Consider the following 72,089-nt stretch of genomic DNA (forward strand, 5'->3'; position numbering starts at 1 on the left):
TTGATTTTCAAATGGCTGGCCACTATTTTTTTTTTTTTATGTTGAAGTTCTTGTAGAGGGATTCCCTGCTTGTCCCCTCCTCTCCACAGAAGAGAACAAGGCCCTTGACAGAGCTTAGTAGTTTGTACACTAATGAGTAATTGAGTAGCAATGCGATGACCTTTGACTACAGCATGGTGGATGATTGTAGTGAATGTCCTATATGGAGAAAGTAAGTAGTTGAACCCCACTGAACTAAGGGTAGGTGGTCTCTGCTACAAGGTGCGAGGCACAACTTAATGACAATATAAGTTGTCTGTCAAGCACCCCAAGTGTAAAAACATTTTTTCAGAACATATATAATATGTCCAATACTTTAGGGTTATAGCAGCAGTCCCATTTATCAAAGAAAATCAACAAGCAGTAGTCATGAGGCCCTGCGTGCCGGTTTTGCCTTGCAGGGTATGCAGGTCAGGGCTTGCTATACTAAAGGAGGGTTCCCATTGGTCTGTTGAAGGACCAATAAGAAGGCAGAGGGGCACATATAAAGATGCTTTGCTGGGGCTTTCTGTACCTGTATCTGGTGTGGCATATGGTATTGCTGCCCCATTCGTTTAGATTGTAAGCTCGGAAGGGCAGTGCTCTCTCACCCTTTTGTGTCTTGGATTTTGTTGTTCCTTTCATAGCTCACACTCTGTTATACATTTTTATTCATCATGTTACATCTGTCATGGTAATCACCAGTTCTGTATTTTGTACCAGTGTCCATATTTGATGTATATCATTGTCTGTATTATTATGTGCCCCTTGCTTGTTTTCCTACTTTGTACAGCGCCACGGAATATGTTGGCGCTTTATAATTAATAATAATAATAAAAATACTATGAAGAGAAATGTAAACCTGCTGTAAGTAGATCAAGTATTTGTCTACTTATATATGTGATTTCTTTTCCCCTGGCATAGTATGGCTGATCCTGCTGCTTTAAAGAGAATCTGTATTGTTAAAATTGCACAAAAGTAAACATACCAGTGCGTTAGGGGACATCTCCTATTACCCTCTGACACAATTTCGCCGCTCCTCGCCGCATTAAAAGTGGTTAAAAACAGTTTTAAAAAGTTTGTTTATAAACAAACAAAATGGCCACCAAAACAGGAAGTAGGTTGATGTACAGTATGTCCACACATAGAAAATACATTCATACACAAGCAGGCTGTATACAGCCTTCCTTTTGAATCTCAAGAGATTATTTGTGTGTTTCTTTCCCGTTGTTCTCATGCACTGAAGTTTCAGGCTGCTTGTTTCTTCCTGCAAACAGCTTTGCCCTTGTCTGTAATTCCTAAGTATGTGAAAGCCCAGCCAGCTCAGAGGACGATTTATCCAGCTTGTAAAAGATAAGAGAGAAGAGAGAAGCTGCTCTAATCCTAAATAACACACAGGCAGTGTGCATACAGGGGCCTGGAAGGGGGAGTTCATAGCAGAACCACAACACTGAAGAACTTGGCAGCCTTCCAGACACAGGCTGACAAGTCTGACAAGAGAGAGATAAGTTGATTTATTACAGAGACAGTGATAGTATAAAGTGCTGCAGTAAGCTAGAACACATTAGAATAGCTTTTTGAACTTGTAGGATGTTAAAAAACAGGATGCAATTTTTGTTACGGAGTCTCTTTAAGGAAAGGGTATGTGAAGATACGTACAACATTAGGAGGTGCTTTTTTCTGACTGTTCCTTATCAACAAATTTCCTAAAGTGTCAGAATAAAGATTCATCTGTTCTGATATGCTATAGGGCTGGTTCAGACGGACGTTTGGAGGCGTCACGTTCCTTGGCGTTGCGTTCGTGATGCGTTCAGGCTTTCAGCAGCGTTCGCATTGCGTTCGGATGCGGTTGCGTTTTTCTTCCCCTAGGGGGACATTACCCGTCGCGGTTAGCCGCCCCTGGAAGCAACATGTAGCTTCCAGGGGCTCCTTGAACGCCAGTGAAAATCGGGACCCGAACGCCGCGTTTGTGCAAACGCGCGTAAAAGCTTGGTACAAACGCTCCCATTCACTTGAATGGGAGCGTTGAACGCCAAGCCCCGAACGCTGGCAGTAAACACTCTGCAAACGTCCGTCTGAACCAGCCCATAATTGTATTTTACTTTATTTTGATGTTTTACCTTGTGAGGTTATTCTAGTTGGAATGGGTTTGAGATCAAATTTATTGCCATTTTGTATTTGTATTGGTCTTCTGTTTCAGGGGATAATTTTCTTTCTTTCTTTAAATTTAACTTTTTATTGGTACTTGTTAGAAGGCCATTACGACATAAGCGCTATATTATACCGGTACAATTTTCTTTACATCAAACATACAGTGACGATTTTACACTACAAAAAAAAAAGAATAAAGTAGAACATTGCAATATAGTGCTAGCAATATAATATTGTTGATGCTAAATAGCTAGCTAAACTTTTACACATAGCTTTGTTCAAGTGAAGGAATTCCATTTTAATTGATATAAGATCAATACTTTGCTAATGTCTCTGAACCAATGCATGAGAAGTAGAAGTAAGGCACTAAAATATAAGAAAAAACTGCCTATTACATGGGGTAAGGATTGTGCATAACTTTTTTAAGGCTGCTTGCACACCAAGACGTTACAGGCGCACGTTAGTGCGCCTGTAACGCTCCCCCAACGCACAGCAATGTAACACAAGTGGGCTGTTCACACAGCCCACGTTGCGTTACATGTAACGCTGCACGTTCTGTGCAAAGTGCAGCATGCTACGGCGTTGGAGCGGCTATAGCCGCGTTAGACTGTTTGCACATGCGCAGTGGGGGGCGGAGGAGGCGGGGAGAGCCAGCTACAGTAGCCGCGCACATGGCTACTTAATATTCACTGCACTGGCGGGCGCTGATTGGCCGGCGGGACCACGTGATGCGGAGTGTCTCGCTCCGCATCACGTGGTCCCGCTGGCCAATCAGCGCCACTCTGGGAGATATTATGGGCATCGAGCAGCCTAACGCGGCTCACTCTACCGTCGGCTTTTGCAGCACCATACGTTGTGTTAGGTGCACGTTATGCGACCTTAACGTGCCACCTAACACAACGTCTTGGTGTGCAAGAAGCCTAAATGTAAGAAGTTTTAAATCAGGATGATACCATTTATTGGCTAACTAAAAATGAATAAAAATAAGCCAGCTTTCGGCCTTGCAGCCTTCGTCGGGCTTATATCCTGTTAGTTTGCAAACTGGTGGTACAGACAGCTTTATACATGCAACATCAAAAGGAAAAACAGATTTTTTTTTTCAAGCATAAATGCATGTCATCAAGATGCCTTAATTAAAACAGACCATCTAAATGGGGGTTAGAGGTTATTAGCTAAGATAAGGATCCTTGTTTACTCCCTGCACACAGACCTGGGATTAGGATTGACCCAGAGGTGTCATAAATTCTTACTTCACAAGTTCAGCTACAATGGCTGAGAAAGTTCAAATATCATCAGTCTCATACCAATATAAGAAGTTGTTGTCCTTATTCAAACCGTTCTTTTTAAATGTGTAATATGATAACATCACACTAGATGGCAATAGAACTTAAGAAATTATATTTCACGGAGGATACCCGAAGTGACATGATGAGATAGACATGGGTATGTATAGTGCCTAGCACACAAATAACTATGCTGCGTTCCTATTTTTTCTTTCTCTGCCTGAAAGAGTTAAATATCAGGTATGTAAGTGGCTGACTCAGTCCTGACTCAGACAGGAAGTGACTACAGTGTGACCCCCACTGATAAGAAAGTCCCCTTTTAATCTCTTTCTTGCTCTCAGAAGGCATTTTCTGCTAGGAAAGTGTTTTATAGTTGTAATTTCTTATCAGTGAGGGTCACACTGTAGTCAGTTACTTCCTGTCTGAGTTAGGACTCTAAGTCAGCCACTTACGTACCTGATATTTAACTCTTTCCGACAGAGAAAGGAAAAAAGGAACACAGCATAGTTATTTGTGTGGTAGGCACTGTACATACACATGTCTATCTCATCATGTCATCATGTCACATGTCACTTCGGGTATCCTTTAAAAAAAAGTATTGTTGTAGACCAGCAGGTGGCGATGGAGGATAATAAATGCTTTATAGGATGTTTAAAGGAAATGTCCGAGGAAATTAAAAAAAAAAAAGATCTACTTAGTACTTACCTGGCTGGGGCTTCCTCCAGCCATTGGCAGCCAATATGTCCCTCGCCTCAGCTCTGGTGTCCTGGGATCCCCTCTGTTCGAGATTCCAACCTAGTCGCCAAGTCGGCATCTACTGCGCCTGCACGGGCGCAGCTGGTGTCCACGCTCACGTGGTCTGGAGCGTTCTGCGCAGGCGCAGTACTTCTGCGCCTGCGCAGAATGCTCCAGACCACGTGAGCGTGATCACCAGCGGCGCTCACACAGGCGCAGTAGATGCCATCTGCACTGTAGGGGACCTCGCGCCACCGGGGGGAAGCAGAACTGTGGCGGGGGAACGGGACAGCTGCCAGAGGCTAGTAACCTCCTCCTCCTTCTGCCCAAGCTGAGCTCCCATAAGCCCTTGCTACTAAGGCTCAAAGTGCAAAGGCACTCTGGAGAAGCTGTGGGCAAGGATTGTTTAGTTTATATGGAATTAGAGTATTAAAAAAAAAAACTAAAAGTATTTGGCTTGAAGAATGCCCTATAAACTATATGAAAGGAACACACTTACGCGATGAGTAAAAGTTTATCTCGGATCCACTTAAAATGTATGTATTTCTTCTTTTCCAATGTTAATAGGAAGGAAAATGAACCAGGATAGAAAGAACCAGTGGGGTTTGAATTTTAAAACAACGTATTTTTCCTATGAAATCTTTATAGTATGGGTGACTAGGGGTGTGTCAGGGGTGTGGTTAGAGGTGTGATGGGGCGTGACTAGGGGTGTGACTAGAGGTGTGGTTTAAGTGTCCCTCTTTCTTATCTCAAAAAGTTGGGAGGTATGCCCACTTTTCTGGTAATTATCCCGGTTTCAGCATCAGAAACACTTCCTGTATATTTCCACATGTTGGTATATAGCCCTGCCCTCCCACTGAGGCTTAGCCTAGGCTGTTTAGATATGCAGAATCCCCCCGCCGAGCATTCTGAGAGACCAGAGATTTTGTCTTTAATGTAACTCTGCCTATATGCATCTATGGAAAGCCGAGAAACTAGCAAAAATGGCCACGTTTTCTGTTACTGCACAAGCAGGCTTCCACATGTGGTCTATATCAGATTTGTGTTGATCTTCCATTTAATCTTTTTCGAAAAGGCTTTTCTGGATCAGGTTTAGAAAAAAAAAAAGTAATACCTGCGAAGAGATACAAATAAAGGAGGAACGTCGATGTTTTTGTCGCCTGCACGACCTTAAAGTGTACCTAAGGCGACATGATGAGATAAACATGTGTGTACAGTGCAAAACATATTCATAACCAGGCTGTCTTTCTTTTTTTTAACTTTACTGCCTGAAATAGTTAATTTTCAGGCATGCAAGTGACATGTTCTGTCTTGACGAGAATAAAGTAAACCTCACTGAAAAGCAAATTACAGCCATAAAAGTTTTCCTGGCAGAATACAACTTCTGAGGGCAGGGGACAGATAAAAAAAAGAGTCAATAGTTCATGTATTTTAACTCTGAGACACTTAATCGACTGCCACTGAGCAGAAACAACAAAACATTCAATCTACTTAGTAAATGTTTAAATATAAAATAAAACCATGGGATATCTAAAGAGGAGGATAAATATAATTTTTTAACTCATCAGTTTATTTCCACTTCGGTTCACTTTTAGTCTGCCCTGTGTATGGAGCTAAACTAGGTATGGCCACTTTAGAATAACTAAGGGCTCTTTATGAAGGCAATGAATTCACCGCCTGTCAGCTGCTCTTTTTACATTGGCTGGGCACTGGTTGGCACTTGGCAGGGGTGGTAGACAGACAGCCCTCCCCAATGGAGTCCCAACTGAGTACGGTCGCAGCTGAGCTCAGATGTAACATGTCGTGGTTCTCTGCTGCCCGGTAAAGCCACTGCATTGAAAGCGCTGACATGCGTGGGGTTACGCTGCCACTCGGCTGAAGCCAAATGGCACTTGTGGACGGTAGACGGGCAGGGTTGGATTGCTGGCAAAGCCACATAGGCCTTGGCCTAGGGCGCCAGATAAAATGACTAAGCACTTGGGTACCTACAGGGAGGGGGGGGGGAGCGTCTGGCTACCCACAGAGGGGGGTTGAAGCACCTGGCTACCTACAGGGAGGGAGGGGGGAGAACTATATGGGAGAAGGGGGGAGAAGTGGGTGGTCATTTGCCTACCTATACTGAAAGGGAGGGAGGTTGGTGTTGGTTGAGATGCTGTTAGTCATGGGGGTGGCTGGTGACAGTTGGCCTTGAGCTGTAAAAGGTATAAATCCAGCCCTGCAGACAGGACACCAAACCGCTTGACAAACCTGCAGTTCAGCCTCCTGTCTGAAAGAAGACTTAGGGCCTGTTTCCACTACATACAGATTGGATGCAGAAAAACTGACTCCAATGAAAGCCTATGGGCCTGTTTCCACTAAGGGCTTGTTTCCACTACACGCAGATTGGATGCAGAATGGATGCAGAAAAACTGACACCAACAAATGCCTATGGGAAACTCTGCAACAGAAAAATCACGTTTAGTGGAAACAGGCCCATAGGCAGTCATTGGAGTCAGTTTTTCTGCATCTGTTCTGCATCCAATCTGCGTGTAGTGGAAATAGGCCCTTAATTTTCAGCTTGCATAGTCTCCTGTTGCGTTAAGTCATTGGCTATCAGTAACAGCATCCGACGCAGGCTGCTCAACATTGTATTCAGCAGCTCACATTTACAGCATAAGGCTGTGTAATGGATGTAGTCACAAACCCGGGGCAAAGTACAAGGTGGTTGGATCTACTCTCCGGGATTTAGCAATGCATGCGTGAAATGCTTTCGTTTAACTCTTTCCTTGCTGCAGCCTTCCCTATTCATTTAAAGCAGTAGGGAAAGCCATACTATGCCAGGAAAAAAAACACTTCATATAAGTAGATAACTACTTGCTCTACTTACATAACAGATGTATTGTACTGTAAATGTTTTGATTCGAGTAAATTGTATATAGTAAATAAAGAAAATTCTGTTCCTAGCATTTGCTATCATGGTTCCCTCTGACTGGAGCCAATCCTGATGTCATTTCCTCCCATACTTTTTTTTCCCCTCTTACAATAGCTAGCTTGCTTTGTGAACACATGAAAGCACAGCAGCATATATCGCTTTTCAGCTCACACTGCACTGCACTCAGCCAATCCGTGAGGAACAGGAATGTAGGAGGGTAGATGACAAGTTTCCCTCTCTCACCCTCTTTGGCGATGGCAAGAATAGAGCCAGGCTGACTGTGAGATAAGATTTATTACAGCAGAAACATTTCTGAGTACATTGGATTGCTTGCACTGCAGGGTCAGGTTCCAGGCTGCACAATGAACATAGAGCAGTGGCTAAATGAAATTTGATTTTGTGACTGACAGTCCCTCTTTAAGATGACCACGGAAAGTTTGTTTTGGTAAGGTAACTTTTCAGTTTGATGACCAGAATAGTTCAGTTACGGGTCACATGATCGGAGACCAACTTCACTGATCTCTGACCTCTCTGCAGGTGACGAGGCTGGTAGGTAGAGCGCAGTATCTACACACACACACGGGATTAGGCAGCCACAAAGAACAATATCAGAGGATGCATTTGCATTTAATGAGGACTGGGTGGGGTGAGCGGGGGTAATGTACAGCACCGGTTCTCTCATGAAGCAAGGTGAAATATTTGCATCAGGCGCAGAGATTACAGAGATGTATTGTGTGTTTACAGTTACAGCATGCAGTCAGAGTAGGAGGAAAAGCGAGAGGAGAGCGAGGTGAAGAGGTCATCAGTGGGGAAAAGCAGCTTGTTGTGCTGTGTGAGGAGTCTGACAGTGAGTGAGGAGGAGGAGGCAGGAGAGCAGCAGTGTTTCATTTGACGTGCACAGCAGAAGGGAGGAGGTGGCACTGCTGTCCTGACTGAGGAGGAATAGAGGACGGCCGACTGGCTGAGGGTGAGCCATCTGTTTGTCACAGACTTGCAGCCAGCCAGACGGCGTGTTACTGTGTTGAGCTGCAGCATGTCATGTCTCAGGTTATTGCATATGCTCCCTTGCTGACTGAGAACATTAAATGAAGCAGATATATTACATGGCATAATAGCATTACGTAACAAAACTCACAGCTACTGTATACCGTGCCTTGTAAATTGTCAGGGGCTGCGAGATCATTCAAAATTGGGAGAGGGGGGAGGGGGGGGGGGGTGGCACACCTGCACAAGCTTGCCTCCGGCAGTAAAAAGTCTAGAACTGGGCTTGGCAGTGTACACACAATAGATTCCTCGTTCATTGTATCTCACATGCGTACAAAGCTTACCGGTCTAAAAATAAAATTTGAATACAGGTAGTTATGTAATTTTATGTTCGGTATTTTTTAACATTTCCTAACTACAGGACTGGGAGATACAGTAATGTACACAGAAATGGTGCCTGGCTATTAGTGGTAGGGCTTTGCTGTAACTGGAGTACAGTAACCATTACGTGGGGATAAAAGATCTCCGCTGCAGCAGGTCTCACACAGTTCTCACATTCCAAGTCACAGGCAGCTGGCCGACTGCCAAACCCCAGCCTGATCCCTGCTCTAATTTCACTTGCTGTAAAGCAGCAGGGACGCCAGGGACAGCCATACTATCCCAGTAAAAAAAATATATATATAAGTAGATAAATACTTGTTCTACTTACAGAACATATGTATTATACTGTCCACGTTTTGATTTCAGTGAATTTTATACAGTAAATAAACTGTTTCAGGCATTTTCCACCTTTACTACCTCTGACTGAAGCCAATCCTTGTGTCATTTCCTCCCTTACTCTTTTTTTTCTCCTGGAATCTGCACTGTCATATCTAGCTTGCTTTGTAAACACATGCGAGCACAGCATACATCGTATTTCAGCAGCTTCTCAATTCTCAGCCTTGTGTCACACTGAACTGCACTCAGCCACTCAGTGAGGAGCAGAAATGTGGGCAGGGAGATAACAAGCTTCCTTCTGCCCGGCAGCCACCGGAGAGATAAACGTAGAGGACGCACTTCTCTTGCGCAGACTGGTGGCTACTGGCTGAAGTTATGTGACCCAGTACCGAAGCTGCAGAAGGCTGAGGGCGGCGGCGTGGGAGCGATCCGTGCTTATGGGGATGGAGGAAGCCCCAGGTATGTATAAAACTTTTATCTTTTATCAGTTCTGGTACACTTTAAGGCTTGGATCACATGTGTACTGCTCAGACAGACCATGCAGCAGGCTTAAATCGGACAGGTCAAGGATGGCAATACTTATCAGTCAGTGGACCAGTTCACACTGACTTGTCCTCTCTGAGTCCATTGTGGCCTGCTGAAGAAGAATCTAACTGAAATACATTTTTGCGAACAGTGGATTGTGCTGTCATTTATTTAATGTACAGCACACTGTCACTTCAGAGTAGCAGCAGCCCTGATAATGGGCCTTATTAACACTAATAGCACACGTAAATGTTACTGCAAGCTACTCAAAGTGTGTAATACATGTTAAGCAATTAGCATAAGCGCATAGTCAATGTATGCATTGTTAATATATAGAACATTATTGGATGACTTCATACACATAAAATGCACGGGCAGCACGGTGGCGTAGTGGCATTGATGGGCTTCCCATTTCAGATCTCAGCCAGGGCACTATCTGCATGCAGTTTGTACGTTCTCCCCGTGTCTGCGTGGGTTTCCTCTGGGTATTCAGGTTTCCACCCAAAACATATGGTTGTTAATTAGCTTCCCCCTAAATTGGCCTTAGACTATGATACATACACTACACAATACATACATAGACATATGCTTATGGTAGGGATTAGATTGTGAGCTCCTCTGAGGGACAGTTAAGTGACAAGACAATTACTCTGTACAGCGCTGCGTAATATGTCGGTGCTATATAAATACTAAAAAATGCATAAGGAAGGGGTCATACTTGTCTGTCATTTTTTATGTGTGTTTTCCTGCATTTGCTTGAGCAAGTCGACCCTACATCTTGCACCCAGGGCCGGGCCGAGGCATAGGCTGGAGAGGCTCCAGCCTCAGGGCGCAGTGTAGGAGGGGGCGCAGAATTCATTCAGCTGTCATTCCTAATTGTGTTTAAAGCAGAAAGAAATAAGAAAAGGGGATACATGGCAGTGACTGCAAGCCAGATAACTAGATATTAAGGTGTTTGGGAGGTTGTGGGCCCTGTGGCGCCTCTTAGTCTAATAGCAATCAGTGTGTGACGGCTGGAGTGGCAGGGATGGAGGGGCGCACTTTGGTGTCTCAGCCTTGGGTGCTGGAGGACCTTGTCCCGGCTCTGCTTGCACCTGTGTGCGGCGGTAATGGCGAGCGATATCGAGACGAACGCGACAAGAGCCCAGACTCTATCCCCCCTAATGTGTAACGTGCCCCCAGTGACCAGTGCTCTATACATTACCGGTTAGCTATAGCAATATTGGTACCATGTAAAAGAAAAATGACTCGCACACCAGCAATTGGAATAAATGCAAAAAGTTGTTTATTAAAAAGCACATAAGTTACAACGAGATGCAAGGCAAGAGACAAAAAAAATACAGTACAAGATACAATGGTATACACCAGAATAGGGGGCAGAATATCACTCTTATGGAGTCACATAATGTATACACATCAGGGCCGGATTTACCATAAGGCACTGTAGGCTTGTGCCTACAGGCATCTGATAATGGGAAGGCAGCTCACTCCCCTCCCCCAGTGCCTCCCTCCCTCCTTCCCTATGCAGAGCACTGATGAGAGTGTAAATAAGAGGTCACTCACCCTGCTCTCTGCATTCCGCTGACAAGATGTCCCTTCAGTCAGAGGCACTACTAGCTACTTAATACTGAGGGTACCTCTGGCTACCTAATGCTAAGAGACACTTGCACTTGTAGATATCTATGACGCTTGTAGCCACCTATGACAGACAAGGGAAGCAAGAAAGAACACTTGCGGTGCGGTTCTGGGGGGTTTGTAGGTTCATGGGGGCGGAGTCTAGGGTGCAGGAGATTCGTGCCGATTATTTTATGGTGAAACAATGCTATATTACGATTATTTTATGGTGAAACATTGCCGCATTACAATTATTTTATGGTGAAACATTGCCGTATTACGATTGTTTTATGGTGAAACATTGCTGCATTACGATTATTTTATAGTAATACATTGCCTCATTACGATTATTTTATAGTGAAACATTGCCTCATTACGATTATTTTATAGTGAAACATTGCTGCATTATGATTATTTTATAGTGAAACATTGCCGCATTCCGATTATTTTATAGTGAAAATCGCCGCATTCCGATTATTTTATAGTAAAAATTGCTGAATTCCGATTATTTTATGGTGAAACATTGCCGCATTACAATTATTTTATGGTGAAACATTGCCGCATCACGATTATTTTATGGTGAAGCATTGCTGCATTATGAATATTTTATAGTGAAACATTGGCTGCCGTAGAAGCGCATCTACGCGAAACGGCTGTAAGGCTCTCATCCCCCAGCACCCACCGCACAGCTTTACCAGCAAACCGGTATGTTACGTCTCAATATGCATACAATTGAATCCACGATGTTGCACCATGTGTTATGAATAAACAAGCAGTTTACAGCAGTGCCGGCATTTCTCATCCTTTTCTCTGCCTGCATATGATGTCTATCTGAGCCTGAGCATGCTGGTTTATCTGCATCGCACCGGATACCTGGTCTGCACCCCTGCAACCCTCCCTGAACCCCTAGCTGCAGTGCCAGCACCTTTCTATCCTACCTTCCTTAGTGAAACATTGGCGCATCACAATTATTTTATAGTGAAACATTGGCGCATCACAATTATTTTATGGTGAAACATTGCCGCATTCCGATTATTTTATGGTGAAACATTGCCGCATTACAATTATTTTATGGTGAAACATTGCCGCATCACGATTATTTTATGGTGAAGCATTGCTGCATCATGATTATTTTATAGTTAAACATTGCCGCATTCCAATTATTTTATGGTGAAACATTGCCGCATTACGATTATTTTAGGTTAAACATTGCAGCATTACAATTATTTTATAGTAAAACATTGCTGCATTCCGATTATTTTATGGTGAAACATTGCCGCATTCCGATTATTTTATAGAAAAAGATTGCCGCATTACGATTATTTTATGGTAAAACATTTCTGCATTATGATTATTTTATAGTGAAACATTGCCGCATTACGATTATTTTATAGTGAAACATTGCTGCATTCCGATTATTTTATGGTGAAACATTGCTGCATCACGATTATTTTATGGTGAAATATTGCCGCATCACAATTATTTTATGGTGAAACATTGGCGCATCACGATTATATTATGGTGAAACATTGCCGCATCACAATTATTTTATGGTGAAACATTGGCGCATTACAATTATTTTATAGTGAAACATTGCCGCATTCCGATTATTTTTTGGTGAAACATTGCCGCATTCCGATTATTTTATGGTGAAACATTGCCGCATCACGATTATATTATGGTGAAACATTGCCGCATCACAATTATTTTATGGTGAAACATTGCCGCATTCCGAATATTTTATAGTGAAACATTGCCGCATTCCGATTATTTTATGGTGAAACATTGCCGCATTACAATTATTTTATAGTGAAACAGTGCCGCATTCCAATTATTTTATGGTGACACGTTGCCGCATTACGATTATTTCAAAGTTAAACATTGCCGCATTCCGAATATTTTATAGAAAAAGATTGCCGCATTACGATTATTGTATAGAAAAACATGGATGCATTACGATTATTGTATAGAAAAACATTGCCGCATTACGATTATTTTATGGTAAAATATTGCCGCATTACGATTATTTTATAGAAAAACATTGCGGCTTTACGATTATTTTCATGTAGGGGGAAGGGGTGTTTCTCGCCTGGAGTGACAAAATGGCTAGAGGCACCCCTGCATGGCAGACATCTAAAGCATTAAGAACCCGGTAGCAAAAAAGCATAGGAAGCATCATAAGCATAGCGTGGCGTGCTACAAACAATGTGACCCTATAGCTCAGAGTAATTACCCCGACAGCGCAGTTTCGGTATTAACCTTCATCAGAGGGTATGAGTATATGCTCCTTCCTGGCTGCTGCCTTCAGAGTGGAATTGTATCACCCTTCCTCAGAGCAGACTAAACTGCGTATTTTTAAAATAAATATTGACAGTCCTGTAGAGCAAAGGACTTCCTACAGAAGGCAGCCCTTGCTGAACAACCTCTGGCTTAAAGAGGAACTGCAGTGAAAAGAACATAAATCAAATTGCTTGTAATTTTTTACAATATTCATTAAGGGCTGGTGCACACCGAGCGGCTTTTTGGGCGTTTTCAGATCCGCTTGCGGCTGCGGATCTGCTTGGTCAATGTATCTCAATGGGGTGGTGCACACCAGAGCGGCAGGCGTTTTGCAGAAACGAAAAATGCCTGGGTGAGGCATTTTTTGGATTTCGGATGCGTTTCTGCCTCAATGTTAAGTATAGGAAAAACGCAAACCGCTCTGAAAAACGGCACTTCAGAGCGGTTTTGCAGGCGTTTTTGTTACAGAAGCTGTTCAGTAACAGCTTTACTGTAACAATATATGAAATCTACTATACTGAAAACCGCAGCAGCAATCCGCAAAACGCTAGCAAAACGCCTCATAAAAATAAAAAAAAGCGTTTAAAAATCTGCTAGCATTTTGCGGATCTGCTAGCGGGTTTTGGTGTGCACCAGCCCTTAGGCCTGGTGCACACCAGAGGAGTTTTTCTGAGCGGTTTGAGTTTTTAAATCTGCTGCTAATGTTATCCTATGTGTCTGTGCTCACTGGAGCAATGAGGTTTTGTAAAAAACCCCATAGCATTACATTGGGAAGAGCTTTTAGAGGTTTCAAAAGCTTTTCCCAATGTAATGCTATGGGGTTTTTTTTACAAAACCTCATTGCTCCAGTGTGCACAGACACATAGGATAACATTAGCAGCAGATTTAAAAACTCAAACCGCTCAGAAAAACTCCACTGGTGTGCCCCAGGCCGTATATAGACTATTTAGTCAGTGTTTGCCCGTTGTAAAATCTTTCCTCTCCCTGATTTACATTCTGACATTTACCACTGGTAGTGACATCTTTAGTTCTGCCAGGTGATCTATAAGGAATGTCTGTTACTGATAGTTCTATGCACAGAGGGAGGTGCTGCTTGCTTGGCAGTTGAAAAAAGCCATTATCTCCCACAATGCAACGAGGTTCACAGACAGCAAACTGTCAGGACCAGGGTCATGACATCACACTGTGGGAGGGGTTTCACCACAACATTAGCCATGCAGACACCCCCTGGTGATCTAGAGGTAATAATTTCACATGGTAAAGCGGGTATCAATCAGCTACTGATTGGGATGAAGTTCAATCCCGGGTTAAAGTTCCTCTTGTTGCTCCAGAGGAGTAGATATTCGTCTATGCAAGTTAACCTCCTGAGCGTTACGTTTGCGTTCGCATTTTTAAGAATAAATACATGTATTTATTATTTTCCAGGTCAAAGAGTTCACTTCCTGACTTGCGTCAGGGAGTGAATTAAAAAAACGCGAGCGGAACGCAACGTGAACGAGCCCTTAAAGAGTATCTGCACCTTTCCCAAGCAAACCTCTCTATAAATTTTAGGTATTTTAACAAGCTGTATAAAGTTGGGCCGTCATTCGGCCCATCCCCCGCCTAACTCACCGGCAGTGTTACAATACGCCCCGCCCACCTTTGCCACCCGCTGACTCCCAGAGCATATCTGACAGAGCTTGTTGGATATGTCACGTGACCGCGCCCTTCATGAATGCGCGCGGCCGCACTGCACCTGCGCGGCTACGGTCTTGCCTGCGCAGTAAGCCGCAGTGCTGTCCTGGGGAGAGGGGATGGCCAATAGGGGTCCTGCTGTGAGTAAAGATGGCCAATGACATGCTAGTAATTCTAGCTTGTGTGCAAATTGTAAGCTGTTTGAAACTCAGCCAATCAAAAGCACTTCCTGCTGAATTGCAAGCTGCTTATACCGTAATTTGCATGCAAGCTGTATTCATTAGTGATGGGAATTCCGGCTCTTTTAAGAGCATCGGCTCCCATTAAAGAGCCGGCTCGTATGGCTCTCAAACGGCTTTTCATTTAATATCATTAGATGCCACTCAGATACGGAAGAAAAGCCCCGCCCCGTCTCCATGACAACTCCAGGCTGCTTCTCTGAGTGGGGCAATCGCTCCTGCTGCTGCTCTGCTCCGCCCCATATACCCCTACAAGGTACAGGAGGAGGACTACATCTCCCAGCATGCCTCAGCGCCCTTTATTACAGAGCAGAGCTGTGTGGGGTGGCTGAGGCATCGGCTCTACTCAGAGTGGGCATCAGCTCCTCTGATTTGCGTCAAAGAATCGGCTCTTAGAGCCGGCTCGTTCGCGAACGACCCATCACTAGTATTCATTCACTAGAGGTAGCTGATGTAGCAGAAGAAGAAGTAGCAGAAAATGCATATCATAATGATACTGTTATCTCTCGCCTTGCTATTCCTGATAATTAGTGACAGTTATAGCTGTAGATTGTCTCATATAGACAGATTGGTCATGGCTGCAGATTACATCATCATCTGTGTCTGTAGCGTGTAATAATCATAATCATATATGCTTATGCAGATGTTGTCAAAAAGTACCCCTGGCCCTACATCAGGCGACTTAGCAGCCGATCGAGCATCCCATTCGATTATTATAATCGGAGGAAAAACGGCGCCGCCAAGTGCATGTCTGATTGACAATGCGACCAATTTCGGACCGAAATTGGTTGCATTAAATGGTCAAACATGCTGCATGGTATCGGGCCAACTTGCACGATCGGGTGTGCGGCAGTAATGGCGAGCGATATTAGGACGAGCGACGAAACCCCCGACGCTGTTCTTGCAATGTGTATGTATGTACTGTATATAATGTGTAAGTGTGCGTTTATGCATTACCTGTCCTGGGTCCCGGTGACCGTCTGTCTTCCGCCATTCTTCTATTATTATTAACCGCGTACACGCTGAGTGCGCATAGTATGCCGGCATGTGACGTCCCCACGTGCCACAACAGCAGCGTATATGTGGCTAATAGAAGTGCGGCGGAAGACAGATGGTGCACACAATCAAGCAAGTCGGCCTTACATCTTGCAGCATGTCCGACTGATTAATGCGACCAATTTCGGCCCGAAATTGGTCGCATTGACGATCAGGCATGCACTTGGCAGCAACGATTTTCATGCAATTATAATAATCTAATCGAATGGTCGATTGGCTGCCAAGTCGCCTGATGTATGGCCACCTTTAGACTTATACTCGAGTCAATAAAATATTCCAGCTTAAGAGGGTAAAATATTGGAGTCAACTTATACACGAGATCGACTTATATTCAAGTATATATGGTACGGTATGTATTTATATAGCACTGACATCTCCTGCAGCACTATACAGAGTACATAGTCATGTCTCTGACTGTCCTCAGAGGAGCTCACAATCTAATCCCACCATAGTCATAGTGTAATGTCCTACCATATTGTTATTATGTATTTATATAGCACTGACATCTTCTGCAGCCCTTTACAGATCACATAGTCATGTCACGGACTGTCCTCAGAGGAGCTCACAATTTAATCTCTACCATAGTCATAGTCTAATGTCCTACCATATTATTATTATTATTTGCTTATTTATATACAGTAGCACTGACATCTTCCGCAGCGCCTTACAGAGTACATAGCAGGGGTGTTGTTAGGATCCTAAGAGATCCAGGGCACTTTTGGGCAGGCCAGCCCAAAAAATGGGTGTGGCCACACAACCGAATGTGGGAGTAGTTATGGGTGGAGCCAAATGTACACAAACTTGGGAAACAGCGGTCTAAGTAGGCCTGCTGAGCAAAATGTTGGATGAAGCCCCCCTCTCCATTAATAAAAAAAAAATGCATTATATGACATAAACAGGCAGTGTCACTCAAAGATAACTAGACAGAGTTTCCTGGCTTCTGTGCTGGCTGGTCTGGCTTTCTGCGCGGTCGGCTGGCCTGCCACCAGTTTATCTGGCAGTTCCCCAATAGCAGTCCCTAACGTTGTAGTGGACCCCCTCCTATGCTCCCCCGGGAATCCCATTGAGGCACCACAACTCCCAGCATGCCCATAGAAGAATAACAGCTCCCTGCATGCACCCATAAAGGCATCACAGCACCCAGTATGCCCACATAGAGGTGCCACAGCACTCAGCACACCCTCACATGATGCACCACAGCTCCCAGCATGCCCGCTGAGGGACATCCGGGGCACCCCAGAATACTGTAGATCCGGGGCACGTGCCACTGATCATTGGGGCTAGCAACGCCCCATGTCACTGACTATTCTAAGGGGAGCTCACAATCTAATCCCTACCATAGTTATAGTCTAATGACCTACCATATTATTATTATTATTATTATTAGTTTATTTATATACAGTAATGTGAAAAACTATTTGCCCCCCTTCCTGATTTCTTATTCTTTTGCATGTTTGTCACACTTAAATGTTTCTGCTCATATTATTATTATTATTATTATTATGTATATACAGTAGCACTGACATCTTCTACAGCACTTTACAGAGTACATAGTTATGTCACTGACAGTCTTGACTTTCCAGGAATCCCCTCTCCCCATGGAAATCCTGGGTTGTTTTCCCCTGGCTGTACAGAGCAGGTATCTGCAGAAGTATAGCAGCATGATTTGATTCCAGTGTGCTCTGACATTTCCGGGATCTGTTCAGTAATAACAGGTCTGCTGTGGCGGATCAGGCAGCGGTGTGGCTTTCATCCAGAAGTGAAAGGGTGACAGAGGGAGTAGCTGCCAGCGACATTGTATAAGGAGCTGTGCAGGCGGGAGCCCTGGCAGCCATAGCACTCTGCTTCAGCTTTTCCTCCAGCCATGCTAATCACCTTCTTCAGGCCGGGCTCCCTGACTCTGAGTCTGGTCCGGGGGTGCCCATTGCTGCAGACATGCAGAGTTGGGGGGATACAGTGCAGAGCGATAACAGGAGCTGCAGCAGCTGGAGTAACAGAGGGGGAGAAGGGAAAGGTGAAGACACTGGAGGATTTGCCTGGTCCGTCTCTGAGCACCAACCTGTACTGGCTGCTCATCAGGGGGTACCTCCTGCATGGCCATGAGCTGCAGGTAAGTCTCTAACATATATTGGATTGGGTGTGAACACATTACTGGGTTTCTGGGGATCTCAGAGGGAGCGACGTACAAAACCGAACTCTCTGGACTGTCTCAGAGGAATAGTTACGCCTTGTCCCAGGAGTATGACTATTATTATAGAGCAACAACACTTTTTCTCTCCAGTCTGTACAGGTAGTCCACAGTTAACAAACAAGATAGGGACTGTAGGTCAATCTGTCCGTTAGTCAAAACACTGTGTCATATCTGCCCCGTGGCCTTCTCTGTGTCCTCCTGTGCTTCTGTTGTCCCCTCTGTGCCACCTCTGTTCCCCCGTGCCCCCACTGTGCCCCCTCTGTGCCATCCATTTCCTCCTGTGCCTCCTTCTATGCCCCTGTGACTCAACTGTGTCCTCCTGTGCCTTTAGTGTCCCACTCTGTGCCACCTCTGTCCCCTTCTGTGCCACCTCTGTCCCCCTGTGCCTCCACTGTGTGTGTCCCCCTGTGCCTCCACTGTGTTCCTCTGTGCCCCTGTGGGGAAAAGTTTTGCAACTTTATAAACTTTTGCAACTGGGTGCAATCATTTATAAGGTATATGTATCAGAAAGTGCAATCCAATCATTTACTTTAATGTAGGGATGGGACGAATCCACAATTTCTTCGAATCCGGATCCGAATCTAAAAAGGTTCTCGAATATCTCAAACCTTTCGAATCCCGAATCTAACGAATCCTGCACATAAGAATTGTGCGATCCGTGGTATAGTTGCCCGCAGTATAGGCACCCAGGCATAGGTAGCGAGGTAAAGGTGCCTTCAGTTTAGCTAGCTAGCTATGGGTGCCTTAAATATTGGTAGCTTTCAGTATAGGTAGCAAGGTATAGGGGCCTTCAGTATAGGTAGCAAGGTATATGGGCCTTCAGTATAGGTAGCAAGGTATATGGGCCTTCAGTATAGGTAGCAGGGTATATGGGCCTTCAGTATAGGTAGCAGGGTATATGTGCCTTCAGTATAGGTAGGTAGCAGGGTATATGGGCCTTCAGTATAGGTAGCAGGGTATATGGGCCTTCAGTATAGGTAGCAGGGTATATGTGCCTTCAGTATAGGTAGGTAGCAGGGTATATGGGCCTTCAGTACAGGTAGGTAGCAGGGTATATGGGCCTTCAGTATAGGTAGCAAGGTACGTCTGCCTTCAGTATCGGTAGCAAGGTACGTCTGCCTTCAGTATCGGTAGCAAGGTATATGTGCCTTCAGTATAGGTAGGTAGCAGGGTATATGGGCCTTCAGTATCGGTAGCAAGGTACGTCTGCCTTCAGTATCGGTAGCAAGGTACGTCTGCCTTCAGTATCGGTAGCAAGGTACGTCTGCCTTAAGTATCGGTAGCAAGGTATATGGGCCTACAGTATAGGTAGCAGGGTATATGGGCCTTCAGTATAGGTAGCAAGGTATATGGGCCTTCAGTATAGGTAGCAGGGTATATGGGCCTTCAGTATAGGTAGCAGGGTATATGGGCCTTCAGTATAGGTAGCAGGGTATATGGGCCTTCAGTATAGGTAGCAAGGTATAGGGGCCTGCAGTATAGGTAGCAGGGTATATGGGCCTTCAGTATAGGTAGCAGGGTATAGGGGCCTGCAGTATAGGTAGCAGGGTATATGGGCCTTCAGTATAGGTAGCAGGGTATAAGGGCCTTCAGTATAGGTAGCAGGGTATATGTGCCTTCAGTATAGGTAGCAGGGTATATGGGCCTTCAGTATAGGTAGCATGGTATATGTGCCTTCAGTATAGGTAGGTAGCAGGGTATAGAGGCCTTCAGTATCGGTAGCAAGGTCCGTCTGCCTTCAGTATCGGTAGCAAGGTACGTCTGCCTTCAGTATCGGTAGCAAGGTACATGTGCCTTCAGTATCGGTAGCAAGGTATAGGGGGCCTTCAGTATAGGTAGCACGGTACATGTGCTTTCAGTATTGGTAGGTAACTAGGTTATAGGGGCCTTCCAGGGGCGCCGCCAGGCACCAAGCAGACCAAGCGGCTGCTTGGGGCCTCATGTTTTTAGGGGCCTCGGAGTCTCCGTGACGTCGTTATGACGTCACACCGTCACCGTCCTGCCGCAGCGGCTTCTTGGTACGGGCTCAGGGGGCGGGCAGACTCCGGCGAGGGGAAGGCTCTGTCCCTGCCCACCCACCAATAGAGCAGCTGCTTGGCCGCTTTAGTTCCGCCCCCGCCCACTGCTCTGCCCACCCTCCCTGAAGCCGGGTGTATGCGCCGCATACTTCCGGTTCTGCGTTCCACATGGACTGTAGGAACCAGAAGTACAAATGGTGCATGACTCCCGGCAAAGCCACCAATCTCCTTGCCCGCCTGTCTGCCTTCTACCCCTGCTCCCTGCCCGCTCGCTATCTATGGGGGCACCTACTTATGCCTAGCTATCTACCTATGGGGGCACCTAGCTATGCCTAGCTATCTATGGGGCACCTACCTACACCTAGCTACCTATGGGGCACCTACCTACACCTATCTACCTATGGGGCACCTACCTACGCCTAGCTACCTATGGGGCACCTACCTACACCTAGCTACCTATAGTGGCACCTAGCTACCTATACTGGGACTCCTACCTACCTATGGAGCACCTACCTACACCTAGCTACCTACAGGGGGCACCTACCTATGCCTAGCTACCTATGGGGCACCTACCTACCTATGGGGGAACCTACCTACGCCTAGCTACCTATGGGGCACCTCCCTACGCCTAGCTACCTACAGGGGGCACCTACCGACGCCTAGCTACCTATGGGGCACCTACCTATACCTAGCTGCCTATGGAGCACCTACCTATGGGGCACCTACCTACCTATAGGGGAACCTACCTATACCTAGCTACCTATAGGGGCACCTAGCTACACCTAGATACCTATGGGGGCACCTAGCTACACCTAGCTACCTATGGGGGCACCTACCTATGCCTAGCTACCTACAGGGGGCACCTACTGATGCCTAGCTACCTATGGGGCACCTACCTACGCCTAGCTGCCTATGGGGGCACCTACCTACGCCTAGCTACCTATAGGGGCACCTAGCTATGCCTAGCTACCTATGGGGCACCTACCCACGCCTAGCTACCTATGGGGCACCTACCTATGCCTAGCTACCTATGGGGCACCTACCTACGCCTAGCTACCTATAGTAGCACCTAGCTACCTATACTGGGACTCCTACCTACCTACCTATGGAGCACCTACCTACGCCTAGCTACCTACAGGGGGCACCTACCTATGACTAGCTACCTATGGGGCACCTACCTACCTATGGGGGAACCTACCTACACCTAGCTACCTATGGGGCACCTCCCTACGCCTAGCTACCTACAGGGGGCACCTACCGACGCCTAGCTACCTATGGGGCACCTACCTACGCCTAGCTGCCTATGGAGCACCTACCTATGGGGCACCTACCTACCTATGGGGGAACCTACCTATGCCTAGCTACCTATAGGGGCACCTAGCTACACCTAGCTACCTATAGGGGCACCTAGCTACCTATGGGGGCACCTACCTATGCCTAGCTACCTACAGGGGGCACCTACCTACGCCTAGCTACCTATGGGGCACCTACCTACGCCTAGCTACCTATAGGGGCACCTACCTACGCCTAGCTACCTACGGGGGCGCCTATTTACGCCTAGCTACCTTTACTGGGACACCTACCTATTACACTCCTCCCCACTTAGTGTCTGTCACCCTCCTCCACACCCCATTAGTATCACCCACCTCCCAACCCAGTCAGTGTCACCCTCTCCCCACCCAGTGTTACCCTCTCCCCACCCAGTGTTATCCTCCTCCCCACCTAGTGTCATCCTCCTCCCCAACTAGTGTCATCCTCCTCCCCTTCCAGGCAATGTCACCCTCCTTCCGCCCAGTGTCGCCCTCTCAGCCGCATCCAGTTTCACTATCCCACCCTACTCAGCAGCTCCATCCTGCCAGCACCCAGTGGGCCAGAACATTTAATTAAATTATGTCTAAGGTAACATTTGCTGCATTTTTATATGTGTATTTTTCATGTGTGGGTGGATAATGCTTACTGAATTTTAACGTGTGGGAGGTAATATTTTCCTAATTTCCGATTTGATGCATTTCATATGTCAAAAGTAAAGTTTGCTGTATTCCATGTGTTAGGGAAATCATTTGCTGCATTCATTTGTCGGAAGTTGGGGTTGTTGGATATCATGTTTCAGATGTAATGGTTCTTGCATTTCATGTATTGGAGGTAATAGTTGTTGCTTATTATGTGTCGGAAGTAAGGTTTTTGCATATCATGTGTGAGAAGTAGGGGTTGTTGCCAGGGCTATGGAGTCGGAGTCTGAGCAATTTTGGGCACCTGGAGTTGGAGTCGTTGATTTCATAAACTGAGGAGTCGGAGTCAGGAGTCGGATGATTTTTGTACAAAATCCACAGCCCTGTTAAGTATTAGACTAAGGAGTCGGAGTCGAGGAGTCAGAGCCATTTTGGGTACCCGGAGTCAGAGTTGGAGTCGGGAGTCGTGGTTTCATAAACTGAGGAGTCTGAATCGGAAGATTTTTGTACCGACTCCACAGCCCTGGTTGTTGCATATCATGTGTCAGAGGTAATGGTTCTTGCATTTGATGTGTCGGAGGTAACGGTTGTTGCAGTTTATATGTCAGAGGTAATGGTTGCTGCATTTATTACTTGATGGTCATAGTTGGCTACATTTGCTGCTTTGGGATCATTGTTGCAGCATTTGACATTCTTTTGTCATCTCATGATTACTAAATGGTATGCTAATAAATAGCAGTTTCTGCTGATTTATCATCTGCGCATCCATGATGCAAATCTTCTTTCTTACCACATCATGGCAGAAACACTGCTTCCTTATAGTTTGTGGCATGTCTAATTACTCTTAGGCTCCCTGCACACTGCATGTGATTCCGATTTTTAATCGTTACTGCATGCTGTTTTTTCTGCGTTATTCTGTTGCTAGCATTCAGGGAAAATTGGAATCGCAAATCGGATTTGCAGTGTGCAGGGAGCCTTATGCTGGGTACACACTATGAGATTTTCTGGTCGATTTACTGTCAGATGGATTATTTCCAACATGTCCGATTTGCTTTTCGATTGTTTTCCGAGCATTTTCCGATCGATTTCCGTGCACTTTAATATGAAATCGATCGGAAAATGCTCGGAAAACGATCGGAAAGCAAATCGAACATGTTGGAAATAATCCATCTGACAGTAAATCGACCAGAAAATCTCAGTGTGTACCCAGCATTAGAGTAACTTTGCCTAACTGTTGTGGGAGGAAACTCTGGCCTGCCGCCTCACTGTTATGCGTTACCTATGTTAGCCCCGCTCACATGATGTCATGACCATGCCCATTTCTTTGCAGTGGCGCCGCACTGACGTACCTTCAGGGCCGGCCTTAGGTTTCACAGCGCCCTGAGCGAAACCGGATTTTGTTGCCCCCCATAAGTAGCATAGTTGTCCCTATATAGGTAGCATAGTTGCCCCCAGTGTAGGTAGTATAGTTGCCCCATATAGGTAGCATTGCTGCCCTCAGTGTAGCTAGTACAGTTTCCCCCAGTGTAGTAGCATGGTTGCCCCCAGTGTAGGTAGTATGCCCCCAGTGTAGGTAGTATGCCCCCAGTGTAGGTAGTTTACCCCAGTATGCCCCCAGTGTAGGTAGTTTACCCCAGTATGCCCCCAGTGTAGGTAGTATGCCCCAGTATGCTCCCAGTGTAGGTAGTTTGCCCCCAGTGTAGGTAGTATGCCCCCAGTGTAGGTAGTTTGCCCCCAGTGTAGGTAGTTTGCCCCCAGTGTAGGTAGTTTGCCCCCAGTGTAGGTAGTTTGCCACCAGTGTAGGTAGTTTGCCCCCAGTATGCCCCCAGTGTAGGTAGTTTGCCCCCAGTGTAGGTAGTTTGCTCCCAGTGTAGGTAGTTTGCCACCGGTGTAGGTAGTTTGCCCCAGGCAAACCCCCCCCCCCTTTATGTGGCAGCGGGCCGGGCGGAGACTGACTCACCTGACATCCAGCTCCAGCGCCGACGTCACTCTTCTCTCCCCGCCTCCGCTCCATCTGTAGTTAGAGCAGGATACAAGAAAATGGCCACCGTTTGTCTGCATTTGTAAACATCGGTGGCCATTTTCTTGTAGTCCTGCTCTAAATATAGACGGAGAGGGAGACAGCGGGCGGCAAGGGGCGACAGGGCGCATGCGCCCTTGATAGCATGGCGCCCTGAGCGACCGCACAGCTCGCTCATAGCAAAGGCCGGCCCTGCGTACCTTGGCACCTATACTGTTGGCTGCGATCAGGCTTGGGGCTGGTGTACCGGGCTGGCTGTGTGCTCTGTTGTGCATGCTTGGCCGTGTTTGCTCCTGCATATCACAGCGTTCTGTGCTAGTGCATTACTACCGCCGTGACCTCTTGTGCAGCACTTTACAAAGTACATAGCCATGTCACTGACTGCTCTCAGAGGAGCTCACCATCTAATCCCTACCATAGTCTAATGTCCTACTTATGTATTTGTTGTTTATGTATTTTTTTTTCTTTTTTAGGGGGGGGGGGGGGGGTAAAGTCTACCGCTTTCTACATTGAAATGTTTGTTTTGTTTTTCTGGTCCATATTGACATGTAAGCATCATGCAGTTGGCTCCACCCACATGTCATGGCCACACCCTGGCTCCACCCACATGTCACGCCCACTTTCCCGCGCAATGAACACACACCTTTTTTCGCCGCGGCGCGCTTCGCGCGCCGCAGGTTGTGGGCCTCGGCCTGCAGTCCGCTTGGGGCCACAAAAACCTTAGCTGCACCCCTGGGGCCTTCAGTATAGGTAGCAGGGCATATGTGCCTTCAGTATAGGTAGGTAGCTAGGTATAGGGGCCAGGGCCGGGCCGAGGCATAGGCTGGAGAGGCTCCAGCCTCAGGGCGCAGTGTAGGAGGGGGCGCAGAATTCATTCAGCTGTCATTCCTAATTGTGTTTGAAGCAGAAAGAAATAAGAAAAGGGGATACATGGCAGCGACTGCAAGCCATATAACTAGATATTAAGGTGTTGGGGAGGTTGTGGGCCCTGTGGCCCTCTTAGTCTAATAGCAATCAGTGTGTGATGGCTGGGGTGGGGGGATGGAGGGGTGCATGTTGGTGTCTCAGCCTTGGGTGCTGGAGGACCTTGTCCCGGCTCTGATAGGGGCCTTCAGTATAGGTAGTAAGGTACATGTGCCTTCAGTATAGGTAGGTAGGTAGGTAGGTAAAGGGACCTTCAGTATAGGTAGCAGGGTATAGTGCCTTAAGTATAGGTAGGTATGTATAGGGGCCTTTAGGTAGGTAGGTAAAGGGACCTTCAGTATAGGTAGCAGGGTATAGGGCCTTAAGTATAGGTAGGTATGTAGGTAGGTATAGGGGCCTTTAGGTAGGTAGGTACGTATAGGGGGCCTTTAGGTAGGTAGGTGGGTAGGTAGGTAGGTAGAGGGACCTTCAGTATAGGTAGCAGGGTATAGGGCCTTATGTATAGGTAGGTGTATAGGTAGGTATGTAGGTAGGTAGAGGGGCCTTTAGGTAGGCAGTCTAGTGCCCCCCAGCATAGGTAGTTTAGTGGCCCCCCACCTGCATAGGTAGTTTAGTGCCCCCCAGCAGCATAGGTAGTTTAGTGCCCCCCAGCAGCATAGGTAGTTTAGTGCCCCCCAGCAGCATAGGTAGTTTAGTGCCCCCAGCAGCATAGGTAGTTTAGTGCCCCCAGCAGCATAGGTAGTTTAGTGCCCCCAGCAGCATAGGTAGTTTAGTGCCCCCCAGCAGCATAGGTAGTTTAGTGCCCCCCAGCAGCATAGGTAGTTTAGTGCCCCCCAGCAGCATAGGTAGTTTAGTGCCCCCCAGCAGCATAGGTAGTTTAGTGCCCTCCAGCATAGGTAGTTTAGTGGCCCCCCACCTGCATAGGTAGTTTAGTGTCGCATAGGTAGTTCAGTGCCCGAGCCCCCCCCCCCTCCCCTGGCAGTTTTGTGCCCCCCGACCAGCGTAGGTACTCTTACTGCCCCCATACTGTACCTGTCTGTTGTTCTCTCTCCCTCCGTCCGTCCGTCCGTCTTCAGTCTCAGCCAGGTCTTCTACACGAGAGCGCCGTCCACACCTCGGGCCTTCACTGAAATATAGGCGGGGCGGCGTCAACGTCATCACGCGGCGACGGAACGCGAGGTCGGCAGTGGTCGCGATGACGTGGCGGTGCATCACACTGCGATGGAACGAGAGGTCGGCGGAGGTCGCGATGGCGTCACAAGCTGCGTAGGTAATGTATACACAGCGATCGCGGCGGCGAAACGTTGCGGCGGACTCGTCGGATTCGTATGCGCTAAAATGGCATGGGGATTTGAATCCACGAATCTCGAATCTTTCTTAAGATGGATCGTGGATTTGCCAGATTCGAGGTCCCATCCCTACTTTAATGTATTAGCATCAGAAAATGCAACCAAACCTCCACTGTGTCCCCCTGTGCCACCTCTGTCCCCCTGTGCCTCTTTACATCCCCTGTGTCTCCACTGTCCCCCTCTGTGCCACCTCTGTCCTCCTTTACCTCTTTCTGTCCCCCTCTCTGCCTTCTCCATCTCCCTGAGCCTCCTCTTGTCCCCACTCCCCCCCTGTGCCTCCTTGTGCCAATTGCTTACCACCAACTAGTTCCACGCCTCTCCGAAGCTCGCTGCGGATTCAAACGCGATTGAAGCTGAGACGTGGAGATGACGTCATCATGATGGGTGCTGGATTCGTAACATGTAGTCCTTTGCCTCTCATACTGGGGACTACCTGTATCATGTTTTTGTGATTATCTCACATTTGTACGCAACACCCTTTACTAAACTAATGTACAGCACTGCGAAATATTCGGACACTTTACACCTCATTCAGATGTATTGTTCCATAATGCACGACACTACGGTCAGCGTGATATAACACACATTCCATTTGCTATGGTGATGTTAAAGGAAAACTTGAAGTGGAGGCTTCCATCTTTATTCCTTTATAAGCAACGCTGGTTGCCTCACTTCTGTGCCGATACTGTACCTCTAATATTAAAAGTATTACATACTCCACTCATTCTCCCTCCAACCCCCCTCCATAGCAACAGATGCATCACTAGCCCTGAGGATTATGACACATCTGTACAGTGCCGGGACTGCAATGTCACCCAAGGAATTGAGTCCCAATCCCTGGCAGGCAACAGAAATGCCTCAGTGTGTACCAGGCTTTTGAGTGAGGCAGGGAACATTAGTTAAGCTGTCAGAGCAGTGCAGAGTGCTGCGTACCGTGCAGATTGGTACAAAACTTCAATTAGGTGTACTCCCCACTATGTCCCTAACTCAGCCTTTCTCATCCTTTCTACCCTGGAGGAACCCTGGAAATAGCTTTTGGATCTCAAGGAACCCCTGCAAACAATTTTTTGGATCTCAAGGAACCCCTGCATTTATTTTGCAGGAGGCATGGTCTTTACAAGTATGTGTGGCTGTTTATTTCACGACCCCCATTACACTGTCACTCATTATATGGTCTCCTGAGCCCCCAATTTAGTGCTTCTTGTTACAGTACCACCTATTATAGAGTGCTCTATTATACTTCTACCACTATGGGATAAAATGTGAAGGAACCCCGGCAGAGTACTCAAGGAGCCCTGGTTGAGAAAGCCCGCCCTAACTAGCCATAAAACTGTACCACCGTTATAGAGTAACCCTTCCTCCAACTTAAAAGGATACCCGAGGTGACATGATGAGATGAGATATATATATATACATACACTGCCAAGCACACAAATAACTATGCTGTGTTCCCTTTTTTCTTTCTCTGCCTGAAAGAGTTAAACATCAGGTTTGCAAGTGACAGTTTCTGTCTGGGTCGGACTATGGTGTAATGCTCACTGATAAGGAATTACAGTCATAAAACTCTTCTGAGCAGGAAAGCAATAAAAAGGGTCAATAGTTCATAGATTTTATCTCCGGCATACTTCAATTAATGTGCCATTGAGCAGAGACAATGAAACAGTAAAAACTTAAAAAAGTACCGTAGATTTAATATAAAATAAAATTGTGGGATATCTAAAAAAAAAGGGAATTTTTTAGGAGAAGGAGGATAGATACAATTGTTTATCTCATCAGTTTATTTTCACCTTGGTATTCCTTTAAAGCAGCCCTGAACTCAGAACTTACTCTGTGTCCTAAAAGATAAGCAGCAGCATAATAGCATTTAAAGAAAAACATTTCTTTGTTACAGCTAATACAAATCCTAAAAATCTATAAATCCTAGAAATCTGCAATGTGTCTACTTCCTGCTTTCAAGAAAGCAGACATAGGCCCATATGCAATGACCTTTTTCTGCTGAGTTAGCTCCTAGGACAGTGATGGCTAACCTTGGCACTCCAGCTGTGACAAAACTACAAATCCTATCATGCCTCTGCCTCCCCAAGTTATGCTTAGAGCTGTCAGAGTATTGCAATGCCTCATGGGACTTGTAGTTCCACCACAGCTGCAGTGCCAAGGTTAGCCATCACTGTCCTAGGTGATAATGCTCATATTCTCTTTACAATAACTTTTAAGCATTTTACAATTGAAAAAGTAACCAAAAGATGGTGAAAAAGTACCATCAAAATGTTTTTTTTACTTGCTGGTGGTTTAAAAAGAATGTTATGACAAGGTGTGGAAATATCACCTAGGAGAGAAACTCAGGAGAAGAAGGGAATTGCATATGGGCCACAGGGCTAACATCCTGTGCTTACAAATTAGCTTCTCTGCTGAGGCAGCCAGCTGACACAGCTGAGAGCTCAAATTACACTTGTGATTAGTCACAGATGAGGGGGAATTAGGTTAATCCCTCTAAATATATACAAGGTGCATTTTTTTCCTCTGTTTTCCCTCTGTCCTGTGAAAGATGCAGGTGTGTAGGGTGATCAAGAAAGACACCCTGGAAAAATAGCACAGAGACAACGGCAACGGGAACCCCAATGGTGTCATAAGTAACGGCAAGGGGTCAGAAATGTGGTAGAGGGGGGTACTCACAACCGGAGGTTGCAGGTGGACAACCAACCAATGACGGCAGGTGGAGATCAACAACCCCGATTCCACTCGGGTGTCCAGAGGCCCTGGACGCTGGATGAACTCCAAATTGTTTATAAGTGTGAGGGTACACCTAACCAAACTAGCACATCCCTCCCAAAGAAGGGTGGGTAACACAAGGGGGGAAGAGGCGCCCAGATATTGATAAAACTGTATTAAAAACAGGTAAAATAGAAAAAAAAATTTGAGGTGGCTCACCTCAACGACGACAAATTTGTATAGGAAATTAACTAATTTTATTAAAGAGTAACTGTCGGGCATAAAATCAAAAATCATTTCTTTATTTTTATCTGGTAAACAAGTAATACGGATGCTAACCAGGCAATCCAAAAGTTAAAATCACTATTACTTTTCTTGTTGATAAATGATAATTTCCCAGTTTACCTGACTCTTATTTGGTACACTCAAAATTTGGTACACAAAAAGGAAGTTGCAGGTCATGCTGGGTTGTTCTTTTTTGCTTCTCTACTTCCCCCTCAGACTTAACTAATACAGCCCGATTGGCTGAAGCCTCTTTCCCTCCTGTTTTCCCCTCCCACGCCTCTGTTCCTCTCTGATTGGCCAGTATTTCTCATGCTGAGACAATGTACTCTCTATAGTGGAGGGTGGGCAAATCAGGCAGAGGAGACTAAGGGAGGAAATGACATCAGGATTGGCTTTAAAATAGCCACACTTAAAATGGGAAATGCTAAGAAGGATTTTCTTTTCTTTTTTTTTACTGTAGAACAATCACTAAAATCAAAACGTGGACAGTGCAATACATCTGTTATGTAAGTAGAGCAAGTATTTATCTACTTATATATGTGTTTTTTTCTGAGATAGTATGGCTGACAGCTCCTCTTTAAGCACTATGCCACTTTTTTCTATTTTAGCTGTTTTAACACAGTTTTATCAATATTTGGGTGCCTCTTCCTTCCTTGTCCTGTGCAAGAGTTCAGATCCACTTTAAGCACAATTTCCCTCTCCATAACCTAGCTATGACCCTCCTTCCCTCATGTAAAATTCCTATCCCGACATAATCCAGCTACAGTATACGTTTCCAAACATAAAACATTATTCCCCTCCCACAACACAGCTATGCAACTCGGAATCCTAACATAAACACATCTGGGAGGCATGTGTAGGAAAAAGAATGGGAAATGTATATTATAAGTATGTATATTATACAGTAGTCTTCGAACTCAGGAAATCAGTTTAGCTTGCAAAAAGTCTTTCTAGTTAGAGTTACACTTTATGTAACTTTGCTAAACACCCTTTGCATGTCAACTGGCCACATCACATGATCTCGGTGGAATTTCACAGAAACAAGGACCCTGTGTGAAATCAGAACACAGGGGTCACTTTTGTTCTGTATTCAGTCTACTTTGCTCCACATTATCCACACTTTCTCAGGAGTGTTACTAAAGTCTTTGTAAAGAAATTCTGAAGTTTGGAATCAGGGTGATACCATTTATTGGCTAACTTAGAGGTAAATAAAAAGTAAACTTTTGGTTTATAAGCCGTCATCTGACTGCATATTGACAAGATGTTAAAAAACACAGCTTATATTATACACTGAACATTCAGAGGAGAAACATTCTTTTGCAAACATAAATAGATGCCGTTAATTGCCAGTTCAGGAGGGTTTCACAGGGATGCTAGATAATTTATGACCAATAAATAAGACCACTTGCTAAGGCATAACATAAAACACTGTACACCACACTCCACTGCTTTCCACTAAAGAAATTCTGAAATGAGAATATTCTAAATATCTTGGTAATTCCAATCGCTCCTTCATACCTGATTATAATAATGCATGTTTAGCTGTTCTTTTATAACTGTTTATAATGCATGTTTAGCTGCTACTTTATACCTGTTTATAATGCATGTTTAGCTGCTCAGCCGCAGCCCCTGCTCTGACCTCTGTCTTGCAGAAAATATACAGGAAGAAGTATGGGCCGATATGGAAGTCTGGCGATAGGATGTATAAATATATTGTTAGCGTCGCAGATGTGGACCTGCTGGAGGCGCTGCTGAGGCAGGAAGGGAAATATCCGATGAGGACAGACATGCAGCTGTGGAGAATCCACCGGGATAAGCGGGACCTGGCCTACGGCCCCTTCACAGAGTTGGTATAACTTGTCATCGCATACATAAGACTCTATCTGTATCCCATATTTCTATGGTATGGACATATTGGTAGAAGGTAGGCACAAAGTACAGAGATTCATTTATTTTTATCCGACCTCCCAGGGGTGTAACAAAATTCAGCAGTCTAGGTATTCAGTGGACAGACAGGTCCACTTTACTTCTCTTCAGTGTAGCCATGCTGTGTCAGATGTCACATGATCTGCCGTGTCGTGCTGCATAAATTTGCATCAGTTCAGAATTACTGTATTTGCATCTCACTTACCAGCCCTAATATCTGGTGCTCTACATGTCCAAAGCAGGAGTACCGTACTTCGCACTTAGCTGCAGTGCAGTTTCATCTACATGGGGTCTTCTTTTATGAAAGCTGGGCAATCAAATTTTCTAAAGGAATTAGACGATATTAACAGTTTAACATGTATAAAGTTGGAGTTTGTAGAACATCTATGACTTGCAACAACATTTTTTTTTTTTTTTTTTATTTTGCAAAAAGTATAGTAGGTAAGGTTTTTAAAATTAGTGCTGAGGAAATGGTTAGGGTTGGACACAGGGCAGGGAGTGAGGCTGGGTTTAGGCTAGTAATAGGAGTAGGAGACAGAAGAACCTGAAGTGAGAGGGATATGGAGGCTAAAATATATATTTTAATTTGAAACAACACCAGTTGCCTGGCTGTCCTGCTGAGCCTCGGCCTCTAATTCCTTTAGCCATAGACCCTGAACTAGCATGCAGATCAGGTGCTCTGACTGGATTAGCCACATGCTTGTTTCAGGTGAGTGATTTGGAAATGACTGATGCCAGAATAATCAGCAGGACTGCCAGGCAACTGGTATTGCTTATTAGAAATAAAAATGGCAGCCATATAGCTTTTGCTTCAGTTTCCCTTTAAGAAAAGTCAGGGGATCCTTAACCACTTGACAACCAGGGGATATTTCCCTGCGCTGTGCTAGGTGGGCTCTTCAGCCCCTAGCACAGATTGTATTAGCAGCAGGGCGATCAGACTTCCCCCCTTTTTTCCCCACTAGGGGGATGTCCTGCTGGGGGGTCTGATCGCCGCCGCTCTGTGTTGTCGAGCGCGGGGGGCTCCTCAAAGCCCCCCTCCGCAGCAATTCCCAGCCTCCCTCTCTTTCCCTCCCTCCCCTCCTCTTTCTGGGTGGCACAGGACGGCGATGCGTTCTGCGCCACCTCTGATAGGCTTCAGCCTATCAGATGCCGGCGATCCCCGGCCAATCAGAGGCCGGGGGTCACCGAACTCCTTTACGGCGCTGCTGCGCAGCAGCGCCGTATGATATAAACAGCGGGGATTTCTTCCCCGCGGGTTTACAATTAGCCTGCGAGCCGCGATCGGAGGCTCGCAGGCTGTTCACGGAGACACCCTCCGTGAACTGACATGGAACGGTCCATGGAAACACCACTGTGACCTGCCGACGCCTATTGGCGTTAGGCGGTCGTTAAGAGGTTAAAACATGATATTTGGATGAGCTACTAGCTGATTCTTCATGGTAACTGGCATCCAAATAAACAGTGCCCAAACTGAAGAAGGAGGAGGGTGGCAGCCCTGACCACCAGGGCGTAGCAATATAGAATGTAGGCTGGCAGAACAGGATTATCCTCCAGGCAACCTAGGCAGGTGCTTGGGGCCTAGTGGATGTCAAGGAGTCCACCTGCCACCTTCTTTGACCTCTTTCTACTTCAGTTTACCAAAAGGACCACAAGAGGGTCCAAATCTACTACCTTGCCAAGGGTTCAATCACATCTTAATCCATATCTGCTGGCTGGTCTAATTAAGATAGGAGTAAATAAACCTGGAGCAAGACTGTACCAATTTTCCATAGCAACCAATCCAAGTTGTTGTGCTCTTGTGTGAAGCACGGGATCTGATTGGCTAGTCTGAATGAGTGGAGGAACACTTTTACTCTATTAGTCTTTGCACCCATCATGATTGATCCGTGATCTGCCCTTTCATCCGCAGGGAGGGTCACCGCTGGCACACGCTGCGCACTGTGCTGAACAAGAGGATGCTGAAGCCAGCCGAGGCGGTCCTCTATACCGGGGCCATCAATGAGGTGGTCACCGATTTCCTGACCACGCTGGACGACCTCAGGAAAGAGACGCCATCTGCAGTCATGGTGAACGATATTGCCAATGTCCTGTATCGATTTGCATTTGAAGGTGAGTCAGAGGAAGCCACAGAGCAGAATACCCACAAGCTGGGCACATTGTGGTCCCTCTGATTCAGGGGATGTGCTGAGGACTTCTGGGTAATTCAATTCAGCTCCAGTGAGGCTTACTTGACTTTCTCACCAACCAACCCTATTGGCCAGTAACAATTGACCAATAGGGTTGGCCAGCAGAATGTTCAAATCAGGCCTCACTTGCCTCTCTCGCTCTTCTCTCTCTTTCCCTTCTTCCAGGAATCTCCTACATCCTGTTTGAGAGCCGTATTGGCTGCCTGGAGAAGACCATCCCCCCAGAGTCCCAGAAGTTCATAGACTCTATAGGAGCCATGCTGAAATACAGTGTATTTGTGGCCGTTTTACCCGCCTGGACTGAAAATCTATTGCCCTTTTACCGACTTTACCTGGAGAACTGGGATAACATCTTTGCTTTTGGTGAGTATGTGAAAAAGTTACACTTAAAGGGAACCAATCACCATTTTTCCTGCAGTTTCCCCTGGTTTCTAATACCTGTAGAAGCTGCCATGTTCCCCCCTCCACTTCTCTCTGCACTTATTTATCCAGGAGAAGGTGTGAAGATAGCATCTGTGACTTCTCTAAGCTCTTTGAAGTACAGTGTCCTATCTTCCTACAGCTTATGCTAAGCAACACTGGGAGGGCGGGGCTACATACCAATATACAGCAATACATAGGTATAGGAAGTGTTTCTGATGCTGAGTGGGTGTCCTGAATAATTTGCTGCATTATAGTGTAAAACACTACAGTGCCTCTTTAACCACTTAAGGACTGCAGTCATAAAACCCCTTAAAGAGAATCTGTATTGTTAAAATTGCACAAAAGTAAACATACCAGTGCGTTAGGGGACATCTCCTATTACCCTCTGACACAATTTCGCCGCTCCTCGCCGCATTAAAAGTGGTTAAAAACAGTTTTAAAAAGTTTGTTTATAAACAAACAAAATGGCCACCAAAACAGGAAGTAGGTTGATGTACAGTATGTCCACACATAGAAAATACATTCATACACAAGCAGGCTGTATACAGCCTTCCTTTTGAATCTCAAGAGATTATTTGTGTGTTTCTTTCCCCCTGTTCTCATGCACTGAAGTTTCAGGCTGCTTGTTTCTACCTGCAAACAGCTTTGCCCTTGTCTGTAATTCTAAGTATGTGAAAGCCCAGCCAGCTCAGAGGACGATTTATCCAGCTTGTAAAAGATAAGAGAGAAGAGAGAAGCTGCTCTAATCCTAAATAACACACAGGCAGTGTGCATACAGGGGCCTGGAAGGGGGAGTTCATAGCAGAACCACAACACTGAAGAACTTGGCAGCCTTCCAGACACAGGCTGACAAGTCTGACAAGAGAGAGATAAGTTGATTTATTACAGAGACAGTGATAGTATAAAGTGCTGCAGTAAGCTAGAACACATTAGAATAGCTTTTTGAACTTGTAGGATGATAAAAAACAGGATGCAATTTTTGTTACGGAGTCTCTTTAAGGACCAGACATTGTTTTTCCATTCAGATCACTGCAGCTTTAACGGTTTATTGCTCGGTCATACAACCTACCACCTAAATGAATTTTACCTCCTTTTCTTGTCACTAATAAAGTTTTCTTTTGGTGCTATTTAATTGCTGCTGTGATTTTTAGTTTTTATTATATTCATCCCAAAAGACATGAATTTTGTAAAAAAAAATGATTTTTTTTAACTTTCTGTGCTGACATTTTTCAAATAAAGTAAAATTACTATATACATTTTTGTCCAAATTTATTCTGCTACATGTCTTTGATTAAAAAAAATCCAATAAGTGTATATTTATTGGTTTGGGTAAAAGTTATAGCGTTTACAAACTATGGTGCCAAAAGTGAATTTTCCCATTTTGAAGCATCTCTGACTTTTCTGACCACCTGTCATGTTTCATGAGGTGCTAAAATTCCAGGATAGTATAAATACCCCCCAAATACCTCCATTTTGGAAAGAAGACATCCCAAAGTATTCACTGAGAGGCATGGTGAGTTCATAGAAGATTTTATTTTTTGGCACAAGTTAGGAAAATGACAGTTTGTGACAAAAAAAAAATAAAATAAAAAGTTTCCATTTCTGCTAACTTGTGACAGAAAAAAATGAAATCTGCCACGGACTCACTATGCTACTCTCTGAATACTTTGGGGTGTCTACTTTCCAAAATGGGGTCATTTGTGGGGTGTGTTCACTGTCCTGAATATTACATAAAAGAACATGCACACCAGACAAAAGATGCTTTTAAATGCAATGCTTATTATTGAAATAGAAAACTTGTACATAAACCCCGATAAACGGGCAGGATACAAACATATACATATTCGCACAATTTTAACTGAACAATCAGCAATGACACAATGTTACAATATCCTGACAAACACAGAGATGGAGGAAAGTCAGAATTTACCCAACAGCAGCGCTGTTTCGAGGCAATTTGAGCCTCTTGATCACGGGCAATAAAAGTCCAAACAGGCAAACAGCAGATAGGCAACAGATGCGATCATGCAGGGCGGCGTCCTCTTCATGCTGTGTCCAAACTCAGTTTAAATACATGTCATCTAACAGCTCATTGGCCCAAAGCACCGGGGCCGGCCCAAGTGACGCATGCGTACACGCGGCAAATTGCCGCTATACGCATTGACGTCACATCCGCTTCCGCCATGTTCCGTAATGCAAAAGTCATTGCGTACAAACGTACGCATGTGATGCGGAAAAATCAATGCGTCCATGCGGACTTTATGCCATATGGAATTTAGACTCTGCATATATGAACGGAGCAAAGCGGAGTGTTACCCTGGCTACAGAAAACCGCTTCCTGGTGCATTTTAACGGTGCTTTTCCGGGCAAAATCTACAAGAAAACACAGACAAACATATTTAGAACAAGACACTATATATAAATTTTTAAATAGCAACAATGCCATAAAAATATTAAAACTATCCTACTTGACAGTAACCAACAGTCTACAAAACTGACAGGTCTACCTCATTAAGACCAAATGGAGCTTTAGTCCTTAATTTATAAATCCAAAAAAGTTCTCTACTTTTCAATTTCTGCTCCATATCACCACCTCTCCATGGTTTTTTAACTACCTCCACTACCCTAAAGCGTAACTGTGATATACAGTGACCAGCAGTGTAGAAATGGCGCGCCAACGGAGAATCTGCGTCACCGCAGCGAATATTGCTGCGGTGTTCACAGATACGTGTGCGAATGTCCCTGCCGGTTTGCCCTGCATCGAGCAACCCACATGGACATATGATAATATAAACAACCCCTATAGAGGAACAGTTAGCAAACTCATCAAGATATATGCGAGAGCCAGTTCTAGGATGCGAGAAATACGGTCCTCTCGCAACATAACCACACTGTACACAGTGGCCACATGGATACATCCCTTTCAAGGCTGGTAACCCTGAGAGCCAATTACCTGTATTTCTCTTTTCAGACACTGGCATATTCCTGGCATGAACAAGAGTATCACGCACACTTCTTGATCGCTTGAATGCACACATAGGGGGTTCTTTAAACACCGGGGCCAATCTCTGGTCACTGCTGATGACCGACCAGTGTTTACGCACAATTTCAAAAGCCTGTTTCGAGAGAGGAGAATAAGTCAGAATCAGCGGTATTCTTTTCGACAGTTCTTTAGGTTTATATTGCAACAGAGATGACCTGCTCTTACCGGCAGCCCTGGACAAAGCATCAGATAGTATTTCCTCACTGTAACCTCTTTGCCTAAAATCAGTGTACATCCTGCCCGCCTCATAAAAAAAAGCCTCATCAGTAGACGCAATACGGCGAATTCTCAGGAATTGACTAAATGGGAGACTTTTCTTAAGACTCAACGGGTGGTAACTACGGGCATCCAAATAAGTATTTTTGTCAGTTGGCTTCTTATAGGGCACAGTTTGTAACATGCCCCTTTCCAGGATGACACTGACATCCAGGAAATGAACTTCCCGGGAATAAAATTCCAACGTGAACTTGATAGAGGGTACACAGCTGTCCAGGACCACCTTAAAGGACTCCAGGGCATCTACAGGGCCATCCCAGATGAAGAAGATGTCATCTATGTACCTCAGCCAGACCCCAATGATGTGGGGTCTACAGGTGATACGGGAAGTACTGAACTCTATCGACATGAGTGAGGATTTAAAGAATTTTTTGATGGCGCTCTTGGAAATTGTGCTCACTGAAAATTACTTTAATTTTGAGGGTTCCTTCTATAAGCAATTACAAGGTACTGCAATGGGGAGCAATGTAGCCCCCACATATGCAAATTTGGTGATGGATGCTTTCGAGAGGGAATATGTGTATTCCAATTCTATGTACCTCGGCCATGTTTTATGCTGGCTGAGGTACATAGATGACATCTTCTTCATCTTCTTCAAATTGTGCGAATATGTATATGTTTGTATCCTGCCCGTTTATCGGGGTTTATGTACAAGTTTTCTATTTCAATAATAAGCATTGCATTTAAAAGCATCTTTTGTCTGGTGTGCATGTTCTTTTATGTAATATTCATGTATTTTTATAACATTGCACCCTGCGTGATTATACATTGGTCTATATAGTTTGATGGTCTATTTATATGGGTGTGTAGACCCTAATGTACATATACGTGTGTTTACTGTCCTGGCATTTTGGGGGGTGCTAAATTGTAAGCACCCCTGTAAAGCCTAAAAGTGCTCATAGGACTTTGTGCCCCTTAGCGCACCTAGGCTGCAAAAAAGTGTCACACATGTGGTATCGCCATACTCAGGAGAAGTAGTATAATGTGTTTTGGGGTGTATTTTTACACATACCCATGCTGGGTGGGAGAAGTATCTCTGTAAATGACAATTTTTTGTTTTTTTTGTTTTTTTACACACAATTGTCCATTTACAGAGATATTTCTCCCACCCAGCATGGGTATGTGTAAAAATACACCCCAAAACACATTATACTACTCCTCCTAAGTACGGCGATACCACATGTGTGACACTTTTTTGCAGCCTAGGTGCGCTAAGGGGCCCAAAGTCCAATGAGTACCTTTAGGATTTCACAGGTCATTTTGAGACATTTGGTTTCAAAACTACGCCTCACGGTTTAGTGCCCCTAAAATGCCAGGGCAGTATAGGAACCCCAGAAGTGACCCCATTTTAGAAAGAAGACACCCCAAGGTATTCTGTTAGGTGTATGATGAGTTCATAGAAGATTTTATTTTTTTGTCACAAGTTAGCGGAAATCTATTTTTATTGTGTTTTTTTTTTTCACAAAGTGTCATTTTCCACTTACTGGCACTAACCTCCCCAGTGCATTGATTGCATCTATTATCCCCTCTAATCACCCCCTGAGACACCCATCAATCACCTCCTGTCACCCCCTAGCACTACTATTCATCTGGCTACCTATACTGTAGGTACCTGGCTAACCTATACTAGGTAAACAACACAGAAGCCTAATTTAGGATAAATAACACAGATATGATCCTATACTAAGGACTAAAAATTAACTTTTAATAATACATATTAAATGGACCTTGGCTGCTATAGTTTCAAGACTGATACAGTCTTGAAACTATAGCAGCCAAGGTCCATTTTAATATGTATTATTAAAAGTTAATTTTTAGTCCTAAGTATAGGATCATATCTGTGTTATTTATCCTATACTAGGGGCAGCTATACTGGCTACCTATACTGAAGGCACCCACCTGGCTAACCTACACTGGGGGGCAACTATACTGGTTACTTATACTGGAGGCACCTACTTGGCTAACATATACTGGGGGCAACTATACTGGCTACCTATACTGGAAGCACCTACCTGGCTAACCTATACTGGGGGGCAACTATACTGGTTACTGGAGGCACTTACCTGGCTAACCTATACTGGGGGCAATTATACTGGCTACCTATACTGGAGGCACTTGCCTGGCTAACATATACTGGAGGCAACTATACTGGCTACCTATACTGGAGGCACTTACCTGGCTAACCTATACTGGGGCAATTATACTGGCTACCTATACTGGAGGCACTTACCTGGCTAACATATACTGGGGGCAACTATACTGGCTACCTATACTGGAGGCACTTACCTGGCTAACCTATACTGGGGCAAGTATTCTGGCTACATATACTGGAGTTACCTACCAAGCTAGCCTATACTAGAAGCAACTATGCTGGCTACCTACACTGGGGGGGGGGGGGGGGGGGAGATCTATAGCTGTCGCAATTTGTACACACTTGCCCTGGGTGCAATTTAGCCTAGAAACTGCCCTGTATTTGTGGTTGTCCTGGGCAAAAATCTAACATCAGTACAGCTGTATCACAGATACGAATGGTCAATAAGAAGCTAATAATTATAAGAGGATGCACATTTTAAACCTATTGTATGTACATTTTTGCAGATTGGAAATTAACACAATACACAAAATATTGCTAAATATCCCTTAGTTACTACAAGTTACTATATCAGCACATTTGGATTCACACTTTAGGAAACAAGTTGATCGATCAGAAGCTGGAGAAGATACAAGCTTGCTTGGAGCGCGGGGAGGAGGTGCAGGGGGAGTACCTAACCTACTTGCTGTCCAGCGGGAAACTGACCAATAAGGAGGTGTACGGGAGCATACCCGAGCTGCTATTGGCCGGAGTGGACACGGTATTTAATCAGAAACTAAATTGTTCCTCATGCGCTAAATAAGTGTCTTGTGGGAAACAGACTGGAGTTTTTGCAGAGGATTTTTTTTTTTAAATCAAACTGTATTTTTTTTATTGCAAATTAGAAAAAATAAGATTTAGTGCTGTAGAGTGTCCACAAAAGAGAAGCACCTTCCCCCCAAAAGAGGCTTAATGATTAGAATCCCAGGTAACAATCATAACGGATCAAAAAATAATAACAAAAATGCTAACATTTGTATGGTGCTTTTCTCCTGTTTGAATCAATGCGCTTGAGACCTGCAGCCAGCCAACCACCAGGGGGCACTCAACCGGCCACACTACACTATTAAGGAGTCTTGCCCAATGGTTCCTTACTGAATAGATACTGGCTTCAGGCAAAATGTATATAAAAGTCACAGCCTCTGTAGAAATCCCAGCTCCCGTATGCTGGCCAGATATCAGCTGCACCATATTTCTAGCGATAGTAACTTGAAAAAGGCTGTCCAATTTCCATGGTCTGTGAGATGAGACATGTAGGGCATAACAGGTCAGACCTTTTCTCCCAGATTGCTTCAGGGATTGCTGCAGTTGTTCCCTCATTTTTTTCATTCATACCTCCCAATTTTTTGAGATAAGAAAGAGGGACACTCTAAGACACACCCATTCCACACCCCTAATCACGCCCCTGACACACCCAGAAAGCACGCGCACACATATAATTCAGACCACACTGGTCCTTACTATTATCATTAGTTCTCTTTCAATTTAACATATAAAAATAAGAAATCTATACATTTAAATGATAGAAATAATGTTTACAGTCAGATAAAATGCATAGATTTACACAGATCTGTACATCAGTCCTGAAAGAGGGACACGTGAGGAAGAAAGAGGGACAGAGGGATTTAATTCCCAAAGAGGGACTGTCCCTCTGAAAAAGGGACAGTTGTGAGCTACGTTCTCTTTATAGTAAAGTTGAAGGAGCACCATAATAACCACATACATGGCATGATCTGGAAGGAACTACTAGGCAGTGGAGAGAGTCTTGCATTTGGAACTTTGGAGTTATATAAAGACGCTGGCCATTAACCAACTTTTAATGACATGCTGTTAAGTCGTACAAGCTCTTGTTTATGGTAATCACCTTCTAGTCTCTGCATTGTTGTGTTTAGTACAGAATAGTTCTGCAGCTTTAAAGTGTACCCGAGCTGAAGCTCGGGTACAAACGTAGATACCTTTTGAGGCTTCCCTCTCTGCTCTCGCCCCTCACTGAACGCAGCCCCCCGGAGATTGGCGACATAATAATGTCGCCAATTCCTATCAGGGTCGCGCGGCTCCTCATCTGCTTTCTTGGCCGCGCTGTAGACGCTCGAGCCTGCCCGCGCTGCCGCGCATGTGCAGTAGCACGGAGTCACAGGATCTGTCCTACTGCGCATGCGCGGCAATGCTTGCCCATCTCTTGCGGGGCCATCACTGCAAGGAGAAGAGCTGTGCGGCCCCGATGTGGGGAGGGGCCGCGCTCAGCATTGGGGAGCTACTGCCAACTGAGGGAAGCCTCAATACGATCCAGAGACTTTCTTAAAGGTAATATATTTAATAGCAAACCCGATCTTGGGCTCGGGTTTGCTTTAAGCAGGGGTGGAACCATGTGGGACGGGTGGAGGAAAATGCTAGGGAAGGAGCTGCGTGGAGCAGCCTGATTTTCTATTGGGAGCTGCCCCTACTTAGTAAGCACTGCAGCAGTGCCCCTAAAAGCAAATGTTGCTCCACGCAAGAGCCTGGAGTGTCTGTGCTCCAATTGTCCAGGGTTTTATAACCTTGTACCCAGAATATCATATTGAAGATTATAGCAAGTATAGGTTAGGTTAATTGCTCCATGTAATGTCATGTGACATCACCTCTCTGCCTTCAGACGTCTAATACCTTATCTTGGGCACTGTACCACCTGGCCAGAGACCCCGACATCCAGCAGTCCCTGTACCAGGAGGTGACCAGTATTGTCCCCGGAGACGGAGTACCCACCGCTGAGGACATCGCCAAGATGCCGCTGCTGAAAGCTGTGATCAAGGAAACCCTACGGTAATAATTATCCACCAAGTGTATGGTGTGAAGTTTAGAGGAGGTCTCAGCCAGCACGCAGTACACAGCGTCATAAATAAAAGTCTGTTTATGTGTAGAAGTAAAATAAAACAGCTTTGCTTCAGTATGAACAGAAAAGTAAATGAATGGCTTACATCAGCTTTGGAGTCCATTGCATTAGCAAAGTCCAGCTTATTCAATACAGTCCAGTTCCTTAGGCCAAAACCATCCAAGGCCGAGTGCATGCCAAAAAGCGCTATCGTAATCACAAACGCTTTAAAGTGATTTTTCAGAGCGATTCTAGGCAAGTGCAGAGCAATTTTCTTATCATGCCTAGCGATTTTTGGAGTAGCTTTTTTATATTTTGTTACAGTAGAGCTGTAGCTGAACAGCTTCTGTAACAAAAACGATTGGAAAATCGCTCTGATGTAGCGCTTTTCAGAGCAATTTTCCACTTTCCTAAACTTAACTTTGAGACCGAAATCGCCACAGAAATCAGCAAAAATGCTGCAGGACCCGAATTTGCGTTTGGGGAAAAAACGAATCGCTCTGGTGTGCACCAGCCCATTCAAGTACATTACCCAAGCTGTTTTCAAACCACAAGCGTTTTTAAAAACGCTCACAACCTTTCTTGGTGTGCACCAGCCTGAAATCAGCAGTCCATAGTAGGGTTTTGCCTCTCAGGGCTGGTTCACATTGGGGTGATTCTTGATCCGCAAAGCCGGCGATCAGCAAAGCGCTGCTACAATGTATCCCTATGGATACATTCACACTGCAGCGGTTGCGATTTCAATTAATCACAAATGAGCTGCATGCAGCGTTTTGGGGGCAATTGCTCTGTGATTCTCGTTCTATTGAACAGGAATCACAAGCATAAATCTCACTGAATGGCGCGATTTTGCCCGCAAATCGCGATCACAGAGCCGAACACAATCAGTGCCAAGTGTGAACTGGCCCTCACAGTGAAACAACTCTGAACAGGAGGTCAGCAGCACACATGCGCCATGCACGACATCCTCCACTCCACCTGTGCTGCCTCTATATGCAAATTAGCAGAGAGTTTACTCTCTGCTGCAGCAAAAACCAGGTGTGTACCTGGGTGGAATGGGAAGGCTCATTCTTCCTTTCCTCCCATTCCAGAGTCCAGCTGCCAATAATACCCAGACTCCATCCCAGGTGCACATGCAGCTCTTAAAGGGGCCACAGTCCAAATAATGGAGAAATATATCTCCCATCCAGGACCCAGCCCTGATGTCCCCTACAATGGATACCATCTCAGTTTCTTCTGTGTCTATTTACCTCTCCCTGTATAACAGAAGTACAAAATATATTAGATAAAAAAGAAATCTAAATTCCACATCCTGTTGCTCAGCCATGTCATGATCCCAGCAATACCTGTCAAAAATCAGCCTGGGAGTGTACTGAGCTCTTACCTGGACTTCATGATGATCTCCCGACACTTACCTCCAACTAAGTCCTGTCACGGAAGAGCCGTGAGACAAGAGAACACAATCACAATCGGTTTTGCTGCACCGGTTGTCGTTGACGTGCCAGATCAAGATCTTATGTCTAGGTACAGCACGGTGTGAGCCTGGGGTCTCTGACGTTCATAGCTGCTAGAGGAACTCTTTTCATGAAGTATGTTTGTTGACCAGTGAAGGCATGTTTGTTTAAATTAACTTGGTCAAAAGAAGTTCCTTCATGGGCAGTGACACCCAAGTGTGAACATGCCCTTTGAAAAGGATACCATTTGGTGAGCCTCAGCAAAGCAAGCTTTCCACACAGCAGGGCTGTAGACACAGCGGAGCCGTGGCCAGCCTTAGACATACATGGAGTTTAAGATTTTTAGCCTGCTTAAGGAATACTGTACATATGAGAGGTATGAAAGTTATCTCATTCTGCTGGTCCGGATCTGGTGAATATTTTAATATTAAATTGAGGCCACTGCCTTACCCAGAACCCGAGGTAATCCGCTACTTCGTAACCGGACATGCAACAGCAACCAAGTTTGATGTCATATTCTGAGGAATATGAATCTGTGACTTATGTGTGTGCGGGAAGTGTAAGCTGAGATATGGAGAATGTCATATTGGGTTGGTACAAGAAACCCACCCAGGAGGTTAACCGCACCCTGTCCAGCCGCTGGGCTGAACCTGAGATCCCACCCAAAAATGTGGGTCATTCAAAAGAACTTGCCAGGGGCTCCTCCTTTAGTCCTCCGAATTCCATCTTCATGGGAGCATGCTGCTGCTTTGAGGACGAGTAGCGTTCATTTTTGTTTGAACTTTGGTCTGGAAACAAAGAAACTTCACGTGTTTTTTCCCAGAAAGGACATATTTTCACCTGAACTTAAGTATACGTATTTTCTTCCCTTTTTATTTTCATACTGCGCTATTATTGTCTCTATAATTGTTGATTTTAATGATTTTCTGTATATATTAATTACTTATATTGCATTTATAATAAACGACTAAAAAGCCATTTATGTGTTCAGCTACCCCTGCTATTCAGCCGCACAAACCGAATCCTAGCTTCTGAAGAGTCGCTACTACTGTTGATAGCTAGATAAAATAGAGTGTGTTTAAAGAGAGTCTGAAGCGAGAATAAATCTCGCTTCAGACCTCATAGATAGCAGGGGCATGTGTGCCCCTGCTAAAACGCCGCTATCCCGCGGCTTAACGGGGGTCCCTTCACCCCCAAATCCCCCTCCGTAATGCGGGGGAACGCTTCCTGGTTGGGGCAGGGCTAACCGCCGCAGCCCTGCCCCACGCGCGTCTGTCAGCGCGTATCTCCGCCTCTCCCCCGCCCCTCTCAGTCTTCCTTCACTGAGAGGGGCGGGGGAGAGGCGGCGATGCGCGGCTGATAGACGCGACTGGAGGCAGGGCTGCAGCCGTTAGCCCTGCCTCCAGAAGCGACCAAGTCTGCGACCAAGTGTCGCAGTGGGGGGTTTGGGGGTCAAGGGACCCCCGTTTAGCGGCGCTATTGCGGCAGTTTAGCAGGGGCACACGTGCCCCTGCTAACTATGAGCTCTGAAGCGAGATTTATTCTCGCTTCAGAGTCTCTTTAACCGTTTTATTTGCAGGTATTAGTGTCAGTGTAGTGAGGTCTCCCACCCTTCTGTAGGATTGGTGGAAGTTATACCCTGAAATAGTGTGTAATTTGAATTACAGTAACTCACAAGCTCCCTTCTAGTCTGTCTGCTGCCAAAATTCCAGCGGTTTCTGTGCACCAATTGCGACCACAGAATGCATGGTCTGTGTGCTGAAACCGATTGGAACGCCTTGTGCTGTCTGGCCACTAGGGAGCTTGTAACAAGTCCTACTCCCAGTTTATATATAAGAAATCTCACAGCATTTATCAGACTCAGGTGATGAGTTGTAAAAACAAAAAAGTCCAAAAGCAAAGGGAGCAGCAGTGACAGCAGGAGGCTGAGCCATTGTAATGAACCAGAGGCTGCTTCTCATACAACACAGACCCATCTGGAAACCCCTGCGCAATGTCATTGCTGGAATTAGGGGAATCCTTGTGTGTGAAGCAGCGGTTGTTTGAGGGTCCTTTTTAGTGATAGAGGATAAGGAAGTCAAGAGGTTAAAAAAAATGTATTTAGGTTTTCTGTTCATCACTAACTTCAGCATCGTCCACTTATTACATGGTTGCATTGTGCGTAGACTGATCTGGCCTTGCCTTTCGTCCTGCAGGCTGTATCCAGTCGTCCCGACTAATGCCAGAGTGATCGTGGAGAAGGACATAATGCTTGGAGGTTACCTGATTCCAAAAGAGGTGAGTATAATTAAAATAAATCCATAATTTACGCACACCCTAAAAATGTAATCAGTATGTGCCCACTAGCTTCTAAATAAGGGTCAGTTCACATAGGCGACTGCCAGGGTCTCATTATTTTGCTACTGAACAGAAAAGCATTTGGCATTGTTCCCCATAGGTTTGTCATTTTGAGCCACTAGGGGGACACGGAACTGAAAATGCAGCCATCTCGCAAAATTCAATTGATCGAAACACTTGTACAGTACACTTTGGGGCTGAGGAATTATTAAGAACTAGTAAAAAAAGTCCACCCATTTAATAACTGGCACTAGGAAACTGACGGGCATTACCATGAACCCCCTTGCCTGCAACATGGGCGCGCCTGTCCACGACCACTGCCAGAAGCCTGCCCATGTGCCACAGTGCCACGCACATGAACCAGGCAACTGACACGTGGACACAGGGATGCAGGAGGACACAGGGACAGGGCAATTATATAGCATTACTAGCTGACCTAAGCCCGTTTAAAAACGGGCTCTAGGTCTGTCACCGCCGCATGTCACTGCACATGTGCGCGCCGCAGGCGCACACATCTGCCGCGCGCGCACACGCCTGTCCGCCCGCCCCTTCCTTCCCTGCAAGCCGCATCACTCCCCCTTAGTGTCTCTGTGTCCCTGTACATGTGCACTACAGAAAAGCACACACGGACATGGGATGCAGAGACACGGGTTTTATTAGGTAGGATTGTATTTATAAAGCACCAACAAATTATGAACAAAAAATCGGGAAACAGACAACAAGGTACAAGATCATGCAATAAACCACATAAATCAAGTCCAAGTCAGCAGGCAGGGTACCCGATACTGATGGTGCATGGGAGGACCCTGCCAGAGGCTTACAATCTAAAAGGATTGGGGTAGGGAAACACTAGGCACAGGTTGCAGAACATAGCAAGTTATGGTATTGATGCTGGGGGAGGGGGGTGGGGGGGGGGGGGGTTAGGCAATCTTGAGGTGAGCTTTAAGGGCTTGTTTAAAGAGAACCCGAGGTGGGTTCTAAGAATCCTAATTGCACACAGGGCCCCCATGTGCTCTGCTGGCCCCCATAAATCATACACCATGCTAAGCGACACGCAGCGTATGGCCAGCTGTCTTTTTATGTCTGTACTGTCAGTCTCGCCGCTCCCCCGCCTCCTGTATGTCACCGCTCCCCGCCCATGTCCCTTCCCTCCAATCAGCGGGGAGGGAAGGGACGCAGGCGGGGAGCGGCAACATAGAGGAGGCGGGAGAGCGGCGAGACCGACAGTACAGACATAAACAGCCGGCTATCGGCACGCTGCGTGACGCTTAGCATGGTGTATGATTTATGGGGGCCAGCAGAGCGCAGGGGGGCCCTGGAGGGACGCTGTATAGCAACAGAGGCTGGGTATTATATGAAGACCCAGCCTCTGTGTGCAATTAGGATTCTTAGAACCCACCTCAGGTTGTTTTAAGTTCTAGGATGTAGATTCTACGTCCTAATTATTATAATAATAATAATAATACAAACATTTGTATAGCGCTTTTCTCCTGTCAGACTCAAAGCGCTCAAGAGCTGCAGCCACTGGGACGCGCTCAGGAGGCCACCATGCAGTGTTAGGGAGTCTTGCCTTGAACTCCTTACTGAATAGGTACTGATTCTAGCCAGGATTCGAACCCTGGTCTCCCATGACAAAGCCAGATCCAGTCCCCCTGTATGTTCTAGGATGTAGAATCTACGTCCTGCATTAAACCGCGCTGTCTGCTGCCGCTGCTCGTGCACGCATGCGCATGTGTGTGCACGTGCGCGCTCGTGCACAGTCACGTGAATGGTCCTGTGAATGATTGTTGCTGTTAGCTAGCAAAAATCATTCAATAAAGTTAGGGGGGAAAAAAGTTGTAAAAGTAAAAAAAAAAAAATTAAAGTGACATGGCCCCAATAAAATAAAGTTTTTTTTTTTATTTTATTTATTCTTCGTTAATTTTTAACCCAAACTTAGCCTATTAACCCATTATTAACCCCTGCAATACCTATGCCTGTTTATAAATGTTTGACTGCCGCCAGTAGCGATTGGATGCAATCGATAGGGCGAAAGTTTCAGGCCCCAATGCTCTACAGTTGTAACGCTCTGCCATTGCCTAGTGATGCATCTGTACAGCTCTATGCCTCCTGAGCTGTCGCCCTAGCGAACGCATTCGATCGCCGCAGACGCGCAGACATGATCAGCTAGAAGTAAAACGTGGCATGTGGGGTATCATTTTAATCGGGAAGGGCCACATAATTTATCTGTAGATGTATTTTAACTGTGGGACGTGAGATGTGAAAATTAAGGAGGGGGAAAATGAAAAAAATGTTTGTTTTCTGCATTCACGCCTCATTTTTCCCCATAAATGGACTATAAAACAAAATAGTTTGGGGAGAAAAATATTACCCAAAGAAAGCCCGAATGTACTGAAAAAAACAAGATATGTATCATTAAGATGGCATAGATAACTCAAAAGTTACTGCTGTATCAAAACGACACAGCTAAAGTGTCAAAAACGCCAGGAACTTTAAGTTGTAAAACCGTGGAACGCGAAAGGGTTAAAGGTGTTGAAGGAGAATGGGATGGAGCGAGCCTCAAAAGTGGGAGAAGCTCTTGAGAAGTTCTGCAGTCTTGCTAGGGAGTAGGAGCTGTTTGGTTTGGGGGGATGGTCGGTCGGTCACAGGTTGCAGTCTTGCTTGGGAGTAGGAGCTGCTTGCAGGGATGGTCGGTCGGTCACAGGTTGCAGTCGGGTGCATGTCTGTAGACCAGTTATATTGTCTTCTCTTTATCTTGCAGACACTGTTCACTTTAGCTCATTACCAGATCTCCCGAGATGAGAACAATTTCCCCGAGCCCAACAAATTCCTCCCGCATCGCTGGTTACGCGACAACAAGACCAAGAACAACCCGTTCAGCTCCATCCCATTTGGGTACGGGGTCAGAGCTTGTGTCGGCCGGAGAATAGCGGAGCTGGAGATGTATCTGGCCTTATCACGGGTAACATTATCTATAGGATAACATAAGAGATAAATGGAAACTAATTCACAATTAGGAAAGATAAAAGGGAAAGTGTTGTTTACATAAGAAATGTAAAGAGGAAATAAGTATATCAGGAGAGGAGAGTTAGATAGAGGGAGGAGCAGAGTACTCCAGCAGCACAGATTATATCAGGAATGGAGAGACATATGGTGGAAGGAGCAGAGTCCTCCAGCAGCACAGAGTATATCAGGAGAGGAGAGTTAGAAAGTGGATGGAGCAGAGTCCTCCAGCAGCACATAGTATATCAGGAGAGGAGAGAAAGATGGAGGAAGGAGCAGAGTCCTCCAGCAGCACAGAGTATATCAGGCGAAGAGAGTTAGATAGAGGGAGGAGCAGAGTCCTCCAGCAGCACAGAGTATATCAGGAGAGGAGAGTTAGAAAGTGGATGGAGCAGAGTCCTCCAGCAGCACAGAGTATATCAGGAGAGGAGAGATAGATGGAGGAAGGAGCAGAGTCCTCCAGCAGCACAGAGTATATCAGGAGAGGACAGTTAGAGGAAGGAGCAGAGTCCTCCAGCAGCACAGAGTATATCAGGAGAAGAGAGTTAGATAGAGGGAGGAGCAGAGTCCTCCAGCAGCACAGAGAATATCAGGAGAGGAGAGTTAGAAAGTGGATGGAGCAGAGTCCTCCAGCAGCACCGAGTATATCAGGAGGGGAGAGTTAGAGGAACGAGCAGAGTCCTCCAGCAGCACAGAGTGTATCAGGAGAGGAGAGTTAGATGGAGGAAGGAGCAGAGTCCTCCAGCAGCACAGAGTATATCAGGAGAGGACAGTTAGAGGAAGGAGCAGAGTCCTCCAGCAGCACAGATTATATCAGGAGAGGAGAGTCAGATAGAGGAAGGAGCAGAGTCCTCCAGCAGCACAGAGTATATCAGGAGAGGCGAGATAGATGGAGGAAGGAGCAGAATCCTCCAGCAGCACAGAGTGTTTCAGGAGAGGAGAGTTAGATGGAGGAAGGAGCAGAGTCCTCCAGCAGCACAGCGTATATCAGGAGAGGAGAGTTAGATGGAGGAAGGAACAGAGTCCTCCAGCAGCACAGAGTATATCAGGAGAGGAGAGTTAGATAGAGGAAGGAGCAGAGTCCTCCAGCAGCACAGAGTATATCAGGAGAGGAGAGTTAGATAGAGGAAGGAGCAGAGTCCTCCAGCAGCACAGAGTATATCAGGAGAGGAGAGTTAGATAGAGGAAGGAGCAGAGTCCTCCAGCAGCACAGAGTATATCAGGAGAGCAGAGTTAGATGGAGGAAGGAGCAGAGTCCTCCAGCAGCACAGAGTACATCAGGAGAGGAGAGTTAGATAGAGGAGGGAGCAGAGTCCTCCAGCAGCACAGAGTATATCAGGAGAGGAGAGTTAGATAGAGGAAGGAGAAGAGTCCTCCAGCAGCACAGAGTATATCAGGAGAGGAGAGTTAGAGGAAGGAGCAGAGTCCTCCAGCAGCACAGAGTATATCAGGAGAGGAGAGTTAGATAGAGGAAGGAGAAGAGTCATCCAGCAGCACAGAGTATATCAGGAGAGGAGAGTTAGATAGAGGAGGGAGCAGAGTCCTCCAGCAGCACAGAGTATATCAGGAGAGGAGAGTTAGATAGAGGAGGGAGCAGAGTCCTCCAGCAGCAGCACAGAGTATATCAGGAGAGGAGGGTTAGATAGAGGTAGGAGAAGAGTCATCCAGCAGCACAGAGTATATCAGGAGAGGAGAGTTAGATAGAGGAAGGAGCAGAGTCCTCCAGCAGCACAGAGTATATCAGGAGAGGAGAGTTAGATAGAGGAAGGAGAAGAGTCATCCAGCAGCACAGAGTATATCAGGAGAGGAGAGTTAGATAGAGGAGGGAGCAGAGTCCTCCAGCAGCACAGAGTATATCAGGAGAGGAGAGTTAGATAGAGGAGGGAGCAGAGTCCTCCAGCAGCACAGAGTATATCAGGAGAGGAGAGTTAGATAGAGGAGGGAGCAGAGTCCTCCAGCAGCACAGAGTATATCAGGAGAGGAGAGTTAGATAGAGGAGGGAGCAGAGTCCTCCAGCAGCAGCACAGAGTATATCAGGAGAGGAGGGTTAGGCAGAGAGAGGAGCAGAGTCCTCCAGCAGCACCGAGTATATCAGGAGAGGACAGTTAGATAGAGGGAGGAGCAGAGTCCTCCAGCAGCACAGAGTATATCAGGGGAGGAGAGTTAGAAAGTGGATGGAGCAGAGTCTTCCAGCAGCACAGAGTATATCAGGGGAGAAGAGTTAGAAAGTGGATGGAGCAGAGTCTTCCAGCAGCACAGAGGATATCAGGAGAGGAGGGTTAGATAGAGGAAGGAGCAAAGTCCTCCAGCAGCACAGAGTATATCAGGAGAGGAGGGTTAGGCAGAGGGAGGAGCAGAGTCCTCCAGCAGCACAGAGTATATCAGGAGAGGAGAGTTAGATGGAGGAAGGAGCAGAGTCCTCTAGCAGCACAGAGTATATCAGGAGAGGAGGGGTAGATAGAGGAAGGAGCAGAGTCCTCCAGCAGCACAGAGTATATCAGGAGAGGAGAGTTAGATGGAGGAAGGAGCAGAGTCCTCCAGCAGCACAGAGTATATCAGGAGAGGAGAGTTAGATGGAGGAAGGAGCAGAGTCCTCTAGCAGCACAGAGTATATCAGGACAGGAGAGTTAGATAGAGGAAGGAGCAGAGTCCTCCAGCAGCACAGAGTATATCAGGAGAGGAGAGTTAGATGCATGAAGGAGCAGAGTCCTCCAGCAGCACAGAGTATATCAGGAGAGGAGAGTTAGATGGAGGAAGGAGCAGAGTCCTCCAGCAGCACAGAGTATATCAGGAGAGGAGAGCTAGATAGAGGAAGGAGCAGAGTCCTCCAGCAGCACAGAGTATATCAGGAGAGGAGAGTTAGATGCAGGAAGGAGCAGAGTCCTCCAGCAGCACAGAGTATATCAGGAGAGGAGAGTTAGATGGAGGAAGGAGCAGAGTCCTCCTGCAGCTCGGGGAAGCATTTGAATGGAACAATTATAAAGCGATTAGCTGCAAACACATCATAGAATAAGTACTGAAACCAGGGGCGTAACTAGAAGTCACTGGGCCCCCCTGCAAAACTTTGGATGGGGCCCCCTTACCCCCCTCACTTTCTGCACAGGTAACCGGAGAACCAATGTTAATCAATTGGCTAGTGCACACTTGAATGTGTTTTCCCCATGCAGATAAAAACAGACAGCAGCAAACCACTGCACGCATTTTCTCGATCAATTACATCAGCTCTTATGATAAAAATTGCATGTTTTCACACATACAGACACACATGGTGTGCAGAAAACAGACATACAGTGTGCTCCCAGCCTCAGCTTATTACACTCACGCTGTCCATCTCTGATGGAGCAGAACTGGCTCTGCAAACTTTTCCAGCATCACTATAGTACACATCACTTCGGGAGGGGTAGAGGTTGGTGGCTGGGTGCTGTACACAAGAGCCTGCTACATACTGAATAGGGACTGTCTACAAATCTTTGTACAATTCTTTATCAGTAGCTGAGCAAATGCAGTCATTAGAACAATTGTGCAGAGAGCAGAAAGTTGTTTTTTTTTCTCTCCGTGCCATTACTTGTCAGGACAGGGAAAATAAACCTCTCCCCCCATGGGGCCCCCTGTGGCTTCTGGGCCCCCCTGCGGCAGCATCCCTTGCAGGGTCTATTGTTACGCCCCTGACTGAAACACTAATCTTGTTTCGTTCCTCATGTTTGTTTCAGATACTTAAGAAGTATGAGGTCAGACCAGACCCCCGGGGTGGAGAGGTGACCCCCATGGCCAGAATTGTCCTGACCCCGAGCCGGCCTATTAACCTGCAGTTTCTGAATAGATCGGATACAGTTTGAATGTTCTCAGGAATATTGTCACTAAAAGACGCAGCGCTGAGAACCAGAGACACACAGGAAGTCCTCTGCATACTATAATGGACAGAACAGACAAATCTTCAGATGTAAATACACTAGATGTTCCTCAGTTGTTCTAAATGAGTTTGAAAGGGAGCTTGTTACAGACACACTAATGGTACAACAACCACCATATTCCCAGAGATGACATCAGATGTGTAACCGGAAATTCCTTTCAGTAACACTGAAGACTCTTCATCGGCCACTGCACTTCCTGGGATTTGATATGATCAGAGCTGCGTTTCCTGTTTACTCTTTACTGCCATCTGCTGGCAAAATGTGATACTGCTATTCAATAAGACACTGTGAACCAGCGTCTACAAAGCACGTAAGGCAACAGGACCTTCAGTGAGGGCAATGTTTTTAATCTAAAAAAAAAAACCACAGCACTTCTAATAGCCCATCACAAACTAAAGGCCTGTACACACACCCTCCACTGCACTTCCTGGGATTTGATATGATCAGATCTGCGTTTCCTGTTTACTCTTTACTGCCATCTGCTGGCAAAATGTGATACTTCCATTTAACACAACAACAATAATGAAATATTCCATGGACCAGCTTATCGACTTCCATCTACAAAGCACTTTAGTCAACAGGAGAGCACTGCTCTTTAAAACTCACTAAAAACTTTACAAACTTTCCCATGCAAGCACTGGAGTAGGACCCCCAGGACAGGCAGTGTTTATCTAAAAAAACACAGCATTTCTAATAGCCCATTACAAGCTAAAGGCCCATATACACGCTTGACTGATGCCACCCAATGGGAACTGGGACCTGATCCCTCGGGCGACAAAGCTGGGCCTAGGCTATACAGACACGTAAACAGCCTGCAGGCTGATGACCCCGTACTGTTCTAATGCAGGCAGAGGGCAGAGGGGCGATGGAGTGGTGCAGACATGACATCATCAGCGGGCAGACTGAGCGGTAAAAGCAAAGCTATTGGACGTCGCTCTGCTGAGTTGATCCGCTTGGTCGGGGGCCGCTGTACACATGCCGGATTATCAGCAGAGGCTGTCGTTATTGCCTGACTGTAATTTCTCCCTGGTCTGTAATTTGACTTATTTGACTGTTGTATTATTCTCCTACTTTTTTTTTCTGACCCAGGAGTCAAAATCATGGTCTTGTGCTTCACAGGCAGAGGCATTACCTCTGAATTTTTTAAATCGCAAGCGTGACTGATCCAATAGGGATACATTGTACACAATGATTTGCTGATTGCCAGCAATCAGGAATGTGCTATAAAATGCCTGCAGAGCATCCCAGTGAGAACGGCTCTTTTACCACTCGGAGAACTGACTTTAATTTGTCCATTCTCTGCTCATTACTAAGTGGAGAGCAGGGCCGGCCCTAGACTTTTTGCTGTCTGAGGCAAACTTGGAAAAAATCGCCGCCCCCCCCCCCCCCTCTCCTCAAGCCGTGGGTGGGGGCCGCCGAGCGGGTAGCGGCCAGCGGGCAGGAAGGGGGTATTGGGCAAAGCGGCGGGGAGGGGGATCGGACCCTTCCTCACCTGGATCCCCCTGATCTGCGCACCCCCTGCAGCTTTAAAAAGTTAAGTAGCAGCCGCTAGTAAGAGGCAAGGGGCAGGGATCACTCACCTCTTCTGCGTTCCAGCGTGCGTTCCACTGTTGTCACTTCCTGCAATGCCGTCCACTTACAATACAGAGACGAGTCATCCCTGCCCGCTGCCTCTTACTAGTAGCAGCTGCTGCTTAAAAGATACCCGAACTGACATGTGACATGATGAGATAGACATGGGGATGTACAGTGCCTAGCACACAAATACCTATGCTGTGTTCCTTTTTCTCTTTCTCTGTCTGAAAGAGTTAAATATCAGGTATGCAAGTGGCTGACTCAGTCCTGACAGGAAGAGACTACAATGTGGCCCTCACTGATAAGAATTTCCCCTTTTTATCTCTTTCCTGCTCTCAGAAGCCATTTTCTGCTAGGAAAGTGTTTTATAGTTGGAATTTCGGAGTCAGGACTGAGGCAGCCACTTACATACTTGATATTTAATTCAGGCAGAGAAAGAAAAAAGGAACACAGCATAGTTATTTGTGTGTTAGGCACTGTACATACACGTCTATCTCATCATGTCACATGTCACTTCGGGTATCCTTTAACTTTTTTAAGCTGTAGGGGGAGCGCAGATCGGAGGACCCAGGTGAAGGGGGGGGGGGGGGGGTTCGACCACCCTCTCCGCCGCTTTGCCCAATATCCCCTTTCTGCCTGCTACCCCCTCCAGTATGTGGAGCCTACAATAGGCAATCAAAATTCACCAATTGATTTTCAAGGGGAATATTGAAACTGCTGCCATTCTTAGGGCCCTTTTCCACTAGCAATCGCTAGCGTTCACGCTGAACGCTAGCGATTGCTGAATCGCAATTAGCGGCGATTCCCCGACGTTCGCGGCCGCGATTTTGCTATGCTATGCACTGCATAGCAAAATCGCGGCAAAAGTCGCTCCGCGGCGCGATCGCGATCAAGTAAAAAACGAATCGCGGTAGTGGAAATTACCTACCGCGATTCCTATGTTAAAAAGCAAACCGTAGCGATTGTAAAATCGCTAGCGGTTTGCGGTTTTGCGATTCAGCCAGCGCAAACGCGCTGGTGGAAAAGGGCCCTTACACTGTTAATGGCACAGGCCTCAAACCTTCCACAGTCATTACGTCATTAAGTGATTGGGGTACAAATTCACTAAAGGGGCGGAGCCATAAACAGCCAATCAGATTTCTTTGTTGGATAACCTGCTTCCATTCTCACACGGTCATCTGCGTTTCATAATGTGAACGTAGCCTTAATGGCAGGGTTCTCAAATTTTGCACTGTTGGTTACTGGGTGACTGGGATTAATATTCAGAAAAGTGGGTGGAGCCTAAAAAAGCCAATAACAATTCACCTGTTGATTTTCAAGGGGAATATAAAAATTGCTGCCATTCTTGCACTGTTAATGGCACAGGCCTCAAACCTGGTACAGTTGATCATTCGGTCACTGGGGTTCAAATTCAGAAAAGGGGGTGGAGCCACAAACACCTAATCAGATTTGTTTAATTTCACTGGGAAAATACGAATTGATGCCAAGGACCCCAAAGCTCACAAACTTGGTCATTGAGTGACTGTGTGTTACAAGTTACAAGATATAAACTGCAGGCCTTCTGACTAACCCCTCCCTCCACCCCTGAATATATGTGCCTGTGGTGGGATCTCTCTTCATTGGCTTTTGGGCCTTGCTGTGCTTTCTGTTGGGTTTGTTCAAGCTGACACCCAGTCCACAATAGCTGCCAAACGTTGGCACGGCTACTGGCTGTTGCTTTGACCACTGATCTGGCAAGATGCTAAATGAGGTTTTTTCATGTGTGTGAGTTCTGTAACTGAGAAAAGTGAAAATATGTGGGTATATGCTGTTCTTATCCATCAGAGAGGTATGATTGGCCCTAATTTTGTTCTGAAGAGATTTCGTAATCGTGTTGGCTATGTTTGTGGTCATTGTCCTGCTGCAGTGTGTAGAATTGATGATCTGGTCCTCTCAGAGCTCTGGGCACTAGTCTACTTTAGGGGACCCACCGCAAATCCCCATAGAGAATTTGAGCTGTGCTGAAAACGGAAAGAATTTCCGCTTTCAGCTCGTTGAAAACCCTACAAGTCATGTATCTATGGAAAGCTGAGACTCTGCTCTAACGAAGGATGCCACATTTGGTGATCAAAACCTGAAGCTCACCGCGTAAGAGGCACCAAACGGCCATGATCGTGGCTCCGTCGGCCATCTACACACATACACACAGCTGTATTGTTGTTTGTAAACACAGGTGAGGTTAACCCTTCACCACCCCAGCAGCTGGCAGCTATAGTGATCAGTTAGGACAGCTTACACCACGGCCTTTGAGATGATCCACGACACCATGTTGCTGGCTGGCAGAGGTGCCCTCCTGGCACGCCGGATCCTGTGATGTTCTGGTCCAGGGAAGGGTCACGGGTGATGATGATGATGCTGTCTGGTGGGGTATGCCCGGTCCCGGGGAACTATCATATGTCACGGACTCACTCGCCAATTCTCCGGCTTAAAGAAAAAAAAAGAAAAAAATTCTGCCACGCCCCCAGCTAACAATCCCTCCAATGAGGAGGGAGAAAAATATCAGCAGCACAGAACTAAGATGGCCGACGGAGCCGTGATTGCGGCCGTTCGGCGCCTCCTACGTGGTGAGTTTCAACTTTTGCTCACCGAAAGTGGCATCATTTGTTAGAGCAGAGTCTCAGCTTTCCATAGATATATGACTTGTAGGGTTTTCAACGAGCTGAAAGCGGAAATTCTTTCCGTTTTCAGCACAGCTCAAATTCTCTATGGAGATTTGCGGTGGGTCCCCTAAAGTAGACTAGTGCCGAGCTCTGATCTCCACATCAAGTGTGTCCGGGATTACATGAAGACAGAGGATGATAGGAAGCCTACCTCCACAGAAGAGCTGTGATTAATTCTCCATGGATGATTGGAACAGCAGTGTTATGACAAAAACTGCAAGTGTACCTAGAATTGAATTTGTTTTGAAGGCAAAGGGTGGTGAAGACTAATTTTGACATAGCATTATTCTTTTACTGTATATTTTTGTTGAATGAAAATTAATACTTACATTTTATAACTGAATTGTTTGAGCTATTTTTATCTCAATTTTATCGAGCAATAGTGCTCGTTCCATTTGCCTATAACTTTTGGGGACTGACGTTTGAGTCTACGTCCAGCAGGTGGTGCTGCCGCCCTGATTGGACATTGATTCAATGTCCGTGCTAACCAACCATCCTGATGAGATTGTGTGCACTGGAGAGGGGAGATTAAGCTGTGATATGACAGCTGACATCTCCCCTCAGTGATCAGCAGTCACCGTGTATGGCTGCTGATCACTATGATTGCTGGTGGATCGTAGTGATCAATTTAACAGCTGTATCGGTAGGGGGAAAGAGGACCTGCCTTTCCCGTGATGATCCGTGCTCTCCTCTGCTCTGGCTGGCATCCTTGCTGTACTGATGCTAAGTGCTGGCTCCTGGCTTGATGACATCATCAAGCTGTGACCTGGAACTTACTGTCAGTACGAGCCAGGAAGCTGCTGCTTATCGCTGGAGCCTGGGAGGTACAATGACAACGTCAACGACAACAGCGTACGCTGTACTGTTTATGGTGTGATTTAGTAGTCAAATAGACCAGCAGAACTACCAGGCCACTGGTATTGCATAGTTTAAGTTTTTCTCACAGTATTAGGTGCAGTGTACACCTAGCAAACAAGCTGGCGGACTAAATAGACCTTGCTGTAAGGGATTGTTCACACTAAGGGCGTTTTGGCTCAATGGTAAGGTATAGTGAAACTGCAAAATGCGCTTTGTATAGTGATTTCCCCAGTGCTTTTAAGAATAAATACGTTGTAAATACATTAGGCTTGATTCATCAAGCAACGTGGCTTAACCACTTTGTCCTCCTTGACGTAGTTCTACATCAAGGAGGACATGTGCGCTCCTGGCCGCGGATCGTTAGCCCAGGAATCAATGAATCGGGCCATGGTGCCCGATCACTGATTCCTCTCCCCCGCAGAAAAAGTGACAGCTTCTCTCGGAAGCTTCGCTTTTTCTGACTCCTATGTCCCTCTAAGCGTACTTGTAACGCTTAGAGTGACGTCATGTAAACAAAACTCCAAAAAGTAAAACTACATCTAAAAGTGAAAAAAAAATAAAATACACATATATTTTACCCAAATCAAATACTATATACATCCCACCCTCCCAAAAATACCCATATAAAATGTTTAATAATAATAATAAAAAAAATTACAATAAAAAAAAACCACAAATTTTTACTTAAGGGTCTAAACTTTTTAAATATCTATGTAAAGATGAAATATTTCTTTTTTGTTTTTCTTCTATAAGCTACTAAATAGTGATGGATGCAAAACGGAAAAAAATGCTCTTTTATTTCCAAATAAAATATTGTTGCCATACATTGTGATTGGGACATAATTTAAACGGTGAAATAACCGGGACAAATGGACAAATACAATACGTGGGTTTTAATTATGGAGGCATGTATTTTAAAACTATAATGGCCGAAAACTGAGAAGTAATGAATTTTTTTCAGTTTTTTTTCTTATTCTTACTGTTAAATTGCATTTACAGTAAGGTAGCTTTTAGCTACCCAAAGTACCACCCAAAGAAAGCCTAACTGGTGGCGGAAAAAACAAGATATAGATCAGTTCATTGTGATAAGTAGTGATAAAGTTATAGGCTAATGAATGGGAGGTGAACATTGCTCGAATGCATCAAGTGAAAACGACCGAGGGCTTAACCCTCCTGGCGGTTAGTTGTTTTTGCCAAAAAGGCAAAAATCCTTTTTTTTTTTATTTTATTTTTTTTGTTTCATGTAAAGCTACCAGAGTGGTAGCTAGCTACATGAAACACCACTAGAGGGCGCATGTGTCCCTCTAGTGCGATCGTCGCCGGCATCAATAGCAAACAGGGGAACGCGTATATAACGCGTTCCCCTGTTTGGCTTCTCCTGTCGCCATGGCGACGATCGGAATGACGTCATGGACGTCAGCCGACGTCCTGACGTCAGACGCCTCCGATCCAGCCCATAGCGCTGCCCGGAACTCATTGGTCCGGGCAGCGCAGGGCTCTGGCGGGGGGGGGCCCTGTTGCGCCGCTGCGTGCGGGCGATCGCCGCAGAGCGGCGGCGATCAAGCTGTACGCGCGGCTAGCAAAGTGCTAGCTGCGCGTACAGCATTTTAAATGAAGAAAATCGCCCCACCAGGGGCTGAGATATCTTCCTGCGCGGCATAGCCCGAGCTCAGCTCGGGCTTACCGCCAGGAAGGTTAAGTGGTTAATGATCCGTAGTGCGCCCTATCCACAGCTTACATAGCAGTGCGCGCTGCCATGTAAGGAGTGTGCCTTCCTTAGTTACGCGCTGCTTGATGAATCAAGCCCACTGTATTTATTATTTTCCGGGTCAAAGAGTTTACTTCATAACTGACGTCAGAAAGGGAAAAAACAAATCCCTCTTGTGCTTTACAAAAAAAATTGTAGCATGCAGGTGCTAAAAATTACGCACAAACACTGGCGTGAGCGATTTCGATTCAAGATGTGAAAAGGCCTTACTTAAAGAGATTCTGTAACGAAAAAAGTTCCCCTGGGGGGAAGCCTCTGGACCCTATTGAGGCTTACAACCCCCCCCCCCCCCCCTCCTGTGTCCCACGGCGGTCTCGCCGCAGCCCACAATTTGTCAGGCTGTGCAATATTTACCTTTTCTGGCTCCAGCGGGGGCGCTGTTGTGGCTCTTCCCACGGAGATAGGTGAAAATAGCCGATCTCCGTCGGGTCCGCTCTACTGCGCAGGAGACTTGCGCCTGCGCAGTAGAGCGGCCCGACAGCGATCGGCTATTTTCGCCTACTCCGAGCAGAGAGTTGATCCTGCGCTGGAGCCAGGAAGTAAATATTTACATCCCCGCTGTTCGGGGAGCTTTATCTCCGCCGCCGTGGGACGGAGGAGGACGGGGGAAGCCTCGATAGGATCCAGAGGCTTCCCCCACCCGAGGCGAGTACCAGGGATGCTGTCACGAGTAGATTAGAGTGGCTAAGCACTTAAACTCTGTATTCAAATGAGCAATTAATGCAGGTGTGGAGCGGGGACATAAGGGGTTATTTACCCATAAGGCTGTGTGCTCCCTGCGCTCCAAATAGGATCCACACGCGTCCTGTTCTTTGCGTTACAAGCCAGTTGCCTGACTCTCCTGCTGATCATGTGTCACTAATACATTTAGTCACAGCCCCTCATCAAGCATGCAGATCAGGTGCTCTGACTGAAGTCAGGCTGGATTAGCTGTATGCTTGTTTCAGGTGTATGATTTAGCAACCACTGCAGCCAGAAATCAGCAGGAGTGCCCGGCAACTGGTATTGTTTAAAAGGAAACATCCATATCTCTCTGTTAGTTTCCCTTTAAAGGAACCAATTAATATAACCAGTTTTGGGGAGGTAGAAGGAAAATATAATCGCCACGTGAAGGAGATAGTGTTTTATTCATGTTCATTCATTTCTTTTCTATGTACAGATTTTATTTTATCAAATGTTATTGATTGTCCAGGGGGGGACTTGGGGTTAGGCACCACTGGGGAGTGGTTGGGGTCAGGCACCACCAGGGGGTGGTTTGAGCCAGGCAGGTTGGGGTCAGGCACCACCACCAGGGGGGAGGTCATGGGATCAGGCACCACCGGGGGGGAGGTCTTAGGGTCAGGCACCACCGGGGGGAGGTCTTGGGGTCAGGCACCACCAGGGGGGAGGTCTTGGGGTGAGGCACCACCAGGGGCAAGGGGGTCTTGGGGTGAAGCACCACCAGGGGCAAGGGGGTCTTGGGGTGAGGCACCACCAGGGGCGAGGGGGTCTTGGGGTGAGGCACCACCAGGGGGAGGTCTTGGGGTGAGGCACCACCAGGGGCGAGGGGGTCTTGGGGTGAGGCACCACCAGGGGCGAGGGGGTCTTGGGGAGAGGCACCACCAGGGGCGAGGGGGTCTTGGGGTGAGGCACCACCAGGGGGGAGGTCGTGGGGTGAGGCACCAGCAGGGGGGAGGTCTTGGGGTGAGGCACCACCAGGGGGGAGGTCTTAGGGTGAGGCACCACCAGGGGAGAGGTCTTGGGGTGAGGCACCACCAGGGGGGAGGGGGTCTTGGGGTTAGGGACCACCAGGGGAGGGTTCTGTGAGAGAAAGGGTTAGGTTAAGCTGTATTTTTGAATTATGAAACGGTTTTTAAAGTAGATCTGTTTTCACTTTTATATCCCGTCTGTTTTATGATACTTATGGTTTACATGTTTTCTGCTTAGCTTTGCGCCTACTTGAAAACAATCTTTATCGTTAAAATTTTGGTACTTTTCCGTTAGCCGGGCGCATCCGGCAAGTGGCGCTAATTACTATTCCCCCTCCAGGCCGCCAGGGATAGTAGGGAAAGATGTAACTGATGGAGTGTCGCCACCTAGAGGATGCGCCCGGCTAACGGATAAGTACCAAATTTTGGCTTCACCCCATGTCCATCTTTTTCCTTGCTCCTCTTTCATGCATGCCATGTGACAATCTCAGTCAGTTCCATGCCGTATCCAGTTTTCATTAAATTTTCATGCAAGCCAGAATTATTTGCATCTCATTGGACATCTGTTGACACGATCTGCGTCCTTCTCGTATTGTTCCAGTCCTGCTGCTTGTCGTTGCAATGAGATAAGACTGCTGCGTAGCTTTACGTCCAGCAGGGAAAGGGTTATAGAGGGAGTTGCTTGCTCTATACATTGTATACGTAGTAGGAGAGGGCCAGGAAGGGGCTCTGACAGCCACAACAAAGATCAGGGAGGCTCAGCTTCCCCTCCAGCCATGCTAATCACCTTCTTCAGACCGGGCTCCCTGAGTCTGGCCCGGGGGTCCCTATTGCTGCAGACATGCAGAGTTGGGGGGATACAGTGCAGAGTGGTAACAGGAGCTGCTGCAGCTGGAGTAACAGAGGGGGACAAGGGAAAGGTGAAGACACTGGAGGATTTGCCTGGTCCGTCTCTGAGCACCAACCTGTACTGGCTCTTCATCAGGGGGTACCTCCTGCGTTCCCAGGAGCTGCAGGTAAGTGCTGAAGATCGTGTTTGTTTCAGCATGCGCTTCTATGTGTTCAAATGACAATGGCTTAGATTCCCTTAGACAAGAGTTTAGACATGTTTGGTAAAAAAAACAAAGTGTCAGTTAAATACGACATCCGGCGGATCAGTCAAAAACAGTCTTATCAGTCTGCCGACAGCCTGTACTCGCACACTACTGTCGGCAGAACGACCGCACCACAGGAGGGTCTGACGGACCCGTCGTTTGTTACAATAGTGCGTATGTACGCACCTCTAGACTCTTCCACTGAATCCACTAAACGTTTTCACACATGCAGTAATAGTTTGGTAATTTACCAAAAAACTGCATGACAAAGCACTAAGATTTTTACCTCATGCAGTATTTCATTCAGTGTAGTAAGGAATCGCGCAGTATTTCATTCCGTATTTAAAGCAGGGAAAATAGATGAAACATTCATGCCAGGTTAACATATAGCATAGCGTTTTCTGCAGGTGCGTTTGCGTTTTTTATTGCGCTTTTGATGCATTTGCGTTTTTTAGCACAGATGCATTTTTCATGCGTTTTGCGTGCGTTTGTGTTTTTAAATGTAAATTTATGCAAATCATTAGAGAGGTAACAGGAAGCGGAAACAGGTCAGATCTTTACTTTTTAATTTAAAAAACGCAGCATAAACCGCAATGCATATGTATTACCATAGACTTTCATTGTATGCATTTTAGCAGCCAGCCTGCATATTATGCAAAACTGCAAGTGTCTGCAGATCGCTTACTGTAAATCGCAGGGGGAACGCTGGTCCTTCTGCTTCCCATAGACCAGGGGTGCCCATTAGGTAAATCGCGAAGGCTTTCATGGTAGATCCCGACCCCACTACATTTTCCATTCTGTATATACAAGTGTGCTCCTAAAATTGTATATGGGTAGATCATATTGACTTGCTAATTTTTTTAAGTAGCTCACAAGGCGCAAAAGTGTGGGCACATCTGCCATAGACTAACATTGCTACATAAAACACAGCGTTTTATGCTCTGCAAGCGTTTCTGCCATGTGTGCATCTGGCCACAGATAGCATTATTATCTTTTTAACCATTTTGAATTGCTACATTATAATATTGTGAAATTATGGAAATCTGTTCTTATTACCGGTAACTTTCTTATTTTCCTGAATAGTTTAGTTTTGAACCTTTTCTCTGCTCTGTTTCCTCCCTTCTGAATGGCTTTAGCCCGGGCCTGAAGATAAAAACCAAACATCTCCCTTGGGTTACCGCAATCTTTGTGAACTGACATTTGGGAGATGATTACCTCAAACGCTGGTAATTTACCATATTTTTCAGACTATAAGACACTCCTGACCATAAGACGCACCCAGATTCAGAGGACAAAAAAACGGGGGGGAATATACTAAACCTGATGCATCCATGGTGAAGGGGCATCTTGTGGATTATGCCCCCTTTGCACCTCATGCCCCCTTGTACCTCTTGTGTCCCCCTGTGTCCTCCGTTTGTCCACCACTGTCCTCTTCTGCATGGGCACAATACAAGGAGTCCCCGACATTGCGGCGGGTTGGAGGTTCATTTTGGCAGGCGTTCACAAGTTAGGAACTCTCTGCATTTGTTAGGCACCACTGGGGGGTGGTTAGGGTTCTAGGGTTGCCCCTTTTTACCGGTATTACGGTATACCACGGTTTTACAATGCATGGTAATCATACCGTGCACTTTTAGGAAATACCGGTTTAGGCTGTATTTCCGCATCCCCGCCACTGCTCCGGCATTGTCCTGCTCTCCGTCTCCCTCATTACGAAGGCAAGCTCCAAAAGCTAGTTCCTGATTGCGGGAGGCTTGCCGACATCAGTGCAGGAGCTGGGTGGTGATACGCGTCCTGTGATGACGCGGGCACGGCTGGAGCGCACACAGAGATCTATTTCTCGGCAATGTATCTGCTTGTGTTTTTTTTTATTGTGGACTGTACTACAAGAGAAGAGAGGGAGACACCAGGTCATTCCTACCTAAATAAATACGGGAAATGAGAAAAGACTACAGCCCGTTCTCCCTCCTGCTTGATGCACGCAGCCCCCGCCCTTCCTCGACTGCAGAGCTGACATAAAACGGAAAATTGTATACTCGCCTTCGGTAATTTTCCTTTCCTTCCAATGACCATGTCAGCATACTACGGGGTTAGTCCCGCCCTGTAACCCCTCCAGGACCTGTCTATATAAATTTTAGACACTCCCCCTAGTAGTTGCTTTTTTTTATTAGTCCTACAATATGACATAAGTAATGGGTGGGCCCTTCGTATGCTGACATGGTCATTGGAAGGAAAGGAAAATTACCGAAGGTGAGTATACAATTTTCCGTTTTCCTTCCATGCCAATGTCAGCATACTACGGGGATTTAACTATACACAATTTAAGAGAGGGAGTACTTTTGATGCATAAGGTAATTTATTCAACCTTCTAGTCACAGAAACAAATATATCAGTAATCATAACACTATGATTTTACAGACATCATAAACATAAGATAATTAGGCTATAGTTGTCTTCACCGCAGACAACACCTCTTTCCCAAATTGAACTGTGGACAATAATCCTGGATCCACATTATAATGTGTGATGAATGTGTTGAGTGATGACCAATTGGCAGCTCGGCATATAGTCTCTGGTGAAACCTTCACTAGCGCTGCCCAAGACGCTGAGATCGACCTTGTGGAGTGCGCTGAAATCTCCTCAGGCGGTGATCTGCCCATTATACCGTGGGCCATCCTGATAGCCCTCACCAACCACGTTGCTATCGTCCTCGTTATAGCAGCCTGGCCTCTCCTGTAGCCTGCAGGGATTATAAACAGCCTTCTTGTTTTGCGAAAGCTACTAGTTTCCTCAATGTACCGTTTCAGTATCTCTGGTACATTAAGACTGTTTGGTAGGTCTGAAGTGTCGTCCGTGAAAGCTGGTAGGCTCCATTCTTGATTAAAGTGGTATGTTCTTGACACCTTAGGAATAAACTCATCTATAGGACGCAGTGACACCCTGTCTGGGAAGAATTGAACGTAAGGATGATCACAGCTTAGAGCCTGTACTTCTGAAACACGCCTAGCGGAGGTGATTGCTGTTAGGAACACAATTTTTAAAGTTAGGTTAACTATAGAAAAACTTCCAACCGGTTCAAAAGGAGTTCTTGTTAGAGCCTGAAGGACTAAAGGTAAGTCCCATTGTGTATACCAGTTCTGCTTTGGGGGCCTTATTTTAGTCACTGCTTGTACAAATTGAACCACCAGTGGTTCCATAGCCCATTTTTTGAACGTAAGAGCTGATAAGGCAGATATCTGTGTCTTGATGGTGCTTAAACTAAGTCCCAGATCCACACCCTTTTGCAGAAAAGCTAAGATAGTGGTTACTTGGACTTCCTCCATCTGTATCTTTTCCTCCTTAATGAAGTTAATGAACCTATTCCACGTTCTGTGGTAGGAAAAGTTAGTCGTACCCTTCCTTGCCTTGAGTAAGGTCTCTATCACCTCCGTACAGCATCCCAACTCTGTTAGCTTTCTCCTCTCAGTCTCCATGCCATCAAACTGAGGAGCTCTGGGTGTGCATGGAAGATCCTGTTCTGTGAGAGTAGATTTGGTCGATTGGGCAATGGGATAGGAGGAGCTAACATTAATCTCTGCAGCAGGGGAAACCATGGCCTCCGAGGCCAGTATGGAAGAATCGCCAAGACTAAAGTTGTCTCCTGCTGGACCTTCCTTAGTACTCTGTGGATCATCGGAATTGGAGGGAAGAAATATGCAATTTCGAAATTCCATGGGAGCGACATTGCGTCCGAACCCTCCGCCTGCTGGTACTTGTACCTCGAAAAGAATATCGCGCACTTGGAGTTCCTCGGTGTCGACATGAGATCTATTTGTGGATCTCCCCACATTCTGCAGACCATCCCGAAAACTTCTCTGTTGAGGCTCCACTCGTTGTGATCGATCCACTGGCGACTCAGAGAGTCTGCTATGTGGTTTCTCACACCTGGAATATGTACTGCTTGAAGATATTGCAAGTTGTTCTGCGCCCAGGCTATTATTGGTTCTGCCTCTTTTAGGAGTGTACGACTTTGTGTGCCTCCCTGGTTCCGGAGATATGCAACTGCTGTTGTATTGTCCATCCTGAGCAAGATTCCCTTGTGCCTGATGTGAGAGGAAAAGTGTGTCAAAGCCTTGAACGCTGCTCTCATCTCTAAGACGTTCGCTGGGGTATCCTCTGGATCCCTCTCCCATCTGCCCTGTGCAAAGTTGGTGTGTAGGTGCGCTCCCCATCCCCACCGACTTGCGTCTGTAGTTATTGTGATTGGTGGTGAAGGTATTATGTTCTGATGGTTGAGGAGATTTTCTCTGTTGCTCCACCAGACTAACTCGTTTCTCATCCTGGGAAGGATAACGATCTGCTGTTGGTAGTCTGTGCCTTCCCACTGGTCCAGGAATCCTTTCTGGAATGGCCGCATGTTCCGTCTTGCCCATCTCACCATGGGTATCGCAGCAGAAAACGACCCCAGCAGCGCTAAGCATTGTCTCGCTGATATGTGGGGAGTTTCTTGTACCTGTAGTACTCTCATCATAATGGATCCTATCTTGTCTGCGGGTAAGCTGACCGCATTTGTGGTTGTGTCTATCTCTGCTCCCAGGAACACGATCCTCTGGGTCGGTTTGAGTTTGCTTTTCTGCCAGTTCACGAGCCAACCGAAACTGTGCAAAGTCCTCAACAGCATCCGTTTGTGTTGCAAAAGAATTTGTTCTGATGATGCTACCAGCAGGATGTCGTCTAAGTAATGGTGAACATGGAGGCCCTGACATCTGAGTAAGGCAATAATCGTGATCAGTACCTTGGTGAACATTCTCGGGGCAGTGCATATGCCGAAAGGTAACACTGTGAACTGGAAGTGTCTCTCCCCCAATGCAAACCTGAGATACTGCTGAAAATTCCTGTGTATGGGTATATGCAGGTATGCGTCTGCCAAGTCTATCGCTATCATCCAATCGTTTAATCCGATCGTTGGGATGATTGTCTGCAGTGATTCCATTTTGAATCTTTCCTGCTGTATGTGTTCGTTTAGAACACGAAGGTCTAAGACTGGACGTAGTTGACCCGATTTTTTTGTCGCAAAGAACAACGGGGAGTAAAGGCCTTGAAATCTTTGATTTTGCTCCACCTCCACTATTGCTTTCTTTTCCAGCAGTTCCCGTATATATTGGTTCAGTATGTCGAGTCTCGGTGGTGATCTTGGAAGTGCCGTCGGTATGAAATGTGGTAAGGAGGGCTTTTCTTTGAAAGTCCAATAATGACCCCATGACAGTGTACTTATGACCCAAGGGTCCTTTATGCTTTTTGCCCACAGATCTGCAAACATCTGGAGTCGCCCCCCTACAGGCTCCTTGTGGGCAAGCCCCGCATCAGAAGGACTTTGTGGGTTGTGTGTTAGTAGTGGCTCCTTTCTGCTTGCTGAACTTTGAAAGGGTTGTTTGTGTACCTTGTTAGTTTCTGCGAAAGGACTGCAAATTTCTGTTAGACCTATAATCTCTAAATTTATTCTGGTAAGATCTCCTGTCATTGGGTCTAGTCTTTCTCTGACGTCTTTCCTGAGGGAGGAGGCCTGATTTGCCCCCAGTTACCCTTGAAATGGCAGTGTCCATTTTGGGCCCAAACAGGTTTTTCCCGTCAGACGGGATCCTGCACCATGCAGTCTTAAAGTTCGTGTTCGCTGCCCAGGAACGGAGCCACATGGCACGTTTAGCTGTAACGGTATGTACAATTGCCCGTGTTGCCACTCTAATTATGTCAATAGCAGCCTCGCCTATATAATCTGCGGTTCATTTGAACTCATCTAGTGCCTTGATAAGGGTTTTCCGTTCTACATTATTCTGGATAGCTTCTTCTAGATTCTCCGTCCATATTCTCAGAGCACGAGAAACGGAAGTCAATGCAATAGCAGGTTTACATACAGACCCCATAGAACTATAGGCTCTTTTAAGGTCGGTATCCACCTTCCTCTCTAAGGGCTCCTTGAAAGATACCACGTCCTCAAGGGGTAGCGTTACATGTTTAGCTAGTCTGATAACCGAAGCATCCACCGCAGGTGGGCTGTCCAGTTGAGTTATAATTTCTCCCTCCATAGGATACAACTTTGAAAAACGGTTTGACATAGACACCTTTCTTTCAGGTTTAGACCATTCGTCCTGAATTATTTCTGTAACCTCTTCCATGACTGGAAAAGGTAAGGGTTTCTTTTTAAGATGCGGAAAGAAGCGACGTCTCTTAGACTGTGGCTCTTCTTCCTCTTCCCATTGTAAGGCCTCTCTAATAGACTTAAAGAGACACTGAAGCGAAAAAAAAAATTATGATATTATGATTTGTATGTGTAGTACAGCTAAGAAATATAACATTAAGATCAGATACATCAGTCTAATTGTTTCCAGTACAGGAAGAGTTAAGAAACTCCAGTTGTTATCTCTATGCAAAAAAGCAATTAAGCTCTACGACTTTCAAAGTAGTGGAGAGGGCTGTTTTCTGACTTTTATTATCTCAAGTGTTATTGAACTATTTACTTTTTCTCTGCCAGAGGAGAGGTCATTAGTTCACAGACTGCTCTGAAAGAATCATTTTGAATGCTGAGTGTTGTGTAATCTGCACATATTATAGAATGATGCAATGTTAGAAAAAACACTATATACCTGAAAATAAAAATATGAGAATATTTTCTTTGCTGCTAAACTTCTAGTAATTATTCATAGTACACAACCAATTCATTATATCATATTTTTTTTTCGCTTCAGTGTCTTTAATAAAGGGTGTGACAAGAGAGAAGTCAAATCCTACGGCCAGACTTTCCTCATCCTCAGGTTGGTCAGGATCTGAGTCACGTGTGTGTGGTGCAGAAGTATGGGCATGTTCAGCCAATGATTGCTGTACAATCTCCTTTACAAGACTTTTTAATTCTCCTGATGGCTCCTCTTTAACCGGAATAGAATAGAAACATTCCGAGCAGACTAATTTTACCGGCATACAGCCCTTGCCACAAGCCCAACATTTCTTTGGTCTTCTATGATCTCTATCCTGATCTTTAGCAGCTTTATCTGACCGAGCCTTGCTCGATTTTGAAGAGGATCCGCGCTTTGATGCAGGCGGATTTTCTTCAGGTTGGGAGGAACTGTATAGGGAATAAACAGAAATATAATTTCTGTTAGTGTGAGAATGCCTCAAGAGGAAAGGAAATATCTTGTCTTAAAGAAAAAAATCTAACCGTGCCCCACCTATCATTATCCGGCTGATCTGTTTCGTAGGCAGCATGCAGAGAATTCTGCAAAGATATGTATGAGACTTTAGAATGGTCAGAAAAATGCAGTAAAACATGTTTGCACCCAAGTATGCTAACTGGCAATCTCGCACAGCCAGTCCAGCAGTAAGAGATCCTATTCAGCAGTGGCTGGATAGTGTAATGGTTAAGGGCTCCGCCTCTGACACAGGAGACCTGGGTTCGAATCTTGGCTCTGCCTGTTCAGTAAGCCAGCGCCTATTCAGTAGGAGACCTTGGGCAAGTTTCTCTAACACTGCTACTGCCTATAGAGCGCGTCCTAGTGGCTGCAGCTCTGGCGCTTTGAGTCCGCCAGGAGAAAAGCGCGATATAAATGTTCTGTGGTTGTTTGTTTGTTTGTTTTTGTTTGTTTGTTTTGTTTGTTGTTTGATTTAAGACCTGCATGTAAACAATAAATATAAGTTTGCAGCACCACAGCAGCCAACACTTACTAGTCTGCCGCTTCTGAGCGCCGCTTACCTGCTCCGTTGTCTGTAGTTTGCCAGGCACCATGCACCCTGTGTCCCCGCCAAGGTCTGCCACTCTGCACGCTGAGAACGCTGCCTATTTGAATCTCCGGCGTCCAGCGAGAACCGGAAGTGCGGCGATGGCGTCACTTCTTCCCGGAAGTAGACCTGCGCACCAACGTGGAACGCAGAGCGCTACTGCAGCCGCCCACTCATACAAAGCGCTGGTTTGCAGCGCGATACAGTTAAACTTTTGCCCCCAGAAAGATCAGCAGAAAGAGGGGGCCATCCCAGCGCCTACACCTGTTTAAAGTGGACCAGCGGGGACTTCACACAGTGAGGAGCTGTGTGGATGGCTGCCAAGAGAGCAGCAGGTGAGGCAAAAACAAAATAGATCGAAAAAATAAACTAACAAATCTAACGAAGCCTACTAGTAACAGTCCTGGAGGAGGACGAGAAAAAAAAAGCAACTACTAGGGGGAGTGTCTAAAATTTATATAGACAGGTCCTGGAGGGGTTACAGGGCGGGACTAACCCCGTAGTATGCTGACATTGGCATGCACGTAGCCCCCACCCTTCCTCGACTGCAGAGCTGACATATACAGGATCTTCTCAAAAAATTAGCATATTGTGATAAAGTTCATTATTTTCTGTAATGCACTGATAAACATTAGACTTTCATATATTTTAGATTCAAATACACACAACTGAAGTAGTTCAAGCCTTTTATTGTTTTAATATTGATGATTTTGGCATACAGCTCATGAAAACCCCAAATTCCTATCTCAAAAAATTAGCATATTTCATCCGACCAATAAAAGAAAAGTGTTTTTAAAACAAAAAAAGTCAACCTTCAAATAATTATGTTCAGTTATGCACCCAATACTTGGTCGGGAATCCTTTTGCAGAAATGACTGCTTCAATGCGGTGTGGCATGGAGGCAATCAGCCTGTGGCACTGCTCAGGTGTTATGGAGGCCCAGGATGCTTCAATATCGGCCCTAAGCTCATCCAGAGTGTTGGGTCTTGCGTCTCTCAACTTTCTCTTCACAATATCCCACACATTCTCTATGGGGTTCAGGTCAGGAGAGTTGGCAGGCCAATTGAGCACAGTAATACCATGGTCAGTAAACCATTTACCAGTGGTTTTGGCACTGTGAGCAGGTGCCAGGTCGTGCTGGAAAATGAAATCTTCATCTCCACAAAGCTTTTCAGCAGATGGAAGCATGAAGTGCTCCAAAATCTCCTGATAGCTAGCTGCATTGACCCTGCCCTTGATAAAACACAGTGGACCAACACCAGCAGCTGACATGGCACCCCAGACCATCACTGACTGTGGGTACTTGACACTGGACTTCAGGCATTTTGGCATTTCCCTCTCCCCAGTCTTCCTCCAGACTCTGGCACCTTGATTTCCAAATTGACATGTAAAAGTTGCTTTCATCTGAAAAAAGTACTTTGGACCACTGAGCAACAGTCCAGTGCTGCTTCTCTGTAGCCCAGGTCAGGCGCTTCTGCCGCTGTTTCTGGTTCA

The 72,089-nt window shown here is 45.9% G+C and overlaps 1 protein-coding gene across 1 annotated transcript; it reads left to right on the plus strand.

Moving 5' to 3' along the window:
* The first annotated feature begins 17,960 nt into the window (after positions 1–17,960).
* On the plus strand, positions 17,961–54,873 carry LOC137525164 (sterol 26-hydroxylase, mitochondrial-like). The gene is made up of 9 exons (XM_068246040.1): positions 17,961–18,297; positions 31,285–31,478; positions 33,468–33,667; positions 33,910–34,107; positions 40,175–40,338; positions 42,250–42,416; positions 46,115–46,196; positions 49,018–49,218; positions 52,970–54,873. Exons 1-9 carry the CDS (start codon positions 18,052–18,054, stop codon positions 53,093–53,095), a joined length of 1,578 nt encoding a protein of 525 aa, XP_068102141.1. The 5' UTR covers positions 17,961–18,051; the 3' UTR covers positions 53,096–54,873.
* Positions 54,874–72,089: the final 17,216 nt, after the last annotated feature.

Source organism: Hyperolius riggenbachi, chromosome 7 (genome assembly GCF_040937935.1).
Source record: "Hyperolius riggenbachi isolate aHypRig1 chromosome 7, aHypRig1.pri, whole genome shotgun sequence".
Lineage (NCBI taxonomy): Eukaryota > Metazoa > Chordata > Amphibia > Anura > Hyperoliidae > Hyperolius > Hyperolius riggenbachi.

What these genes read in the sequence shown, in the direction of transcription:
- LOC137525164 (XM_068246040.1), top strand. Translation starts at nt 18,052, where the DNA reads ATGCTAATCACCTTCTTCAGGCCGGGCTCCCTGACTCTGAGTCTGGTC. An exon ending in TGCATGGCCATGAGCTGCAG is followed by an intron (nt 18,298 to 31,284) that starts GTAAGTCTCTAA and finishes TCTGTCTTGCAG; the next exon opens with AAAATATACAGGAAGAAGTA. An exon ending in GTATCGATTTGCATTTGAAG is followed by an intron (nt 33,668 to 33,909) that starts GTGAGTCAGAGG and finishes CCCTTCTTCCAG; the next exon opens with GAATCTCCTACATCCTGTTT.